The 72,089-nt window shown below is 42.0% G+C and overlaps 2 protein-coding genes across 3 annotated transcripts; one reads left to right on the top strand and one right to left on the bottom strand.

Annotated features, from left to right (window-relative positions):
• Positions 1-8,697: 8,697 nt before the first annotated feature.
• Positions 8,698-10,487, top strand: LOC147625099 (uncharacterized). The gene is made up of 2 exons (XM_086818365.1): positions 8,698-8,961; positions 9,858-10,487. Exons 1-2 carry the CDS (start codon positions 8,919-8,921, stop codon positions 10,244-10,246), a joined length of 432 nt encoding a protein of 143 aa, XP_086674491.1. The 5' UTR covers positions 8,698-8,918; the 3' UTR covers positions 10,247-10,487.
• Positions 10,488-40,066: 29,579 nt separating this feature from the next.
• Positions 40,067-63,662, bottom strand: LOC147625098 (1,4-alpha-glucan-branching enzyme, chloroplastic/amyloplastic-like). 2 transcript variants are annotated; one of them, XR_015268918.1, is made up of 14 exons: positions 63,234-63,662; positions 63,001-63,129; positions 61,612-61,846; positions 47,700-47,769; positions 47,302-47,571; positions 46,302-47,208; positions 46,101-46,217; positions 45,442-45,504; positions 45,206-45,313; positions 44,368-44,455; positions 44,179-44,246; positions 43,938-44,019; positions 40,452-40,568; positions 40,067-40,359 (listed from the first exon to the last, which is right to left on the bottom strand). XR_015268918.1 is itself a non-coding variant. In XM_086818363.1 (14 exons), exons 1-14 carry the CDS (start codon positions 63,279-63,281, stop codon positions 40,333-40,335), a joined length of 2,343 nt encoding a protein of 780 aa, XP_086674489.1. In that variant the 5' UTR covers positions 63,282-63,651; the 3' UTR covers positions 40,067-40,332. The 2 variants fall into 2 exon arrangements, 1 of the variants encoding a protein (XP_086674489.1); XM_086818363.1 differs by having other exon boundaries at positions 44,354-44,455; positions 63,234-63,651.
• Positions 63,663-72,089: the final 8,427 nt, after the last annotated feature.

Here is a 72,089-nt window from a genome sequence, read left to right as displayed (position 1 = left end):
CTTTGGCTCTTGGTCATCCCCCAGGTTTATTTCCTCCAGCTCATCTTCCTGGACTCTGATGTTTCACTTCCTGAGTTGTGATTCCTCTTGCTTGAGGGCCAACATTACTCGTTCCTGCTCGGCCTACAACTCTACCACATTGTTGTGTGTCCTCCTCCTCTTCGTGTGCACTTTCTTCATTTATCGACACTTTTGAATGAGCCACCAGGACTTTTGGATCATACCTTTCTACAATCCCCTCTATGTCCCTCTCGAATAGCGACAACAGATCTGGATTCTCCTTCATGATCTACTCTTCTTCAACATCTTCTACCCCTTCTAGGTAGCTTAGTCTCTCTGCGCACATCGGGGGTTGGCATGCTGAGTTTAGCCTGTCCTTTCCTACCAACTGAAATGCAGACTTTCTTTTTGCCTCTCATGATTGTGATCTTGTTCGTATCCCGATTGTGCTTTATCCTTCCACTTTTGAGCCATGATCTTCCCAGCATCTGCTATTTCAGTCACCTTGAGAACTATGAACATGCATCTTGCTACTTCTATTTGTTCTCCTCTGATTATCCCAACAGGTCGGATCCTTCTTTGGTCAGCCATGCAAATCAAAAATGGAGCTAATTGCATGTCAATAAATCCTAGCTTTTTAGCTAGACTATTTAATATTATATTTACCCCTGACCCTCCATCCAGAATGACCCTTATCATTGTCTCTCCTCTGATCTTGATAGTCACTTCTAGAATGGATGTATCACAGTCCTAAACTGTTTCCACATTCCTGCATTGAGCTATCAGGTTGTCCAGTTCCTACAAGGGCATTTGCACTAGATTCTCATTTGGCACTATGGCTTAAGGCAACTTTTGCCTGTAATTCGAAACCATATTCAGCATTTGATCCAGATGATGTTCAGTTTCATCTTGCTGAGGTCCTCCCACAGGTCATATTCCTTGCTGCTATATTAGTTGGCATGCCTTGGTTTCTGTGCATCCTTCCTTCCTTCTGTGCTATATTAGTTGGCATGCCTTGGTTTCTGTGCATCCTTCCTTCTCTTTTGCTTCCCTTTCCTGTTCCTAACTTCCTCTTGTCAGTTTTTTGGTTTGGATTCCTTCCAGATTTCCTTCCTTTTCTTCTCTTGAGACACTTCTATTGCTTAGGGCTATAATTGGCTCCAGTTGGCAGTTTGGCATGGCTTCTTTCTTGTGCCAATCTCCTCTCTTCTCTTGACCAAGTTTTTCCTATCCAGATTTTCCTCAAGATTCTCTCCCAAGCGTGGGCTTTCCTACATTGTCCTCACCATTCCTTGTGCGCTCTACACTAACTTGATGATTTGTTCTCGGACCCTTTGCTACCCTGCCCACTATCCTGGCTTCTTTTTCTGTTCTAGCTTGGCATTCCTTCGTGTCAGCGTCTTGACAAGTCCTTGTGATCTTGTCGCAACCATCACCTCTGGTGGTTTCTCTTGTTCTTTTCCTACCCCATGGTCTACCTTTACCATGTTTACAACAGCATTAGCTCTTGTCGGGTTTGCCTCCCTTTGCGGCCTTAGCTCTTGCAGTTCCTGCTAATGGTGCTGAAAGATGGTACAACCATTTTATCTATGCCCTAAAAGCAAGCTCCCGTTGGTCCAAATGTGCCACCCTCCCTTCTATAAGGTCTGTTAACTTGAGGTCCTGTGGTAACCTGGTTAACAACTGGAGCTTTGCTGTTGCCTTTCCACCACCCTTGGATTTTTCTTTCGGGTATTATAGTAACACATCTCTGTAGAGTGATTGTTCCTACCACCAGATAGTGTATACTTGTTAAGTGTTTCTTAACTGGCACTCCTCTTTCATGTGCCCTTGACTATTGTACCTCATGCACCAAACGTCTGGTTTGAGTCCAGATCCTGCGTGCCCTTTTGTAATCTTGGCCAGGGCGGCCTTTAGTTCTTCCTGAACGTTTAGTGCCTCCTTCTTGGCTTTCTTTTTTTGGGCTTCCACTCTTCGACATCCAACTCTTGACTGGACTCTAATTCTGAGGTGTCTTCTTTGGAATCCGATTATGAGGTGTCTTCTTTGGAATCCGATTATGAGGTTTCTTCCTCTTTCTTCTTTCTTTTGTCCTTCTTTTTCTTTTTAGAGTCTTTGCTTGTTTTCTTCAAGATCCCTTCAGCTCTAGTAGCTCTTGCCACTACTTGTTCGAACATAAGGGCATCCAAGTCGTATGAGGCTACTACTGTCTAGAGTTTTTTACTCAATCCTCTCATGAACCACTAGCTCAGCGTGGCTAGAGTAGGACGGTTGGGCTGATCTAGGCGCATCAACATTGCTTGGAATTCAGCCACATAGTCTTTCGTTTGCCTCTTTTTATGCGTCAGTCTCTCTACAACTTTTCCAGCACCTTAGCTACGGTCTTGTCTTTCCTAAATCTTTTCAAGAAAGCCTTCTTTAGTTCTTCAAATGTCTGGAAGTGCTCCAGACCACTTCTGTGGTTCCATACCACCTAGTTAGCTTCACAGGAGATGCGACTAATGCAGCCTAACGTGATAAGAAAACACGCAAGTATTGAACTACCATTTGCCTAACTACAGGAAGATTGAGCATGAATGCAAGGAGGTTAGTCCCTATGGCTACCTAGATTCCAGACAAACTAGTACATCCATACAAGAATAACTTAACACAATATTGAACACAACACATATAGAGATGAATAGATAGAAAGCAATAGTGAGACGACGAGACACACCCAAGTACCATTTTTTTGTAAACTTCATCTTGCATGGATTTTATCCAATTTGGATCTTCTTGAGCCTCTTCAAAAGACTTAAGTTCATCTACATCATGTATAGAACTAAGAAATGCAAACTCAATAATATCTACTAAGTATCAGATTCGGTTCTACTCTGCTCAAAGGAGCAGACAATTTACTATGCAAGGAGCTTCTAACCCATCTAGGCATAACCCTAGATTCATTGATTGCTACTACTTCCACATTTACTGCATCTTCAGCTGATTTGAAGTTGGTGCATCAATTTCTTGAACATTCCCCCCTTGTAAACAAGGATTAGTAGGCAAAATCTATCGAGAATTAATAGAAATTGGCACAGGTAATAAACCATCAAACATGTCTAAAAGAATGTTTATCATAGGCATGCTTATTGAATTCCATCATTGGATAGATAGAATTCTCTATAAAAACATCATATCTACCGGCAATAATCTTCTTAGTGAGAGGATTGTAGGGATGAAAACCTTTTGCTTTCAACTATAGCCAATTAAAATGCATTTCATTACCTTTTCATCAAGCTTAGTTCTGCTTTGTGCTAGCATGTGTGCATATGCCAAATATCTACCGGCAATAATCTTCTTAGTGAGAGGATTGTAGGGATGAAAACCTTTTGCTTTCAACTATAGCCAATTAAAATGCATTTCATTACCTTTTCATCAAGCTTAGTTCTGCTTTGTGCTAGCATGTGTGCATATGCCAAATAACCAAAAACATGCATGTGTTTAACCTTAGGTTTTTGATTGAACCAAGCTACATAAGGAATTATATTTTTCAAAGCTTTAGTGGGACACCTTTTCAGCACATAGGTAGCACAAAGAACTGCTTCTATCTAAAACTTGTGTGGAAGTTGCCGACCTTTAACCAAGCATCTAACTATTTCCATGAGAGTCTTGTTTCATCTCTCAACGACACCATTTTGCTGTGGTGTAAAGGAGTTGTACACTAATGCTTAATGCTTTTTTGTGCCAAAAAAATATTTTTGTCTAAACGGAGAGTTTGAATTTTAAAGCCAATATCATTCTCAACCATAGCAACAAAGTATTAAAAATGAAAAAATACCTCTGATTTTTCCTTCATAGGGTAAGACTAGCCAAACTTACTATAATCATCAATGAATATAATAGTGTAAGTTTCCTCCCAAAGAATTAGTCCTCATTGGACCACACATATCACTTGTAAGAGCTACAATTTGTGATCAGCTCGATCTATTGCATTCTTTAGGAAAGGTTAGCGAGCAAGTTTGTCAAGGATGCATCCTTCACAAACATGTCTTAGTAGTGGATCAAGTTGAGGAAGATTCTCTAGCATCTCATGTTGCTACAAAAGTATTAAACTAGTGTGGCCAAACCTAGCATGCCACAACAAGGCATTTTTCATTGCATTAAAAGTGTAACATCACACTTATCATACATGTTTAATGACATAGGCCTTGCCCAGGTCCAACAGAAGATTCGAGAGAATCATTTTGGGAAGGTCTTGAATCTTCTGTTGGATGTACAAACCACTGGTGGTTAAAGATCTAGTAAACACAATCTGTTTTTCATGTTCTCTATCACAACAACGGACATCTGTAAATTTAACATTAAGACCTCCCCTTGCTATAGTGGGCACATAAAGTAGATACTTTTTAATTTTTGAAACAAAAAGTACATTTTGAAGGCAAAGATCCTCTTTTGTAGTAGTAAGAACTATCTTAACAATGTCTTTGATGGGGTAAGAGGCATTGTTGTTGGCACACATTACAATGTGATCACTTTACATAGTCTCCATATGTTTGATTATGTGCTTAGAAGCAGCACTGCCAAGAAACCAACTCTGTCAAAGACAGTTGAGGCATTGTTGTTGGCACACATTACAATGTGATCACTTTACATAGTCTCCATATGTTTAAGTATGTGCTTAGAAGCACCACTATCAAGAAACCAACTCTATCAAAGATAGTTGCATTGAGACATGCATCCTATTCAAGATTATAATTGCAAATAGCCATTAGTGAGAAATCTTAATAGACAATGATATTAGCAGAGTCACGCTTCTTTTGGAACTCTAATTTATGAAGCAGAATTGTTGGAACCCTTGCTAATGGCTATTTGGAATCACCCTTAGCCTAAAATGTTTTGTTGGAATTGGTCTTATGCTAAAGTTTCTTGCCCTTACCCTTAGCTTCTAGAGATTGATCATTGTTAGAACTCTTAGAGAAATTCTTTTTAGACTATTCCTCGTGCAATAGAAAGCTAACAAGTCCCTGATAAGTAAGAGGAGCTGCATTGCTAGAACTCTTAGAGAAATACTTTTTGGACTGTTCCTCATGCAATAGTAAGCTAACAAGTTTTTGATAGGTAAAAGGAGCTGCATTGCCTCTTTTTAGGAATGACTTCATCAATATTGCCCGACGTTGTTCTCTCTTATAATTTTGTTAAATGTTCATTCATGGACCCCTTTTCTTGCATATTTTTATTATCAAGTCGACTTCTGAGATAGGCTATCCTTGTATCATTTTTAGCCAAATACATAATTTCTAGAGTGTTCCAAGCAAGCATGGATGTTCTACAAGAGATAACGTGCAGAACAATAAACCTTTTAACTGAGAAGGCAATCAATGCCAAAGCTTGAGCATCATGTGAATCCCTTCTTCGTTATTTAGTAGTAATTTGAGGAACTTGTTATTGGATCTATTGGCCTTTGACCTCTTTGAGGAGTAGTAGGAGCAATTACAGCATGGCGACGATCAATTTCTGACCATAAATATCCATAGGGAGTACTTTGACCCATCTAATTTATCCTCTTTAGAAAGAATACCAAACAATATATTTGCAAAGTTGTTGGTCATACTTGACTGTTGGTCATACTTGACTGTTGGTGAACTTGAGAAGGGAAGATGTAAAAAATAATTATCAAGTTGACTTCTGAGATAGGCTATCCTTGTATCATTTTTATCCAAATACATAATTTCTAGAGTGTTCCAAGCAAACATGGATGTTCTACAAGAGATAATGTGCAGAACAATAGACCTTTTAACTGAGAAGGCAATCAATGCCAAAGCTTGAGCATCATGTGAATCCCTTCTTCGTTATTTAGTAGTAATTTGAGGAACTTGTTATTGGATCTATTGGCCTTTGACCTCTTTGAGGAGTAGTAGGAGCAATTACAGCATGGCGACGGTCAATTTCTGACCATAAATATCCATATGGAGTACTTTGACCCATCTAATTTATCCTCTTTAGAAAGAATACCAAACAATATATTTGCAAAGTTGTTGGTCATACTTGACTGCTGGTGAACTTGAGAAGGGAAGTTGTTGGTCATACTTGACTGCTGGTGAACTTGAGAAGGGAAGATGTCAAAAATAAGCTTGAACTAAAATTAGTAGCAGGTACTATTGAACAATCTGCAAACTACTAAAAATTAGTAGTAGAATCAGATGATCCATGGAAGTAGAGTTAGGCAGTTCAAGAAGTGGAATTGGTCGATCCCAAAAAGCAGAATCAAATGATCCCAAAAGGTAGAATTGGTCAATCCAAGAAGTGGAATCGTTGAAGTAGGATCGCTAAGGTAGAATCGTCAGAGTAGGATCGTGCGTCGAAAGTGAAATTACCGAAAAGCTGAATTGGGAAAAAGTGGAATCGCTAGAGATAGTGGAATCAGCAAAAAAGAAGAACCATTGAGAAATATCACCAAAGAAGAAATATCACTAGAGATAGTGGAATCAGCAAAAAAGGAGAACCATTGAGAAATATCACCAAAGAAGAAATATCGCTAGAGATAGTGGAATCAGCAAAAAAGTAGAACCATTGAGAAATATCACCAAAGAAGAATCACTAGAGTAGGATCGTTGGTCGTCGAGAACTAGGAATCAAAGCGATTCCAGAAAGTGGAGTCGTCGTTCAAAGAGTGGAATCAATCGATCCAAGAAATTAGAGTTGAATCGACCGATTTTACGAAACTTGTAAATGATCCGAGATGAAAACGATCCAAGAATCGAGCAATTTTATGCGCCACCATGGTTAGTACGTGGTGAAGCGGTGCAAAAGTGGGATGATATCATTTTGATGAAATGATCCACCGATTGTAAGCAAAACAATCCAACTATGAAAAAATTGAAACGTGCAGTTGTGTTGAATCGCTTGGTTTTAGCTTGAATCCCTTGTATAAATTGATTGTATAGGAGCTGATTCTTGAAGTAGAAGTGTGATTCAAGGTGTAAAGAGCCTCCTTCATTGATTATAGAGAGAGAGCTTCCATGGAAGCCTCAATAGAAAACTCGAATACCACTGTTGGTGGATGCTGTAACCTGAACTGTGATTCAAGGTGTAAAGAGCCTCCTTCATTGATTATAGAGAGAGAGCTTCCATGGAAGCCTCAATAGAAAACTCGAATACCACTGTTGGTGGATGCTGTAACCTGAATTGAAACCAATTGAAATAAGCTATTGAAACCAATTGAAATAAGCTATTGAAACCAATTGAAATAAGCTATTGAAACCAATTGAAACCAATTGAAATAAGCTATTGAAACCAATTGAAATAAGCTATTGAAAGCTTGAACACAAGCTATGGAAGCTTGTACACAATGAAGATGAAAATAAGAAAGCAAGCTTGTACACAATGAAGATGAAAATAAGAAAGCAAGCTTGTACACAATGAAGATGAAAATAAGAAAGCAAGCTATGGAAAACGTTGCTTTGATACCACTATTGGATCTCGTAGAATGGAGAGTTGGACTCTTACACACACACAATGATGACAAGAATACAAGGGTGTAGAGTGTGAGAGAGAATGAAAAGCTTAAAGGAGAGAATGGCAAGCTCAATGACAAGAATACAAGGGTGTAGAGTGTGAAAGAGAATGGCAAGGTCAAAGGAGAGAGATGAACGCTCTCTATTAGTACAAAGAGAAAGTACAAACGAGAAAGCAATCGTAAACTATGAATGAGATTGCTTATATACTAGCTAACCCTAAACCTAGGAGGACAAAAGTGCCCATGGCATAAGTGTATGACCTCATGGTAAAGTACTTCTACATATCTAACATTTAATACTAGTTTGGTAACATGATATAAATATGATGGGACATTTTTATGTCTAATAAAATTAGCAAACTCATAGAACTTTATCGACATTCAGCATGTCAATAAAACTCATAAAATTCCTCAAAGTAATTCAATTAGGATCAGCTAGATCAAATATTTTGAGTGCATATTTAGCCTCTTCCCAACGTCGTGTGCTATCATTGGAATTGAATTGGTCATTTCGTCTGAATAGAATGATAAAAGGATTAGCAAATTCATATAACTTTATTGACAAATTCAACATGTCTTTTGTGTGCATCTCTTATGGATCATGATCATTTATATAATAAATAAAACTCATAAAATTCCTAATTGTAATTCAATTGGAATCGGACATATAAACTTATTCAACCTTTTCTCAACATGTGCTATCATTATAACTAAATTGGCCATCTTGTTTTGTTAATAGAATGATCAAAGGATTGTTTTGATGTTGTTTTGATGCTTACATTGTTAAGGAGTGGACATAGGCATCCAACAATAAAGACCCAAAATCTTCTTTTGAATGAGATATTATGAATTACAACAATTATGGTTGTGATAAGGCTTTAGGCTAGAATGAGTGTAATTATATGGAGGGTAACTTGAATTATTTGGAGTCTATCCTGTCACCTTCTTTATGTGACATGGTAGACACTTCTCGCTTGGTATTTAGATCTGATCAACCGCTACCAGTGCTTAAATTTGAAACTCAGTTACAAAGGTGTTTGTTGACGACTTTTATAAAATTATTGAAGCATCAAAATGAAATGTGTATGTGTGTGATATATCTCTTTATTAAGATGCTACAAAATATATAAGCAGTATAATATATTAATGTGGGGAAGCAGTATAATATATTAATGTGGGGAAGCAAGAAAAAAAAGGGCCATCCCGTCCCTCTCACGAAAGCAGAAAGGTCTTTGCTTTGTTTCACACTAGACGGAGCTTAGTCCATCCCTGTGGATCAAAACCGCGCACACAGAGACACACACAGGCTTTTTCCGTGTTTTCCAAGGGCTTATCTGCTGGCCTCTATGGGGCGTTAGGGCAAGGAGATTGCTGAAGTGCAACGATTCATACACCTGTATGAATCGTTAGGGCAAGGAGACCTATGTTATACACTATGTTCAAATTTTGCTGCTCTTCCCACAAAGGTAGACCTCTTCGTAAAACACAACAGTATGTTGCTTTTTTCTCCCTCTGTGGGTGTGTGTAAGTAGGCATATCATGCCGACCCTTTTTCCTTGTTCTTCTGTAGATCAATTTGCCAGTCTCTCGGCGGATCTTGGAGAGTTCTGTTTTCCGCGGGCCGTGGTGTTTTCCCACTGTTTCTGATCTGAGTCCACTCTGGGACAGCTATGCTTTTTATTAATGAAGCTTAATGAAGCTTCATGCTTAGGATAGGTCCAAGGGAAATCTGACCACACTCAAAGAGGGGGGTGGTATATGTTGCCACATGCACAAAAGACACACAACTCGCACTGAAATCTATCCTGAATCAGTCTCTTGAAGTGAACTTCTTAGCATGCTTCAGCAGATAATTTTTTATAAGAGCATGCCATATTAGCCATGACTCCTGGGGCATAGTCAAGGTGAGATACAGGCCATTGTGAGTCCTTTTGGGGCATTGTACAGATTAATCTATGTGAGGTACAGGGCAGGAAAGCCCTATTGATGAAGGGAGACTGTGGAGTAGGTTCATGCCTGTGATGGGAGGACTCCGGTGCCTAAATGCAAAGGCTTATGAGAATGTCTTGCTGGGAACAGCAAGAGCAATGTGTGGACAGCAGTTATGGAGCAAGCAAAATCAACGGTGATAAAAACTGGTGCAAGGGGCTAGAAATTAAGCATTTTCCTAAGTGATACCATGTGGTGATAAAATCAAAGCATTTTCATATGGAATTCCATGTGCTCATAATGAAGGATTTCCATAAGGAATACCATTGGAGGCTTGCTTGTTTCTTAAATGTAACTAGACTGCAATTGCTTTTGATTCTTGCACAAAGTTACCTCTTTAGCTTTTGAAATGTTTGGAGCTTATTGATGGCAGGGAGTCCTAGAGACGACGATGCTAGAGCCAAGGAAGGTTTTTTTGTAAAGGCCAAGAAAGGAGGGCTCACATCACAGGCAACAACATTGGTGAATGCAACAAGCAAGACACTTTACTTGAGGGACAAAGTGGGGCTTGCCTATGGTAACACTCGCTACAAGATCCCGGGCAAGAGTGAGATAGAGGTGTTCCCACTGCAGCACACCTACTTCAAAATGATACCTTATGCAGTTGAGAAGGAAGATAGTGAAGATGAAAAGGCCAGCAATGGGAAGAAGAGAAGCACTGACACACAACTCACTATAGATAGTGATCAGCTGGCTGACAACAAAAGAATTAAAATTGATTGCATTGCATCTACATATATAGTCACCCTCTTCCCGCGGTAGTTTCCTTCGATTTCGTTCAGCCATGGTATAGTGCATCTCTCTTGCCACTAGCCCTTCCTGATGAGAGTGCTTGCAGCAAGATGTGGTGTACTTATCAGAAATAAGTGTGAGAAAGTGTAGTGCATTGTAATGTAAGTATGTATGCATTTCCCTTCTTATTTTAAACTAGTTTTCATGTTTGTAAATCATAACCCCTTTAATTGACCTTAAACTTTTTAAGAGGTTTTCAGTGTCTTTGTCAGACTCTTCTTCGTTTTTAAAGCATGGATATGTTCTAAATTTTCTCATTTTGTAAGATCAGATATAGTCTAGTCTCATGAAGGTATATGTATGGTAAAGGGTTTCTCACTTCCCAATCCCTAGTAACTTGTCATGTTGCAGCTATGCTCCACGTTGAAATCCAAAACTTTAGGTGTGCAATTTCTCACTTCCCAATTCCTAGAACTTGTCAGATTGCAGCTATGCTCCACTGGCATCCATACGTGGATGCGGAGCAGAAAAGGAGCTCTTACCAATGCTCGAAAAAAAGTATTGGAAAATCTTGAAATCTAAAGGTAACTTCTCAAAATCTGGAGGTATTTGTACCTTCAAGTTTTAAATTTGAAGTTTTACAAGTGGGTGGCAAAGTCAATGTCTCTATATTGGTGCTCCCAGTAACGTACATTTGTGAAGAGAGAGCTAGTTGTGGAGAGAGAGCAAGTCGTGGGTCTTGTCCATTGGGCTAACTCACGTGTGGCTACACCTCTCCCATAAGTGGGGCAATGGTGTCCACACTCATTTAATGTATTGGGCATTGCTTTATTAGTGCCCAACCGACCATTTTATTAAATGGTCCTAACTCACTTATAACATGTCTACGCACACTTTAATGAAGTGTGAACTCGCAAAATAGAAAAATAATCCATAGCTCTTTGTACAAATATACAAAGAGTTTATAGTTACACTTACCACTTGCTTACAACCCAAGCAAGATTAGAATACATATTCACGTGCGTAGTTCACAGGAGGATGTCCCTTGTTTGTAAACTAGATCTTGCAGGTGGTAAAACATTTCACGGTAAAACAGTTTCAGGTATGTAGGTTTGCCATGCAATAAAATGTACTGGACAATCTTCCTTTCAGTTGGCTTGTAGCAAATAGGTGAACAGTTCTTGAACTTCACAAGGTAGCATCGATTTATGCTCCTTGTGAAACACAATCTGTTTTGGTTGTAAAACCTCTTCCAGCTCATCTGCTTGAGGTGAATCTTCAATAACCAGCTCTTTAGGTTTCAATCCTACATATTTGTGCAAGAGGTTTACATGGAATGCATTGTGTATCCTCCAATGATTTGGTAAAGCTGATTGAAAATCCAATTTAGTAATCCCTTGATTGACCTTGAACGATCCATAGTAGTTGGTAGAGAGCTTTGGGCACATCCCTTTTTTGCATGTCCCTTTTGGACCTTGGCTTTCACAAATTTTAGCAATATTTGATCATTTTTGTTGATGCTTCTCGGCAACAATCCTTTTATACTTCTCTTGACAATGCTTAATGGTCGTTTGTGCAAAGGCAATTTCTAGATCCTTGGCCATACTCATAGGTGGCAAATATCTCCTCCTTTGAATGAAGGATGTGTGGCAACACCACCTGTTGTACATGATTTCAAATGGGGTCTTTCTTGTAGAAGCATATGTAGGGTTATTACAAGTAAATTCAACAAGTGGCAAATAGTCTTTTGATGAGCCAGATAGCATTTAAGTAAACCTAACCAGGCTAAATTTGAAGCTTCACTTTGCCCATCCATTTGCGGTAAACCCAACCAAGGTAAATTTGAAGCTTCACTTTGCCCATCCATTTGCGGATGATAAGCTGACGCAAAATTCAGCCTAGTGTCCATATTGTCAAAGAGAGCTCTCCAAAAGAGACTCATTGTCTTGGGATCTTTATCTCCCAAAATTGACTTGGGCATCCAATGATGGCATAAAGAATCTGACCATATGTTCAATAGTTGTAGACACCTTTGGTTGCAATTCTCATGCTAACTCTTTGATTCCCCTCTTGGAAAGTGACGAAGCTCGGAAGATCCGCTATTGGAGAAGGTGGTCTTCAGGGCAAACCTCTTAGCAGCCAGGCATAGGCCTCCTACAACTTGCTGATGAAGGACGATGGCAAGAGTTGTGTTGTTGCTCGTGAGAGATGGCACACCCTCAACACCATCGGCGGTGGTGGCAGTCATTGTCGTTGCTATCTTCCCCAAATCAACTGAACCGCAAATGCATTGATACCAATTGTTGACCATAAGGTGTGTCGGCAAGAGGAGGAGATTTGTGCATAGGAGAGAGAGAGAGAGGAGTTAACACGAGATTAAGACATGATTAAAAAAAGATTAGCATAAACCTAGCCTAATAACACAAGATGGGTGTAAGGGCTAAATCTTTGTTGAAGTTATATATAAACATTAGTACAAGGTCCTTTCATAGGAGAGACTCCCCTTTACAAGGTTCATGCATGTGTTGCCACCACACACATCACATGTCAGTACATGATGCCAAGTGCCTCTAATAGGTGTCACCTTTATACATCATTACATAATATCCTTAAGAGATTGTTTCCACACAAAAGGAATTACACTCTAGCGGTTGTTCATGCACACACTAGAATTGCTTTATTTATGCCTATTCTACGTGCTAGATTATTATTACCACTTAGGGATAGTGCCCATGCACACATACATGACTTCTTTTACATTGATTTCCACAACACCTAGTACATTGTGGACAAACACTATTGGTGTCTACCTAATCGTCATGGTCAAGGGTAAATCCAAGCTATGGAATTTCTATAGGAGTAATTCAGGAATTATTTCCTTAACATGTTACATCTCATTGGAATATTTTCTAACATGTTGATGTCTCAAAACCTTGATTTGACAAGTCATTTTCAAATGTCCACCTTGGACTGTGACGGTGAGGAATGATCATGTCAAATCTTTTCCACCTTAACGTCCTTAATGGGGTTCCCCATTTTCTTGGGGGAAAAAGATCCCCCATTACCATTCCCTAGTCCTTATTGGCCATTGTTTCCGTTCTATCAACTGCATACGGCATCACCCACTGCACAATCGTGCATTCCAAAAAGGTTCAAAAAGTACCCCAAGCTTGATAAAGGAAAATCCCGAATAGACCAACCACACATCCCTAATAGACCAATCATGCATCCCAGAAGGCTCAAAGGGGTACCCCAACCCAATGCTTGAAAATTCACCTTGATCACTTACTATTCTTTTGGTTGGGTAGGCCATGCAATCTGAAGATTTCTTTGAGGAACACTCTGGCCACATCCACTACAGTGTAGGGTTTTTTTTACTAGAATCAGATGGATAACTTTGGTTGTTAGTCTATTGACTACCACGAAGATAGAGTTGTAACCTAATTGCACTGAGGGTAATCTAGTAATAAAATCCATATTGATGCATTCCCACTTCATCTGGGAGATGTCTAATGGACAGGTCAAACATTGATGTACATGATTAAGCACATCCTTTTTAGACTAGAGGCCAAAAGAAGCTTTTCTTCATCATAGACATCTAGGTTTTGATGAAACCTGGATGTCCTGCAACAATAAGGCTGTCATGGGCTTCATTCAGAATTTGACCCTTAGTTCCCTCATCATTGGGAATGCATTTGCAAGGCTGTCATTGGGAATGCATAGTCTGCAACAAGTATAATACATTATTCCATCATCTAGGCTGTACCCTTGAACACAGTTCAACTCCTGTGGAGTTTTGCTTTCTTGTATAAGTAGGGTAGCAATAGGGCCAAAGAATCTATCTTGCATGATCTCGCTTCAATAATCAAAGGATTTGACACTACAGTAATTGCAAGCAAGGAGGCTTTTCTACTGAGGGCATCTGCTACCACATTTTCTTTGCATGGGCGGTACTTGATTTCAAAATCAAATTCCTGCAGGATTTTCATCCACCTTCTTTGGCGCATGTTGAGATCCTTCTGAGTGAAGATCCACTTTAAGCTCTGATGATCTGTCACATCAAAGTGAATCTTTGACCTAGTAGGTAATGTCTCCACAATCTCATGGCATATACTACTGAAAGTAGTTCCAGGTCATGGACAGCATAATTCCTCTCATGCGTTCTGAGTTTTCGAGATTCATAGGCCACTGCATGACCTTCCTGCATGAGTGCACCTCCCAGGGCAAAACCACTGGCATCAGTTACTACCTCAAAGGGTAGACAGAAATCTGGCAGCTTCAGAACGGGATTGGTTACCAAGGCAGTCTTCAGCTTATCAAAAGCACTCTGGTACCTCGCAGACCCTTGAAACGGAATATTCTTCTTGAGAAGATTAGTAAAGGGGGAAGCTATGAGAGCATACTTTGGTATAAAAGTTCTATACCAACCAGTCAATCCCAAGAATCCTCTGACTTCTTTCACTAACTTTGGTTTAGGCCAATCTATGACTACTTGGACTTTTGCGGAATCTGGAGAAATTCCATCTTTGGATACCAAAAAGCCCAAGTATTCAACATGGTCAGCAAAGAAAGGGTCGGCAGAGAAAGTGCATTTGCTCTTTTTTGCAAAGAGTTGGTGCTTCCTTAGAATCTCAAGAACTTTTCTGACATGAGCTTCATGGTCAGCTGTATTCTTTGATGAGTAAATCAGAATATCATCAAAGAAAAAAAGAACAAAATCATCCAAGTATTCTCTGAGAATGTCCTACATTAATCGATTGAATGTAGGTGGGGCATTAATCGATTGAATGTAGGTGGGGCATTAATCAATCCAAACGGCATGACAGTGAATTCATAATGCCCATACCGAGTATTGATGGCTGTCTTCGAGATATCTTGCTCATTAATCCTGATCTAATAATACCCTGACTTGAGATCTATCTTTGTGAAGATCTGGGCTCCACTTAGCCTGTCCAGAAGCTCATCAATTCTAGGGATATGATACTTATTCTTAACTATCAGCTAAATGACACATCCGTAGTCCACACAGAGTCTTAGTGTTTCATCTTTCTTTTTCTAAAAGAGAACTAGCACACCCCAAGGTGAAACACTGGGTCTTACAAACCCTTGTTCTAACAGCTGTCTAAGCTGTTCCTTGAGTTCGATGGCTTCAGGAACTGGCATTTTATATGTGCACAGGAGTACTGGCTAAGCTCCGGGGGTCAATTATATCACATGATCTACTTCCTGAATTGGAGGCATCCCTGATAATTCTATTGGGAATAAATCATCATAATCACTTAACCATTCAGGTTCTTTAGCTTTTAACTTTGAGTCTACTGGATTCATTTTGACAACATAAATGAGCTGCTTCTTTCTAAGTCCTTGTAGTAACTTAGAAGCCTTTACTAAACTGCTGCTGCAGACTTGGGGATCTTGAAATTCCGGTTCCTAGAAGTTTATTTCCGTGGAGGTCACGGAAGGAATGGTTCCATTATGACAGTGAATGTCAGCTTGATTTTTATGGAGCCAATCCATTCCAAGGATCCCATCGAAAACTCCCAAGGTATAACTCTGAACTGACAGTCACTTAAATTCCCATCTAGATTGAACTGAATATGATCTGTCTGAAGGTGAGTGAAAAGAATCTTCCCACTTGCCAATTCAACTTGCATAGGTTTCCCTGATTTCTGATCTCTAAGACCAGCTTACACAAGCATCCAGGGGAAATGAAAGAATGAGTACTGCCTGAATCAATCAAAAGCTTAAAAGACTTACCCTAATACTCAGCTAAGGAGTATGAATGACAGAGAATCGACAGTTTGGCCCTTGGTTTTCAATTGCTGCATAAATCTTTCCTCTTTCTTCTTCCACTACTTTTGCTATTGTGACTGCTCTGGTTGCTGCAGTCTAAGGCGGAACTCTTTCTCTTTGGTTGCCCCAGTTCTGGGAAGGAGTTTTGAGGCTACTCTAGACGGAGGCAGACGGCTGAGCTAGAGTTCTCCTAGGATTGCCCTGATTTTGATGAGATGGCCCTGATTTGACTGATAAGAAGGGACTGGTCTCTGCACTCTCGGTCCTTGACTTCCCTATCCCCTTGACATGGCACGAGTCGGGCAGTCTTGTACTACCTGGTGACCAAAATCCTGACATCCAAAACCCCGGTTCTCACTTCTGAGCTCATCCCTCTGAATCCTTGAAATAGATGGGGCTCCTGAGAAAGTGTTCTGGGGGGGAACGGTCTTCTTTCACTTCTGAATCTTCTCGCATCCTAATTCTGAATTGGGCCTTGCTGCCTTTTTGGGGGAGGAAAGTTTGAAGTACTTCCCGGGGTTTGGAAGAAGAAAACAACAAAGCCATTGTCATAATATGAGTGAACAACAATAATGTCTAAAACCAATATATTTTGGGCATTACAAGCTACTGAAATACATTAGTATGGATTTTTCACTCCTTGGTGGAAGAAGGAAGCTGGTATGGTGTAGGGAGCTCTACCAAATGGTGCAAGCATGGGTGGAAAATGTGGCCTTGCTAGATTAGGTCGTGGTGCCCATGAGGGAACTGCAAATGAACCTACGGGGGATGTATGTGGCATGACATGTCGATATTGGGGTTCCATTGGAACACGTGCCACCATGACGAAGCACTAGACTGTGTTGGGCTCATGGGTACTGGGATGACTAGAGGATATGGTGCCCCCATGTCCTTCTGCCGCTCTCGTTGAGCAATCTCACTGATCTCACCCTTGAAAAATTGGTTACCCAAATCATCATGCACAATGGCAAGTGGTCGTAGACATGAACTAAGGCACACCTCGTCGCTCACACTAATGCAATGTCATCTTAGTGTCCTGCATGCTCTAGCCATGGTCCCAGTACCAACAAAGCAATCTAGGACTACATCCCCATGATTAGTGAATGTCTGAAGTAACCACGTGAAGCTCACAATTACTATATGTACAAATGGACAACTATATTTAAGACAATGATTATATAATGATTTCACTACTCAAATCGTGCTTTAATTACCTTGTGAAAGGCAAGTTATGCTCAACAATACATTGGATGGGATTCCCGTCTGCATCCACCAACTGGTATGGGGAGGTTTCCTCCTGTGCTTTTGGCTCCAAGAAGATATCGTCGCCCACCTCAAAACCTGCACGATCTGTAGCTACCTCACCTCCCCACATATACTTTAGATGATTGGACATACTCTCACTGGGGTGCATGAAGATAGCGACGATGACCAAAGCAGAGACCTACTTGCACACACTAGTAAGTACGTTAGGGAGGGAAATCATTGAGCTTCACTTTGATAAAAACCAAAGAATCCTGCACTCACCTCTTCTTGGCCATCTTTTGACATGACATACAGATATTGCGAGATGCGCAAGAACAAATTCCTTTACAATGTGAAGTTCCAAGTTCCTGCCTCTTGCATAGCAATCCCTAGTAGGTGCTCCCCTCGTAGAGTGCACACCATAGTGCCATCGGCCTGTAGGAACTCTACAACAAGCACATTAGGGAAAATGTGGACTCATTTTTGGGCCCTCTAAGAAATGCCATCATCATTCTATTACGAAAAAGAGGGATCGTGGATAACTCTATCCATAGTACCTCAAAACTATATCATATAACATATCATTGGAAAGATCTTGATGAGAGGATTCTAATGCACCAACCTCAGACAAATTTTGAGTTTTTATGCTCAAGTTATGGCCTCCCCACTAAAAAGTAACCTCAAAAGTTTCGCAAAACGGAAGCCTCACCCTCATTGGTCCTTACAGAATATTCCCTAGAATCTCAAAGAGCGTAAAAGGCCCAAAAGTGAGTCCAAATTTTCCCTAATGCAAAATCCGACTCCACAAGTATCTCCTTAAAAACATTCCATCGAGGAACCATTAAATTTCCCTTGTGGAGACATAGATCTCTAGGAAAATCAGCCCACACCAAGCGCACACCTCCAAGGCTATTGAGATGAAGGCGTCCATGCTTCCCCACGTCATTAGAGATCCCACGTCATTAGAGATCCCATGAATCGTTGTAATACTGTAAGATTCCTGGAACGACAAAGCATGTAAGGGAAGTGCAAACGCTATAATGACGATGAATGGAGAGAGTCATTCGCACGCCTAAGAGATCATACCTGTGTTTTCGCTTTTTGAAAAGCACAAGATGGAGGTGATCAATGTTGGAGCTCAAAACAAAGTGCAGGGGGTCCACCACAATGGGACAATAGTCTTCATTTACACAACACCAAATACATGTTATGAGAATTGATGAATAAATGATCTAATGAATGCTCGAACATGTTAAGTTTACTTACAGATCCCAAGAGGTCTGCCTCATCATCTTTTAAACTCTCTGACCCCTGCTCTTGGGTCTGACTATGCGAAGGGGTCACCTGCTCTTTGCCTTGGGCATGAGATTGTCGCTCAGCTTCATGCTCATCATCCTTGGAATGGATGTCCTCTCATCTAAATCATCCCCTTCCCACTCTGGCTGAAAATTTTTTAAGATGATGGAGGCATGGATTTCTTACTCTTTTTCTTCATTCTTGCTCAGTGGGGGCAGGCTTCTTGCCCTTTCTGGCCACTACATTCAACCAACATTAGACCTTCAAATTCTCAAAAAACATGCTTCATACTTCGTGCAAATTAAATTCTATACAAAGGGAACGTACTCTGAAATTGCTCTGCCTCCTCTGGGTAGTTTAACCACCATGGGCAAAGTATCCATGTGTCCTTGCCCCAAAGAGAGGGCGAGCGTTTAGGGGTTGAGATAGAGAGAGAGAAGGCGACTGTTGAGGGCTCTTTTGTGAGCCCTCAATGTTGACTATGAATTGTACATGGTAGCCATGCATGGTGTGGCCATATAGCACGCAGCCACGCCATGCATGGCATGTGCCATGTCGCATGTATGCCACCGACCACTCGTCAGGTGGCATGAAGGCGGCCTATGGCATGGCTTGCATGCCACAAGCCATGCTGGAGGAGGGCCTAAGCGCCTTTTCCTACCTCTTTCCTACCAAGCGCCCCCTCCACCTCCTCCTCCCAAGCGCCCCCTCCACCTCCTCCTCCCAAGTGCCCCCTCCTCCCAAGCGCCCTCTCCTCTCCTCCCAAGTGCCCCCTCCTCCCAAGTGCCCTCTCTCCCAAGCGTCCCCTCTCCTCTCGCCGTCTCCAAGCGCCCCCTCTTCTATCACTGTGCAAGTAATTTGGGCTCTCCAAGATTGCTTGTAGAAGCTCCAATCCTCCAATCTCCGCCTGAACTCTGTCACTGCCCGCAGAGTTGCTGCTGCAAGGCAACCGTCCTCGCACTCTCCCATACCTAACTAAGCATAGAAGATGCACATGCACTAGAGTACGCTCTCTCTCTTTCTCTTACATACATAAGACAAGACAAGATCTCTCATAGCACAAAGGGAGATTGTGTCTTCCCATTATGAGAAATCGCCTTATATACAATTGGCCCTTATTCAGACTTGGGCACCCAAAACTTACTAACTAAAGCCTTGGCTAGCTAGTATCTCATAATGTACAACATTTACAGTGCCATTACATAACACTTGCTACTGCAAGGCAACCGTCCTCGCACTCTCCCATACCTAACTAAGCATAGAAGAGGCACATGCACTAGAGTACACTCTCTCTCTTTCTCTTACATACATAAGACAAGACAAGATCTCTCATAGCACAAAGGGGGATTGTGTCTTTCCATTATGAGAAATTGCCTTATATACAATTAGCCCTTATTCAGACTTGGGCACCCAAAACTTACTAACTAAAGCCTTGGCTGGCTAGTATCTCATAATGTACAACATTTATAGTGCCATTACATAACACTTATTGCATCTTTGTTAATACAAAATGGGATTAACATACCCCCTACGTGATGTAGGTTCTGTCCTCACATAACCTCTTACCTAGGTCAAAAGACGTGGTTGCCAAATTCATGCCTGTAGAAGTTACGGCATGACTAAATACTTTTGAGGGATCTTCTAAATGCTGAGTGGAAAGTCCAAAACCCGATTACCATATCTTCGAATGTTACATGCATGTATCGTGGTAGACACCTGAGGTGATGGTAGTAGAGTATCATCCCTCATTCCTCTGGGCCTCTGTTCATGTCGAAACAAAGTTGTTCTACATATCATGCCCATCATATCATCTTTTGGCTAGTCTATTAGAACCACGATCAACTTCAAAAATTATACTACAGCCATTACGTCCGAATCCGGGGATTCTGCGCCATGCTCGTAGCATCTGATTCTTTTGACTGGATATATTCGGAAACACTGAGGGCAAGAACTATAGAAAGTTGTAGCGCACATGTGAGTCCCTATGCTTTACTTCTTTCAATTAGTATGGCATGACTGCTTAGTTGGCATGTACAGTGGGTCGACTCTTTGGTTTGGTGCAGAGCGTTCATCCCAAGGTGAGGTACTCCTTTCGCCAGTCTCGTTGTATGCCAAAATCTTCCAGGCAGGGCTTGTCACCATCTATTTCTATGGCATAATACCCAGCCCTTGTATACATTGGATTTTGCTTTCACCACCTACAAAAACAATAACTTATCATAAATGTCACAATTCTAATTTCCAGTAGATCCACTAGGTGTGGATTCACTAGCTTGGTGTGCCGCACCAGTTTCTCCACAAAGTTCCTTCTTTGCCCATGGGCTTCAATTCCTCCATGTCTGTCATCTGGGCTTGGGGAGGGTACAGAACATACAACTATCGTCTTCACCCTATTGTAGAGTAGGCTTATGGGCAGGATCCTACATGTGGGCTCAAAAAGTGTTATCTACATGTTCAAGTACTTTGAACATCAATTTTGGCATTAATAGTGGGTTCCCTGCTTGGATTAGGCCTTAGTACTCTGTAGCGACAAAGATTCTAGTACATTTTTATCAGTAAAAGGTGTTATGCCATTCCTAGGGTGTAGAGTGCACCTCATCAAGCTTCCTATGTGGATATACATTCATTGTCGACAACTCCTCGGTGTCAAAAGTTCAACAAGTGGTAAAGAGCAACGTGAAAATATACACTCTGCCTCAGTTTTGTTAATAGGAGATACAGTAGGATAAGGATTTAGAAGCTTACTATAGAGAGGGAAGTAAACACGGGATTTGCTATAGAGGTGGAGGACCCATGGGTTTCTTCTTACATCACCTCTAAATATGCCCATTACTAAGGTAGGGTCAGCATCCCTCTTCGTGTTTTGATGTATTAGTGTTAGCTCTCCTAAACTGAGGTCTTCTATCATGTTAATCTCATCTTAAAGCAGCGAGAGTGTTAGTGTAGAAAAAAACAAGGTAAGGGTTTGAGGAGGGGGGGGGGTCAAGGAGCCACCGACAAATGAGCCTATCTTTGAGGCACGCTCATAAGTTGTCATAACTCATCAGTTTGCTTACTTCTTTAAGGGACGATTGTTTTGCTCAGCATCTTATTATGCTCTTCCAATGTTGTCAGCTTTGTTTCTTGGTCCTCTGTAGTCTGTAAACATCTAACAATTGCTTCCTTATGTGTGGATTCTACTGTAAGCTAGTCTTTCAGGGCTTGCACTTTGCTTGTGGTGGCTTTGATTTGCTTCCATAGCTCTTCATGTCTATTATGCAGTAGATGCATGATCATTAGGTGGCATCTCCACACTCGCTATTCTTGTGACCATATATGTGTGTTGGGAGAGGCAGAGCCTTCCATTTCCTCAAGCTAGAGCTGGAGCAATTGGTCCATCCCTTCCATGCTTTCTTCTAGGAATGAAACTACATCATTTGGCATGTCTTAGCTACTCTAAGAATGATCTTGCTTCTTGGAGGTTTTTGAACTCAAGGCACCTTCTTTTGCTGGGGTTAGGAATCTCTTCTTGCCTTTTCTACTTTTCGGATTCCTTTGCTTGTTCCTCCAAATAAGGCTCTTGAGGTGCTGAGGTGACTTCCTTGATTTCCTTAATGTCATCTCCATGTGGTTGTGGTTGCTCCTCCTTTTCTAGTTGCTCTCCCTTTTTATCTGATGGGGGCACTCTGCCCCATTAGAATTGCAGGAGATTTTCTTCAACATATCTTCTATAGGCATCTGGTCAATGTGGTGGATATGTGTTGTGAATGGAGGTGGCAAGTGGAGGGCTTTTTGATCGAGTCTTTCGTGATATGGATCTACTCCTTGGATCCATCAGGCTTGGTATTTCTCTCTTTGTGTTCTTATCGTATGCCATAAGGTATTCTACACATAAGGCCTGGTTGAAGGTTCTTGGGAGTACCTCGGCCATCTTTCCCAAGTTCACTTTTTCTAGCTTGTAGTGCATATCTATATCCTCCAAAATCTTAAGGCATTCTGGATTGTGATAGTGGAAGAGGAGGTTCCCTTGCTCTATTTAGATGTCCTGCTAGATAATCATCCCATCAAGGTCCTTGGCATAAGGGCCGAGATAAGTTAGTTTGATTCCTCGGTGCTGCCTCTTCTTGCCTTCTGGTGACTCCAATGTAGGATTCGGCTTTGTCTTCTTCTTCTTTTTTGTCGTAGGAGATCTAGCAGTGCTGCTTGCTTGAGTGATAGCAGGGGTCTCTTCATAATCAAGGTTGGAGTCTCCTTTGGTGGATCTGGAAGCCATCTGAAGAATGGAAGTGGTGAAGTGATGGGCTGATGATGCACACACGATAAACACAATCGTCTGAGATGTAGAATTCAAAGGTCGAAAGGGGCAAAGTGCAAGAAAAGGGAAAGATTTTCGCTTTATGGCTCAACTGTCATCGACATGGCAGCCATCTTAATTGGGGATGTCACATGTCACAATTCAATTCGCTTGACCTTACTGGCTATTTCACGACATGCAAAACCCTAGCTCTTCATCAACGACGTAAAATGGTTTGTAGAATTTCATCCATGAAATGCTGCTAAGCTGAGGTTTTCATGGTTGAAGCGCTTTCCCTTATTCACGTAATTGATTATACCCCAGGTGGTTCTATATGCTCATTTAGTCCAAGTCCAAAAAATATGCATGCAAAGGAATAGATATTGAGCTCGTGCAATGTATGAACCTGTTTAATGGCATGAAATGGTTTAGACATTTCACGACGTGAAATGCTCTACCTTGTACCCATTGAAAATTGAAGTCATTTCCTTGGTATCTAGGTAATTTTCCTTTATCACCTTGCCCTTGCCTTATTATTTCCAAGGGAACCAAGTTGGAACCTTGGAGCATGTTGGTATTTGTTATTGTAGACGGCTTAGTTCAAAATGAGAACTCCTTAGTTTTCCCTTCATCCAATGGAGGAGAAAATCTATGGAATCTTCTTAAACATGTTCTTCTTCTTGTGCATGTGGATCCGCTTTTGTTTTACCTTTGTCTAGAACTTGGCCCCACTTAATCTCCTTGGTGGGTGACATCGGTACTATAGGTGTTGTACTCTCCTTGGTGAGTGACATCGGTACTATAGGTGTTGTACTCTCCTTGGTGGGTGACATCGGTACTATAGGTGTTGTACTCTCTTGTCTATTTGGGTTAATTGTTTTGTTCCTCCAGACTCAGGTTTGCCTTAACACATGATAGAGCTGGGTCGTGATTCTGCTTATGCCCTTGTCCCTCTTCTTTTCTTTTGAGGTAAATCCTACGCTTGATGCTTTTTTATCCTTTGGTAACCATACCTATCATGAGTCACTGTCAGACTCTGTGTCATTGTTTGCATCAAGTTGTTCGATGTGAACGTGGGATTTGGGCTTGGCTGCCAGTGGAATAGGCACTGAAGGATTTGGGGACACGTGGGAAAAAATATTCGTTTGTCCATGTCATGTTGGCAAACAGATCCTTGTTGACCTTGAGTGTAAGCGGGGGCTCTTGCCTTACCTAGTGCAAAAGTTTAGGTTCTATGGGGGACGATGCGCACTTAGGTACAACGTCAAAGGTTACAAAAATGAGTGGTGGTTCAAGTTGAGTTTAGTATTGCTTACCAGTGCTTAGGCATCCTGAAGACATTGCTTCTCAAGGATGGCATTGGGATATGTGGCCAGCCGTCTTTACCATTTGGTGAGGTTTTGGGGGACTGCATGGGAGAGTGGGAGTTCGGCATGAGCATTGCTCTCTTGGAGGAGGAGGGTGTGGTCTTTGTTGAGCCAGTGCGGATGCTACGATCTTCTCCTTGGCCAACATGCTTAGAGCATTATTTATTTTAGGATGTGGCCTTCTTTAGCTTGGCTTGCAGCCTTGTGATGACATTCAATGAGACAGTCGATATTTTTCCATGTTGAACGCTCCAACACGTTGAGGGATGGCATGCCTTTGATTGTGGACTACTGAGAAACTGATTGCAAAGGGCAATCCTTGAAGTAATGGTTGATTCCATGGCCATGGCATTGTGGTGTCACTGGCAAGCATTTCTTTTGAGGGCATTCAGCCACTCTATGGGGTCCGTGTGTGGCAGAGGAAACACAAAAGAAGTGGTTTCCCTGCAGGTACACCTATAGTGTGCACAATTGGGTGAGGGTCCATGGGAGGCACCGGCAAAGCAAGATGATGTGGTAGGGGTGCCTCAAGGATGGCGGAGCATAGGGGCTCCCGAGGTTTAGCAATGGACCTGTTGTGAATCTTTCCATGAGCAATGGGATTTGCCTATAGAGGCAACAATTGGAATGGAAAGATGGGCATGGGAGAAGGTTACGGTGGTGCTATGTGTGAGAAGTTAGTTTGGGGTGGTGCCACCAATAAGGTATGGTGCTTGGGAGGAGAGGAAGGTAATGTTACAAATGAGCTTTGGATTGTCATTGGCATGGTGGCCAATTGCATCGAGAAAGATCGCCCATTTGCAAGCTTGATCAAAGGTGGAGGGGAGTCTTTGACCAACATTGTTGAGATATTCAAGCTCGATGTTAGTGTGAGCCAGCTATGCTATGTGCTGGCAGATTAGGTAGGAACATGTGTGAGACATAAATGACCGCGTGTCCAGCTGGTCATAGTGTGTGGACATTAGCTAGGGTTAGTTTAGTGTGGACACAACTCATTGTGTGTTGTGTGGATTATGGAGTAGTGCATTATGCTTTGTGTGAGAGTGGACATGGCTTCCCTCTATGGTTAGGGTTTGCAATATACATTAGGTTTTGCTCCTGTGTGTGTGTCTCCTCCTCCTCTACCGTTCTTTCAACATGGTATCAGAGCCTTGTGCTGTTTATTAGGGTTTATGAGTGAGTGAGTGAAGAGGGAGAAGAAGAAGCTGTGAAAAGAAGCTGTGAAGCTGCCATTGGAGCTGTGAAGCTTGGAGCACACCAAATATTATCAGATCTGAGAGCTTGGCCTACCGGGTAAGGTCCTCTAAACATCCTTGAGCGGATTGCAGGTGAAACAGGCAAAAGCAAAGCATTTTAGAGCAAATCAAAGCAAGGCAAAATTCTGGTTTTTGAAGCTTTCCATTAAAGCTTGGGGAACATTGATGTATGGTGGAAATATGTGTGATTCTGGCAAAGCAAACATGTATCTGACAATGAGGGATGTATTGACAACTCTTATGCAAGCCCTACTGTGATTATGGAGCAATTTACATGCATTTAATTGAGTGGAAAACTCTGGTTTTTGAGCTCTCACAAAACAGTGAAAAAGAAGCTCAAATTTGAAGCATTTGGAGTGAGGTTTTTTGCAAAAATCCAACCATTGGTGGGTTGCACAGGTACCTAGGTGTGTTGGGCACCTATATCCATCTTCAATTGACATTATAAACACTCTCAAAGAGCCCTACAGCAGGCGGCGCAGCCCATACAGGGGAAACAGTGCAGTTTTCTGGTTTTTTGCCCACGAGGAGTTTGATTTCTCATTGGTTACTTGATATCTTCCACAATCTTCTTAGCAATTGGATGCTTTACATCTTGGAGAAGAGGGCTATGTGATTTGTTTGACAAATGATGCTTAATTGAGCTGGGAATGAGCTGATTAAAACAGGCTGTCCACTGGTTGCAGAGAAACAGAGCATTTTAATCGAGCAATTAATCTTTGGTGTTTTACAATTGGACAAATTCCTCTTATATGGAGTTGAAGGACACTATTGCTAAGCCAATGAATGCCTGGTTGCTCAATTTGGTGGAATATTGAAGGAATTAGAGCCAAATCATTACTGGTTTTTCTGGTTTTTCTGGTTTTTTCAAAAACAGAAAAAGGGGTTTTCAAAAATTGATAATTACACATGTCAGATGGAGTTGATACTCAACATTGAGGTTCATTAGGTGTCAATGCAAGTTGCCTAGACTTGATTGCACCATTACATTGCGATTTGGAGCCTTGGAAGGCGTGTCAGTTCAAGGTATTCCGCACTGCGTGAGTCAGTTCATCTCAGATGATTACAGGTTGATTTTCTACATCAAATTTGGAGTTTGTTGGCTATCTTGGAGTATCTGAAACATTCACTGGAGTGTGGTTGAGCTGAGGAAGACTCACTTACAGATTTGAAGTGTGCGGAAGGTGTATGCATTGAGCGAACATGTCTGACAATCCAGTTCAGATTGTTGGTGAGAAGCTGGATAGGAAGAACTTCCAGGCATGGAAGTACAGGATAAAGAGTTTCTTGAAAGGGAAAGGATTCTGGAATCTCATTACAGGTGCTGAGCCAGAGCTTGAGCTACCTCGGCAACCTACACAGCAGCAGCTTATTGCTCATAAGCAGTGGTCAGAGAGAGCATTCAAAGTGCTGCATTATTTGTCTATATGTATATCTGATGCTATGCTCATACACATTCAGGATGCTGAGAATCCCAAAGATGCATGGGATACTTTGGTCAAAATGTTTGATACAGATACGAGTGCTCGCAAGTCTCAATTGCGACAGCAGATACACAATGTGAAAAGGAATAAAAGGAGCATACATGATTATGTGCAAGAAATCAAGAAGTTTGCAGATGCATTGGCCACAATAAATGCCCCCATGCCTGATGATGATTTGGTGGATATTACCTTGCGTGGTCTTGGCAAGGAATACAAATCCTTTGATACATCTATCTCAGTGAGGAGTACAGGTCTACCCGACTTCGATGAGTTGGTTTCCCTCTTGTTGGTTGAGGAAATCAAGCTCAGTGATTCATTTCTGGATGCATCTACTAGCCATGATGATGGCAGAAATCAGGCATTTTACTCGCAGAGAGGTTTTAGAGGCAGGGGGAGATTTGCATCACGTGGACGTGGTGGTAATGGTCGTGGATGGCAGGATAGACCTCCACAACAGAATTTTCAGCCTTCTTATGGTGCTCGAGGTGGTCGTGGTTATGCACCTCAGCGAGGCAGAGGTACCCCCCGTGGTCGAGGACGTTGGCAAGGCCAACAAAATTCTATGCAAGATGTGGAATGCCATTATTGTGGCAAATATGGTCATATGGCGAGAGATTGCTTTCGCAAACAGAATGATTTGAGAGGGGGAAGAGCACAGCGTGGTGGTCATTATGGTGGGAACTATGCACAACATTTTCTTGTGTAGGAGTGGAGCTGTAAGCATGAAAGGAGGGATCAAAGAAGACATAATCTCATAGAAGCATGCATGGAAGGAACAGGGGGGAAGAGAGAGGATAGAGGGGAGCATTTGTCCCAAAATGAAGGGAAACGACCATCGCATGCTTAAAGGACAGTCAATCCATTTGGGTTTTCTATCCACTTGGCCTTTCCTATCCATACATGCCTTTTTTTTCTATGGCTTGTAGCTACTAGCATCCACAAAGCTGGCACACACATTGATGTCAGATATGCTCTAAACCTTCCACAGTAGTAGTAGATGATAAAAGATTTATTGCTGGCTTTCTACTCCTAGTCATGTCTCATGACTTATGATTATTGATCATGATGGTGTGACCATGATGATCAATGTGAGAAATAGTTCACATGGATGAACTCTCAGGTGGCTCATGGAGTTGGGTGGCTTTGAAATGCCACACAAGCAAGCACTCATAAAAAAAGCGGGTCTACGCTTGGCTACACAAACACATGTAACAAGAAGGGAGTTGAGCATGCAAGGTCGCCCGTAATGATGAATGGGGGTAGTTTTGTGACCAAACTCAGAGTCTTTATACACTTTTGGTGCATGGATGTCTTCCATATGTGGCACCATAGGCCATCCATTTTCTATTTTCACCCTAAGTTATGAGTCTATACACTACTTTGGTGCATGGATGTCTTCCATATGTGGCACCATAGACCATCCATTTTCTATTTTCACCCTAAGTTATGAGTCTATACACAACTTTGGTGCATGGATGTCTACCATCCATCTTCCATGTGTGCAGCAACATAGGCCATCCATTTTCACTACCCATAATAGTCTGAATCGTGTGCAATTGTGTGTGATAATATAGGTGTTCATGGGTTGTGAGAAGGTGAAAAGTGTTAAGTCTTTGCTCTCATCCTTTCATGAGGCTTTCATGGCACCTTCACATGGATAGTCACATGGGTTTGTATTTTTACATTCCAGGAGCTTGGAAAGCATTGATATCTTTATGCATGTTAGCATTCCATGTAACTTTTAATGCACCAAATTTTGCCTTCACATGGCCGCTTACGAGATGAATGGAATATATTCTTGACTCATCTTTATTGTCCTTGTCTTGTTCTTTTGATTCAATGGTGTATGCATGCTTAAACTCTAATTTGTAAACTAGTTTATGCTTGTTTACATGGAGATTAGAAGAAGAGTGGGTTTCTCCATAGCCTTGCTTCTTCTAATCTCCAGCTTTCTTGACTCATCTTTATTGTCCTTGTCTTGTTCTTTTGATTCAATGGTGTATGCATGCTTAAACTCTAATTTGTAAACTAGTTTATGCTTGTTTACATGGAGATTAGAAGAAGAGTGGGTTTCTCCATAGCCTTGCTTCTTCTAATCTCCAGCTTTCTTGCATAGACATTGGAATCTCGCACCCCTTTCAACCTCCTAATCTTTCAAAGCTCATAACGATTCCATGGTTAGGGGAAATATAGGAAGCCGGTCCTCATCTCTGGGACAATGTTCAATGGTGTGGGTAGATTTTCCAGCAGGGTTGCCTATAGATAAGGACACTCTACTAGTCCCTCACTGGAACATTCAGAAGAAAGAGCTTGTTGAGGCTACATGTGTTCTTGCCAACAATGAGTTCTTAAGAGAGGATGGAACCTTTGTAACCACTTGTATCGGTGATCATTTTGGTGATGTAGTGGAGACCGCCCCAAAGCGCATAATCTTGCTCTACAACACACTTTATATCTTGAGTTGCAAAAAAGAGAGCTACCATCGCTCTACCGAGATAGATTTTGAAGAGGTACAAACCACCACTTTCTTTTCTTCTAGTATTGGGAAATCAAAAGAAAACTCTAAATCATTATTCAAACAAACAAGGTGTATGTCTTGAGTGTGCAGGTAATAATGTTGATTGTTGGGGTGTTTGTTCGACACCCACTAAGCGTCCGACCTCCAACATATATGAGAGTGAATGGTAAGGAGCATTTGCTTACGACCTTTGGGTTTACACACTACACTGACCTTCTGAGTGAGTCACTGTGCCTAGGAAGGTATGCCACTCATATTAGGGGGATAGATAATCAACCACTAACGAGGTGCAGCTGAGCCACCCATTGAGACTGCAAGGTATAGAATACACACTACGTGCTTTTTATTGGTATAATGATTCGATACAATGTAAGACATTGATCTTAAGTTTTTCATCATTTTGGCATGTGGCTCATTGTATGAGCATAAAAAATGATTAGCTGTGCTATAATTAAGAGTTGGCTCATTTGCAAGATATGCCCATAGACCTGGGTTCCACATGGTTTCAAGGTAAAGAATCCAAGAAAATTATTCAAGTACACAACCTCAAATTTTGTTGGAGGAACCTTGGCATCGACAGCCCCAATGGTTGCCAAGGCATGCTTCATATGTACCACATGGTGCTACTTCTACAGCTTGACAACTTTCTTACTATCCACCACCACCACCTAGAGCTACCAATATAGCCCGACAACTTGCTTATTATCCACCATCACTAGGAGTAAAAATGACACCAACAATGATGCCATACCCCTATGGTGGTATACCACAACCTAACATGACCAACCCATATTAGTATCCAAATTGGGGGGGGGGGGGACCTCCACAACCCAACACAAACCAGCAAGATCATGTAACTTCAAGTAGTGCTGGTGCCTCGCATGTAATATGAGTCATGGAGATGACCATATCATTGGCTGCCAAAAACATTTATTGTTGTTTTCCATGGATTTTGTATTCGCTGTCTCATTGTATGGAAGCGACTTATATCAATATCTTGCAAAAGTGTGAAATGTATTGGTGTGTATATGTGTCAATATCGCGAGAGAGAGAGAGAGAGAGAGAGAGAGAGAGAGAGAGAGAGAGAGAGAGAGAGAGAGAGAGAGAGAGAGAGAGAGAGAGAGAGAGAGAGAGAGAGAAATGTTCTATGTGTTACATGTGAAATATCTTGCAAAAGTGTGAAATGTGTTGGTGTGTTACATGTGAAATATCTTGCAAAAGTGTGAAACGTGTTGATGTGTTACATGTGAAATATCTTGCAAAAGTGTGAAATGTGTTGGTGTGTACATGGGTCAATATCCACTGAGAGAGAGAGAGAGAGAGAGAGAGAGAGAGAGAGAGAGAGAGAGAGAGAGAGAGAGAGAGAGAGAAATGTCCTATGTATTACATGTGAAATATCTTGCAAAAAGTGTGAAATGTGTTGGTGTGTGTACATGGGTCAATATCCACACACACACACACACACAGATAAAATGTCCTATGTGTTATGATTTCAGCCAAGCAGTGTGTGTGTGTGTGTGTGTGTGTGTGTGTGTGTGAGAGAGAGAGAGAGAGAGAGAGAAAGAGAGTTGCGATTTCAACCACTCTCCAGTTTTGCAAAACTGCTCGCGCTCGTAATTGCTCGCCAAAAAAAAGCACTCGTCTTGCTTCAGGGTTATACATTAATATGTAGAAATCTACTTTGATAAGCTGAGCAATTTACTTAGTTTGGGATGGAATGGGCAGGTCATACAAAAGGGATGCATCACACACCACTTGGGTTATCCGATTGGAGTTTATGATTCATAGGCTTCGTTTGCATGGATTTCTACAATGATAAATGATAAGTTTATGTATTGGACATCTCAGGGTTGGCCTATGCATGTTTGGCTCAAAGTGGCACGATCCATTATGATTAGCATGATATCTTTTTTCTTGCCTTTATTGCCATGGACGAGCAAAGCTTTGCATCAGGTAAAATATCCAATTAGATTTATGCTATGGAAAAGAGCAGGAAATAAAACAGAACAGACATAGATTTCTTGGAAACATGTTACTACTCCAAAGAGGAGTGGAGGGGCAGCCCTATTGGATGTCAGATTACATATGGTCGCTACTAGGAGATGGCCTTTATTGCAAGATATGTGTGTATCTCAAGAGCCATGGGTGGTAACATGGCTGACTCTCATAGAGGAGGTCACACTTGTGCATGGTAATACCAGGATTGATGGTACATGGTGGGATGTAGTGAATGGTTCCCAACAGGTTCGAGTGGTGGCTTCACCTCTCCTTTCTCATTTGATGATTTCATGGAAGGAGGTGGTGGCACACACTAACTGGAAGCCTTATGCTCAAGGGGTGCACCTCAAAAAATGTAAGTCTACCACGTGCGATCATCAGGTGGGGTTTTTTTAATCCAAAATATTGGGTAAATTTACAGAAATACAATTACAAGAGGGGTATTTTAATTGTACTTTGGAAAAAAACCCGTAAGTCTATAAAGAAAAAGGGGTAGTTTTATTAGCTCAAAATTCACAGATAAGGGGTTTTTTAAATACCCCTTGAATGCACGTCGTAGGAGGGGCTTCCATATAGTGCACCCCCGAGGCCTTATGATCAGTGATTGCAGTTGAATTCTATATGGCAGGTGAGATTTTGGCTACTTCACAACTTCTGGATTGGCCTGAGAAACTTGTTGAGCGGCCAAAATTCAATAGAATGGCTTGATTGGGACTAGTGAGAATTATGGATGCTTCGTTGCCACATAGAGGCTGCTTATTGTCTTTTCAAAAAATCCTTCAATATTTTTAGGTTCCACGTGGATATGTATAGTTATGGGAGAAGGTGAGGGAAGGCCTTACACCGTTTGGTGATATTCCTCAATTGGAGGATCAACAACCTTGGTGTTAGGTTGGACATTGAGAAAGCCTCAAGAAATTGTCCAGCGTACAACAAATCAAGTGTACCATATGATGGTGGAAGATAAGCGCTGGATCACCGAGAAGGCTAATAGAGTATGGAACATCAAGAAAAATAGGGCCAGGTGGAAAGAAGTAATCTTACAGGGCTAGTGGTCTAAGATTCCATATCAAGGGAAGGTGTTCCTATGGGACATGCTAGTTGGAGGCCTACCATTGGGTGACCAGTTTACGAAAGTGGCGAATTGCTTTTGGTAATTGTGTGTTTTGTACCACATGCTCGAAAACATGCCCGCATCTTTTCATTTCATGTCCGGTGGCAAAGAAGATGTGGGATTTCCTTTCTCGCATATGGATTCCGTTGACACATAGGCCCGTAAAAGGTTAAAGACTGGATTTTTGGCAAGATTCTGAATGGGACAAATAACCCAAAACATTTAGTTTTCTTTCATTTTTTCAAGTGGACAGGCTTGTGGCATATCTGGTTAACTAGGAATTCCTTCATATTTGATGCAAAAGTGGGTATTACAACTCATATAGGTCATATAAAAGGGCTACGATTGTGGCAAGTCTCTTCCTTGCAGTCAGCCCATTTGGTGGAGAATGACATGGCTATATATTGGATGAGGGTACTCCGAGCTACACGTGGTTTGGAGTAATTAGTGAGGGAAAGCTAGTACATTACATGGCGGCCATCATGTGGCCATTTGTAAAGTAATTTTGGTAATATATCTTCTATTATGAAAAGAGAGAGAGAGAGAGAGAGAGAGAGAGAGAGAGTCATATATATATATATATATATATATATATATAGAGAGAGAGAGAGAGAGAGAGAGAGATCTGTATATATATAAAGAGAGAGAGAGAGAGAGAGGGAGAGAGAGAGAGAGAGAGAGAGAGAGAGAGAGATCTGTACCCTCCCCTATAAAGTTTCTTCTTAAGGAAGAGATGTGCTACTACATTAGTTTGGTCAAATATGAATTTTAGACATTGCCATACTTCATTAGAGCTCTTAGTAGATCTCACCTTGTGGATATTGCCACAAAGATGAGAAAGGATGAGTGGCAAGGCCTTGGTATCACATGTGTTCTCCATTTATACATGAGTTCTGGAACTATAGAATGCTTTATTCACCACACCCCAAATGTCTCTATTAAATTTCTCAGTATTATTAAAGAATGAGATCATGATTTTAGACTTCATTAGAGCTCTCAATAGAGCTCACCTCTTGTGGATGTTGTCACAAAGACCATAAAGGATGAGTGACAAGGTCTTGGTGTCACACGTGTTCTCCATTTATACATGAGTTCTCAATCTCTAGCATGCCTCATTCACATCACACCCCACATGTCTCTATTAATTTTTTCACTCTTATCAAAGAATGAGTTCATGATGGCCATCACCACACACACACACACTCATGAAGTTTGATTTTCACAAAGTAAAATGAAGAATTCCTTTGTAATTTGGCGGACTTTATAATGGAGCTTCACAAAGTAAAAGTCCTTTATAATTTGGAAGAATTTACAATGGAGCTTCACAAAGGATTTCACAAAGGTTATTTATGACATAATTTTGGTAGATTAAAGACTTCACTACTTCACAAAGGTGATTTATGACATAATTTAAAGACTTCGCGACAACCCTGTAATAGTCATAAATTATTTGAACCCAAGATAGTGGAAAGGGTATGGATGCCATCCATGGTATGGGTTATTAGAGAAATAATTTTTGGATGGCTTATTCCATGTGCATGGTTTAAGAAGACAATGCAAACATTTTATGAATTTTATTTGACTTTGGTTGAGATAACTATAATATGTTTAAATGAATTCAAAGTAGAAAGGGGCACCATTAGTTTACAACTTTGATTCAAAAAGTAATTCTTTGTAAAGAAATGTGAATAATATTATTGAAGTTCTAAAGACATGCTTTGTGCTTTATCAAATTCATTGGGGATAAAGATGAATTGGAAGTTCCTCATAGAAATTCAATGCATAATGTTTCATGCATTGAGAGTGTGTAAAGTAAATGTTTCATGCACTGAGGGTGCATAAAGTAAATGTTTCATGCATTGAGGGTGCATAAAGTAAATAGAGACTCATTGGGTAAGGTCTAATGCCAACTACCTCAATATCTAGCCCAAGGGTTCATGGGCCCTCTCTCACAAAAAAAGGCTAAAAAATCATGCCTAAAGAACAACACTTTCTATTAAAATCTAACTCACAAAGGAGAGCTTCTCACCAATGGGGTGGATGAGAGTAATGATAACTCTCTTAACACAAAGGAGAGATCCTACTTATCTCAATACTAATCATTAAAAGGATTAATTGTAAACCTACATAACATAAGTGAAACAAGCATAAATAAGGCTTGACAGACACAAGTATTCCACAAAGTAAGCATAAAGCTCTATTATCACCAAGATCTCTTAACATAGAAGGGTAGAACATCCCTTTAGAAGGACTTGAATTTCCTCCATGAATATCTCCACCTCCCACTATTCCCTCCAGATGGCCTAAACATAAGAGATTCCATCTAGGAAGATTGGCTACCTAAGCCAACCAAACTATTGGAGTGGAGACAAAGGTAGCAACATAAACACAAATGTAACAAGCAAGCCAAGATAGAGAGAAGCACAACACTCAAACTATTGGAGTGGAGACAAAGGTAGCAACATAAACACAAATGTAACACGCAAGCCAAGATAGAGAGAAGCACAACACTCAAAGTAGATTAATGAGAATAAGTGAAGTACAAGTGAAGTGGCATGATAAGATCACTCATAAGAGTGTGTACACATGGTCTGGAAAAGAAACCTCCTAAGGAGTGAAAAGTGCGTCGACCCATTATTAGCCTATGTCAACATATTACTACCACATAAATGGCTAAATCCCCCTTACAATGATGATGTAAATGTGCCCATGGATATAAGCCCAAATCTTTGCTAAAAATTTTAACTTCTCTTGTGTGAGAGAGCCTTCATGAACATATCTGCCACATTGTCATATGTAGAGACATAAGCTAGGCTAATCTCTTTATGCATGAGACTCTCCCTAACATAATGATAATGCACATCAATGTGCTTTGTGTGAGCATGAAACACTAGGTTCCTCGCAATGGCCAATGCACTCTTGCTATGAATGAAGATGGAGGTGGGGGACAACACCAAGAACTACCAAAAAGACATTTGAGCCACACACACTCACAGTCGCCTATAAAGCTACCTTGTACTAAGCTTCATAGCTTTGAAGTGGCCTCTATCAACTGCTTCTTGTCGAGCCATGATGGCTTGAAGTGGCCTTTGTAAGCTGCTTTTTGCCGAGCCATGATATACATGAATCACTAAGATGAGAAAGAAAAAACTAGTGGACACGTGTCATAACATCCCGCCCAATGACAGTCACATGTGGTGCAGATGAATAGCATAGAATAGCCCAAGTTACTGAGTGCCCTGTATAAGTATTAAAATACTTTCTTGGCAGTCTGTTAATGCTTACTTCCAAGACTGTGTATAAACTTGGTCAACTAGGAGATCCCAAATAGAATGTCTTGTCTCGTATTGCATAGATAGATGCATAGATAGATGAGGCACCCAAAAACCTATTAATAAAGTGGTGCATCAAATGGTTCACCTACATCCTGGAGACTTGTATCTCTGGTGTAGCAATAGGCTTACAATATTCAAGACCAAACTGTGTAAGCAGTTTTTGTATGTACTTTGACTACAACATCACAATACCATCATCATACTATCATCATGCTACATAAATTGTATACCCAAATAATAATGCAATAAGCCCAAGTCTATCATCTCAAACAACACATGTTATTTAGCCTTGAATGTTGAAATATTCTCTTCATTAGGGCTTATGAATATCATGTCATCAACGTATAAAACGATGACCAAAAAAGAATTCTTAGTCCTCTTTACATAGAGGGTACTCTCAATTGGATTGTCGCAAAAAATATTTGGAGCCAAGAATACATTTATCTTTTCATACCATGCTCGAGGAGCCTCCTTAAGGCCATATAAAGATTTTCTTAACTTGCATTCTTTAGACTCATATCCATTATGAATAAAACCACGAGGAATAGATACATAAACCTCCTCATGTAGACCACCATTCAAGAAGTTAGTCTTGATATTCAACTAATATACATTCCATCCGTGATATTAATACATTGCATTATAGTCATACAAGATGTGTTAGCAAAGGTCTCATCAATCTATGCCCTTATTATGAGCATAGCCCTTGCAACAACAAGCCTTGCCTTGTAGTAGTCAACACTACCATTATCTTTTTATGCTTAATCTTAAAATCCGACTTCATACCAATGTAGTTTTTGAGGATTGAGTTGTACGCAACCTGTTGCATGGTGTGCATCTGATCATTTTCATGTGCTTCCTCAAAGGAAACAAGTTCTTCTTCATTACATATATTGGCAACATGATCCACAAAAACAATAAGATGCATGATGGGAACTTGCTCATGTGTCCTACTAGGCAAAGGAGTAGCTAACTTTCTATCATGTAATGTCTACACACTAGACTGTAATGTAACGTACGGGCATTGGGGTTACCCTTCATCATAAGCCGAAGTAGTGTGGATGCAAAACCCTGGTATGAATCTGGTAAAGCTATGAGAATAGCACATAATTTCCTACATTACTAACTATCCCCTCCTACAATGATTTTGTCCTCAAAATTGAAGGGTGGTAGTGCAAAAAGCCAAAGTTGACCCACAACATATGGAGTCATAGAGACCATAGAAGGTACCCAATGATTCATGATGCTACATAATAAACCAAGTCACTATCATGATAAAATTGGAAACCATGGGTGTCAATGACAAATAACATCAACATCATAATATCCTTGTAACCACCTGGAGCCTCTATATAAAACATGACGACTCTTGGGTCGAAAAGATGGTGTAGCCATACATCCTTAATCATCACACAATCTCCTGGATCAAATGGAAGTCCCAAGAACCAATGATCCATATACATACGTGCATAACCACATGAACTGAAGGAAGCTCCATGCATCCACAAAGATGTTCCAAATGACCACCTGACGAAGGTCACCATCCAATGTCAATGTGTCACAGTCATGAGAATCACAATAGCATCCTCATTTAAGTGGCCACCAAAAGTACTAGGATCCCAGGGAAAGCTTATATACCCATCCTCTGTCATCAAGTATCCATAAGTACAAACATCGCCTACCTCATGGTCAAAAACCATGCATCCCAAATGATACGTGATGCATCCAAAAACGTGATGCATCCAAAAGTGAATGCATCAGCTCCATAGACCATAGGATCATAATGAGATCCACAAAGGCCAAATGAACATGCCGCATAGGAAGAATCATACACAATCATAAGCGCACCGACACCCTCACCATATATATCATCTGCTAAATGATCCAAAGCATGGTCCACTACATCAATGTCTCCCTGGACAAGATCTACGTGTGTATAACCACCATCATGAGTATGCATAATCATCACATCTGCAGCATCCCAAGTATATCCAAATGTGAATGTCTCATAGACTGAGTCTATACAACATCTACTATGCGAATGTCTCATAGAATGAGTCTATACAACATCTACTATGAACAAACACAAATGTCTCATAAATATGATATCTGATCTTATAAGAGTATCTATGAGCATCAAAACTAAATGTCTCCAAATCTGAATCATGCCAAGGCATAAGTAGGGCCAAACCATCAACATGATAAACATCTTGCAAATCACCCAAGGCACGGTCTTTATCACATAGAACCACATAGGCATGATCCTTAGCATATAACTACTTGAAATGTGCATCCAATGTGTCACCATCATCCACATCAATGCATGAATTCCCACTTCCAATACTATCATTAAAATCCAAGACATCCTCCATAAAATCAGCACAAGAATGATCCACTAGTGTACATGTGTAATCGAAACTAGTGCACAGGTGTAATTGAAACTCAAGATGAAATCCAAATCTTTGCATTGATCTGTGTATGGTTTCTTATTATCTTGCTGTCTAGAAATTACAGCAAGTGTTTTGTCTACTTCAACTCCCATAATGTGCTCATAAAGACCCACATAATCATAATCCATGCATTGACCAAATGCGAGAGTGAATGGATATCCCCTTTTGCTCTTTGTAAAGCCACCATCATCCAAAATTGAATACATAATAGCCCTTCCATCCCCGCTCTCAAATGCAAATTTGTATATTTTCTTTGAGAAAAGGTAAGTACATGATCATTGTCTTTACGTGGATTCATGGATGAGTAAATGATAGACTCGTGCATTTCTGTCAAAGAATTGAAGTACAGAGGCAATCCCATAGTAACTTTCTCTCTCAAGAAAAGTACATTGGAGAGCTATTAAAGGCATTTGGCATGGCAAAGTGAAAGGCAGTTGGCACCCCTAATAAAGGTTGATGCAAATTTGGTCACTAAAGAGACTTTTCAAATAGTGATGAGGGGGTTTGTGAGGAGTCTTATCATCTTAGGCAACACGCGATCAAATATGTGCTTTCTAGTTGGTGCACTAACCACGTTCTCAAATAAGCTCGAGAAGAACCATGGTACACAAGAATATGGCATTATTTAAGCTTTTTAAAAAACCTTAATCAACTTTTGTTACTTAGACACAGGACGTGATTTAGACACCAGGTGTCAAGTGATAGGATAGTGTTTCTCTCTTGGTTTGAGAGCCTACAATAACCCTTCTCTTATCTATAATAGCCAAGTACAAAATATATTTACGTTGCTTATTATTATGAAGTAGTTTGGTTGAGAAGGATTTTGAGAGACATGGGAGCAATGCAAGAGAAACCATCAAAGTAGGAGTGCGGCAACATAGCTACTACAAAGAATTTTGTGTTCCATGCTCACTTGAAGCACATTGAGATTTGAGATGAACGAAATATGGATGGAGAGGTCAAGAAGGTCTCGACAACAAAGAATTATGAGGATATCTTCAGAAAGCCCTTGGAAGACATGTTCTAAAGCAACACCTTCATCAACTCAGCATTGGACAAGAGGTAGCTCACATGCGATCGAATATTGAGAGGAGATAATGCTCCATCATCATTTGTAACTGCACGGGTACAAGCTAACTCTAGTTTGTGAGGTCTTCTTTATTACAAGAAACCATGGTTAAGAAGCCATTGGTGCCTAGTGACTAGATGTTTTGAGATGGCTTCAATAGGTTTGATAATCTGTCAAACAAACTATGCAAGTGCAAACTCATATTTCCATATGTGACTCCATTAAGGATTGAGAGATATCTTACACACGTCTATGAGTTGCAAGGCTCAAACATGCACCCAACCGAGTCTAGATGGCCTTAAAAGGTGCTACCTTATGTGTAGTCTAATATTACCGTAGTTGGTTTTACCCAAGGGTGTGAATGATACGTGAGTGACAAGGAATGAAGTTGATGCATTCTCCTCCTGTTTCACATGCTCGCACATGGTCCTCTTTTTTTCATTTGGGTGGGTGGGGTGAGGGGCGTTTTTTTTTGTGTGTGTGTGTTGGGGGGAGGGGGGCAGGGGGTTTACATAAGCACCTATATCTCACTGCAAGAACATTTTTTTTGCAAAGAAGATGGTGGTGTATTCATGTGAACAACCATTTGTGAACACTATAATAGCTCACACCTAGAGTCATTGAACAAAAATGTTTGATACCACTCGAGTGCAAAAGAGACCGTTTTTTTATTAGATCTACTAATAGCCTTACATTTTACAAGAGGGGTATTGCTTATTAGGTTCTAATGTAGGCAACATGGGGGTTTTCTAAGACGTGAGGCCCCCATGGCTCATTCTTGCTTATCAAAAGTTTCCAATCCTTGAGTACCACAAGATAACATGGCCTTGCAGTTCCCAAAGTTCATTTTGTTGATATCGACGATGTCCCCCACCGACTATTGGAGAACAAAGTCCACGAGTCCCGTGGGATAAAAACTCAGAATTCTTTGACTTTGAAATAAACCTGTGAAAGCCATAAGGCAAGTAACATGAGTGCTCAAAGATAACACATCCATCATCAACTCAGACTTTTGCACCATCACGAGGAATTCTTACTTGGCAGCTGCGGGCTGGCAATAAAACCTTGAAAGAATTGGGACGGTTATTGAAATTTGTCTCTGGCTTTCCTGGTTCCCCTTCCGGGCTTGTGAAATGGTCAACATCATGACCAACCTAGAAAGCAGCAAAACCTTTAACAGATTATACACCTGTAGTCCCCTTAAGCCTCAGCAAATCTTTACTCATGAGGATTGAAATTTGAAAGGGTGCTCAAACCTTCTCCTAGCCCATCTGCTCCTGCCCTGGCCCCCTCCATCTCTAGTCCCAACTCTCGTAACTCCATTTCTTTCTCATCCCTCTTTAGGAGTCCTGCAGCCCCACCTTCCATCTCCCCCTGCTTACCTACTCCTCTTATTCCCAGATCCTCCCCCTTTCAAAGAAACCTAACTCATAAGCATGCATGTAATCACCGATGACCTTCAGACAGCCTACATGTGGAGAGGATGGTCAGATGGACGGGCACACATACAGGACTGTTCTTTAGAAAAGATTCTTCATTAGTACAAGCATCCCTCAAGTGGAGCGTCGATCTTGTCTTCATCTCGGCCGCATATTCTGACAGGTGTGGCCAGTAGTAAACGCTGATGTGCTGAGGCAGGTATGGTGTATTCGCCGGCAGCAGCAACAGCAACAGCAACAGCAGATGGTCAAGAAGTGGTACAATGTGATGAATGATGAGGCTAACCTATATATAGTATGAGGGAGTGCTGGTCAGCGAGCCTAAAGGCTGTCGGCCAGCAGCAAAGACACTAAAGCCCAGTAAAATCCCCTTTTTAGGGCTGGGAAAAATGCTGTTTTCACACACTCACTGTGGCCTCTATTCTGGGTTCTCCGAGTCCTCAATCATGTTGAAGTCACCCCCCATGCTACAAGCAGGAGACCTTGACACACCTGGATCCAAAAGTCAGTGTGATCTTGTGCCTTGGTGGGGGCATAGATGTTAAAAAGACCAACACGGTCCCCTCAAAGAAAAGAAGCACCTATATGCCCTGCCAGGGATGATGGTACCTGAATCAGTCACCTGGGAAAAAAGCTAACTCCCAATGGAGATACAAATCCCACCTTGGTTGCCTAAGAGTCCATAGGCAGGGTACCAAAAAGCATGATTGCAACCAACAGAACCTTCCTGCATCGCCTGGCCCTCTTCGTAGTCAAGAGATGTTCTTGTATCATGAGGACATTGACATTCCCCCCAACTAAGGCCCTCTGAAGCTGCTCGTACACAACCTTCGATCGTTGCAGCAGGTGCCACCCCTTAAAAGAGGCTGTCCCACATGGTGAAGTGAAGAGGCTACGAGCCCTGGAGAGCTTCTCCTTGGCTTGTGAGGAATTTGGGGTTTGTTTGGAGGGGAAGTGGTGGTTGTTCTCGCACGGGTGTATTGTAGGCGCTCCAGGTGGACATGTATGTGTCCCACCAAGAAGTCCCACTCAGCGGAGGCCCCATCCCTAACCTCACCAGGGCAGAGATCCTTGTCGTGAAGATATGTGAAAATCCCCCTCTCAGGCACAAAGCTAACAAAGATGTGAACTTCCTGGGCTTTCATGGGCCTCACCAACTTCGGTCACGCCTTAGAAAATAGCTAGCCAGTGGCCTCTGTGATGCAAAGGCACGTGAAACTGATCGCTAGTCTTGCAAGGTATGATCCACTAACTTCCAACACTTGTGGGGGTCGGGAGGGAATGCTAGAGGAGGACAAGTTAGTGGATCATACCTTGTGATATTCTTGTATCATGAGGACATTGACATCCACCCCAACTAAGGCCCTCTGAAGCTCCTCGCACACAACCTTCGATCGTTGCAGCAGGTGCCACACCCAGCCCTCAGATCTTCCAAGAGGCTGTCCCAAATGGTGAAGTGAAGAGGCTACGGGCCCTGGAGGGCCCCTCCTTGGCTTGCGAGGAATTTGGGGTTTGTTTGGAGGGGAAGTGGTTGTTCTTGCACGGGTGTATTGTAGGCACTCCAGGTGGACATGTATGTGTCCCACCCACGTCTAAGTACTGATGCCAAGACTGGCAACAGTAGAGGGTCCAGGGCCGCTGGAGGCCGATCCTCGATCCTTTCGGGGGCCCGGGGGGATGGGGGGTGGGGGAAGGGATGTGATGTGGCTGGAGAAGCAGGGACCTATTCCAGAGTCAGGTCCGCAGGGGCAGAGGAAACTGGATTAGAGGAATGGAGGGGGAATCCTGCAGGGCCACCTGTGGAGTGGCAGTGGGGTCCACCAGGGGATTGCCTGACACTGGCCATGGAGAATCTTCTGGAAAACCTGGCAAAGGATCCTATCATGAATGCTCATAATGCTTCGCAGACTGTATGTACTATGCCCTCAGGGACAGTGGCCTGGAGGGCCGGGCACGCACCGGGCTGCCCATGCCTACTGCTCGTGCTCACCAAGCATCTGATGTTGTTAGTCTGGAACGTCTCTCTCAGCCTTCAGGGACTGCGCTTGTGGGAGTGGGGGCCACCCATGGGCTCATGAACAGTTTTTTCACAAGGATGGGAAAGCTAAACTCCACCCGGATAGAGCCATTGCCTAGGAACTGAATGTCCGTGATACCACCAGGCCTACCCAATGAGAGTTGCCTGGAGGAGACCGTGGATCTAGCCTAGAACCCGTTAGCAGCCAACGAAAGTGCAAAGCAAGGTGCTAACTTCAAGAGAAGCCACAGAAGATGCCAAAAGCTAGACTTCCACATCTGAAAGTGGCCTCAAATAAGGACGAGGAAGGGGCTACCATGGAGTCCTCCTGAAGGGTGGAGCCAAAGGGGACTTGCAACTGCAATAAATCTCAACCTGTAGCAAAACAGCGGACGAGGAGAAAAAGGGGTGGTAGGCAGACGGCAAAGGTGACTAGAAGAAAAACAGGGGGGGGGGGGGGGGGGGGGGGGGATGGGTTGGCAGTGGGAACAAGCTATGGTGGTCGGGCAGGGATGCGGACGGGAGGTAGAGGGCAGAAAGGAGGCAGAGAAGGGGGGTTGGGGGGCACTCTCTAGCTAGAGAATACATGCAGGACTATTCACCTAGTATAGACCTGGTAAATTTAGGACATTAACCACTCAAGAAAAAGTGCTTTCACAAAAGACAACATGTTTAAGATCTTTGAAACATTGAGCAAAAGGAAACACCTTTGGTAATAAATGGTACAGCCCATGCTTCCCATACACACAACAATTCTGGAGGGACCTTTGGAAGAGACACCAGCCTATAAAGGTAGCCTACAAGGTCTTTTTGCATGAAAGGACCAGCCCAAGGCCTTTCATACCATCTCATTAGCAAAGCTCTATACAACCCATTCAACAGGAAAATTACCGGTGTAACCAACATTCATAACACACAAACCCCTCCATGCACAACACCCCCTCCCACCCTCCCAAAAAAACACACACACACACACACACACAAACACATGCAAATTAACTACTGCAGCTTACATATTCCAGGAAAGAAAATTTAAAAATCAGAGAGTATAATGATAGTATTAATACTCGGCCATAACCACCGAACTCCAGAGCATCACTATCTAGAGCAACACGGTACTTTCCTGGTAAGTCACAGCCAACCTTGTACCTATAAACAGCACAAACTAAGTTAAACTTGTTCATCAAATACAATTATTTCCCAAGCAATGTAAAATGTATTGAGAGGTATAATGTAGACCTTCAAACCCAATAGCCTTTTATGGAAAAAGCAGTAAATGCTTGTTCAAGCTCATGGGTGATCACTTACCCGGAGTACGTGTTACAAGGGTGGAAGTTGAAAACAAACACCAAACCACTTTTTTCAAAGACAATGACCTGCAAAGAACCCTTCTTTCATCATCCCATACTGTATACGATACAACTAGCTGTGCAAGTTATGCATATTCACAAACCAGGACAAAGTCCTAACCAAAAAAAAATACCTTTTCTTCCTCACTTGTGCATGAGACCATCTGGTTTGTGGATGCCAAAATATGGAAGGTCTCATCGAGCTCATTCATGGCTCTGTCGAAATTGTTCATGAACTATAATAGCAGAAAAGTAAACATGTCAATGGGTGCTTTGAACTGTTAATATAGACAAACAGCCAAAAAGAGAACAAAGACTTGCCAACTTATCAGAATCTTGGTGCAGGCAGTATGATGAATCAGACATTTTGGTCCTAAATTCATGTTCGATCCCTTCCTGGTCTAAGGTCATGGTGCAGTGTGTATGTATGCATGCACGTACATATGTATGTGTGTATGCATGCATGGCATATATGGTATGTACGTATGGTAGGTATGTATGCATGCATGCATGGTATGTATGTACGCATGCATGCATGCATGTAGGTAAATGTATGTATGCACGGAATGTATGGTATATACGTTTGTATGTATGTATGTATGTATGTATGTATGTATGTAAGATATGTGTGATGCATATTTGTACGGTATATATGTATGTAAGATGATATGTTTGTATGTATGTTTGTATGTTGTAGTTAGGTATGTATATACGCATGTATGCATGCATGTCTTTGCTGCAAGTATAGAAAGCAAGCACCTTGTATGTATGCATGTAGGGCATGTGTGGTATATATGGTATGTAAGTATGTATGTTTGTAGGTAGGTATGTATATATGCATGTATGCATGTATGGCTTTTCTAAAACAAACACCTTGTATGTATGCATGTAGGGTATGTATGGTATATATGGTATGTGAGTATGTATGTTTGTAGGTAGGCACACCGGTATGTATGTATGACTTTACTGAAAGCAGAACAAATCACCTTGTACCGGAGATGATCCACTTCTAGCAAGTCCCATTGCCTTTTACATTTTTCATAGCTCCAGTTGTTGCCATCTCGTGGAAAGTCAATCCATTCGGGGTGCCCAAACTTAAATTGCAAAAACCAGAGTTACAGAGTTTGATCAATCATTTAAAAAAATCTGGAGATGTTTAGAGCCTCGACGACACAAAGGTTTTGGGAAAAAGTTTTGCAACCAAATTTAAAAAATACCTTACCTCATTTCCCATGAAATTTAAGTATCCTTCCCCTCCTAAAGCCATTGTCAAAAAATGGATCATCTACAGCATAAAGATTGCAGAAGCTGTAAAAATTATATCCAGCTTCTTTGAATGAGAGAACACAGAAAGTTCTAAAAAGATTGAGATGCAGAATTTTTAAATGACAGCACCTGCGTGCATGACCCCTTGAGAAATGCCCCCGTGTCAAAAAGTGTGAAGTCTCCATACCCTTCTATGCACAAAAGCCTCAATTTTATACCCATATTCACCACATACCCTAACGTTTTCATGTGTAAAATCCATTCTGTCCATTGTGTAGGCACTGTTTGTACAAGCTTTTAAAACACCATGTTTTGCACCCGCACATTACATATGCATTACATGAGTGAAACCCCTCGTATGTGCATGCACATGTGTGCATAGTGCACATTTGTGTGTATTCACATGGTTTTCTTTTTGTGTCATGCTTTCAAGACCAATTCAATTCAGGAATCCCCGGGAAAAACACACACAAACCCCTGCTGTGTACATGGGTTTCCCCATCACAGCCCAGGTGCCTTCACTTGGCTAGTGGTTGCTCCTCCAATTGAGATTTCAAAGCAATCTAATTGAAAAGTGAAGAAGAACTGCTCATACAAATTGAAGAAAAAAAATACCTTGTGAAGAGAGATGCCCCGGTCAACAACCGGAGAAATCGGTTGCAAGGTTGACATGCCCGTGTACATCTCCTTGTCCATCAGCAGAAAAGCAAAAGTCTTGTCCCCAACCAGTGACTGCACAAGGAGAGACCATGAACAGAAACGATACCCAGGGGAGATAGTCATCTACAGAGTAAGCCACACACCTCTCTGGACTACCTGGTCATGGCTTTCAGCATATGCCACACTTTTTTCTGTGTACCTCCGGTTCAGTAGCGCATGACATATCTCCCCCATTTTCCACTGCTCATCTGGAACATCCTTCAAATATTGGATCCACTTATCTGGGATCCCCATAGCCAGGCGATAGTCAAACCCTACACCACCTTCTCGTGCTGACCTGCATAGGGTTGGCATCCCAGAAACATCCTCTGCAATCACTGTGGCATCAGGAGAAAGGCTATGAATGAGGTCATTGGCCAGCATCAAATATACCACTGCGTCCACATCGGTACTGAAGCCAAAATACTCAGAATAGTTGCCAGTGAATGACATGTTTATCCCATGGTGATGGTAAAGCATGGATGTGACTCCATCAAATCGGAATCCATCAAACTTGAACTCATCAAGCCACCAACGCAAGTTGGACAGCAAAAACCGCTGCACTTCCCAATTGCTATAGTTGAATAACCGGCTATCCCATAGTTTATGATACCCACGGTCACCCGTGTGAAAATAAGAGGCTTCAGTGGCTTGCCCAAAATCATATCCGTTGAGACCATCTGTGACATTGTTGCTAGCATGACTCTGCACAACATCAATAAGCACCCTGAGGCCTAAGGAATGTGCTTTGTCAACGAGGTATTTCAGCTCCTCAGGTGTCCCTGAACGACTACTGACAGCAAAGAAATTAGTGACATGGTAGCCAAATGATGCATAGTAAGAGTGCTCCATGACTGCCATTAGCTGTACAGTGTTGTAGTTATTTGACTTGATCCGAGGTAGAATGTTGTCAGCAAACTCCATGTATGATGATACACGAGGCTCAGCAGAACTCATGCCCACATGAGCCTCGTATATCCGGGGTGCCAGAGGCTTTGGGGGTTGAGGGTGCTTGAATTCATATCTGTTGACAACAGAGTCCAAATGTAATGACGTTCTCAAAAGGCTTAGAACCACATTCAGTTAGTGCACAAGCCACATGTATGAGAAACCATACTTTTCAGCAGGAGGAGGATCCCAATATATGCCATCATAAGGTGCTCCGAATCGGCCTGGATCAGCTGTGGCCCATCTGATCCACGCGGGTATTCGATCATGCCAAGCACCGTCTCCACTTTGAAGGCGGATCTTCACCTTGGACTGATGTGGAATGGCTGACTTTTGATTTATGTCCGGTATTCTCAAGGTCCAAATGCCAAATTGATTCTTTTCCATCTTATGTTGTGAGCCATCCCAGTTGTTGAAGTCACCAATCAGTTGCGCTGACCTGTACAGAAAGAGAAGTAATTTACCTGAACTCTGACATACCAATAAAAAAGCTTGGATGTATCTTTCAAATGCATCGAAAGCTTAGGAGGGCTGACTGCCCAAAAAAGGGCTATTCTGAGGGCTTACTGTGCTGCAGGTGCCCATTCACTGTACACAATGCAATTCCCTTCTCTATTGAAACCAAGTTTTAAATACCCTGCGCATGTTGAAATAAATATCAGCTGAAATTTAAAAAACAAAAACAAAAACAAAATCCTGTTAGTAAACCAGGTTCTATGCAACTGAAGGGCTAGACTAGATCTGGAACTCACACTTAAGGCTCCACACAGTGTTATGTGCACACAACTCACTTATGTGGGCCCAAGCCTCATTAATAATCACTGCTCATATAAGAATATTATGTAACTTCCAAATAGGCCGAATACAGCCTATGAAACCCAATCAAAAGCAGTACAAAGGTCTTTTGTGAAACAGAAAACTGGGATGACTAGGTTTCGATACCTTGCTCTGTATGTGTGGAGCAAGAAACAAGCAGTGCCCCTCAGGATTGGGGCACCACACCTTCTTTATGAACACAGCTATGGCAAGGTTCGCAAAAGAAGTAAATGCTTCCTCCGTCCTCAAACACGTGACAAAAACCTGCAAAGATAGGATTGTATCCAGCATACTTGAGCAAGGTGTGTTTCTGTCTCTTCCACTCCGATGGGACACCCTTGGCAGATCTTGTTCAATTCCAAATTCCTGTGCCATTGTCCTATCTCACACCTGAGATGATGAGAGCTTAAGTGAAAGGCAGAAATTACATGAATGGCAATACTTACTGTGGTATCAGCTGTCACATAGCTGGGTGTCTTCTGTCCCCTCTAAAATCTTGTGTAGGGGGCTGATTTGTGAGGAGTAGTGGTTATATTTGGAAAAAACTTGCCTTTCCCACTTAGTTAGGCATTGCCTCTAAAGAAAAGTCTCATCTACTTGTGGATCCCATGACGGGTGAGTAAGGAGGTGCCTCCCATCTAGCAGGCCATTGCTTGCATGCAATTTTAGAAGCCTCTGGGATGGTAGAGCATGAAGTTTCTGGATATGCAAACACCCAATCAAGGCTAGTGGTAGAGGGCCCCTTTATGGTCTTGACCAGCATGATTTTGGTTTTTTTTTTGTAGGTTGACTATTAAATTACTGTGTGCACAGAATTGCTCAAGAGAAGGCATAACTTTTTTGTGCATCTTCAATCGAATGTGTCAGAAGGATTACATCATTTGCACCCAGGAGGGAGACTGCAGCCTGACACATGGGCATCGTACTCCCTCTTGGAATGCACACACGAGTACCAGTGTCTCAACTTTAACAATGTAGGGCCCCCATCTGAAGGTAGGTCTCCTTGCCTATAAACCTCACATGTTATAGAACCCTAGAAGTAGCCAAACTAGCTTGTGTACTTCATTTTTGGGCTTGAGGAGGCACTGAAATCAAGGAGAAGTAAGCCAGTTTTATTCTTGCACTTGAACACTAAGAATTAGTATAATAATATGTGCAAAATTCTGCCTCCAATTGTACTAACCTAATTCTTGCTATTTTCCCCACTAGACTTGACCTTGGCTGTTTGTAAACCGGCCTTGGTCTTCAGACAAAACCAAAGGGCAGTGCAAAAACAAACTTGCACACAAAACACTTCAACACCTTTGAGGACCAAGAAAAGGAAAACAAACAGGGGGAGCAAGAGTGCTCCTGCAAACAGTACACGGACACCAATTGGCCCCAAAACGCAATGGCGCCCCTTGCGGTATTTCTTTAATTGATTATAAGAGAGCTTTGATTACAATAAGGCTAGAAACTCAGCCGTCACAGTAGAACTCCTGAAGCCTATAGTTATGGGCATCTCTATGTTTCCAGATGTTTCATGAGGGAACAGGTAACTAGATGTACGCCGTTGTTGGCACTGTTGTTTTCTTCCGTTCCAGCAGGAAGAAAACAATCTGCTCCATGAGCATGCAGCCATGCGAGCTTGCATCACTCCCATGCCAAGAAACACATCCAAGTGACCTGTACTTGCAACCGGAAACCCAAGCACATAGCTGAATTTGCAGCCAACCAAAAACAGCCCATAAACAGTCTCAAAACAGCCTCAGAATTACTCATGTTCATAGCCACATGCACTACCACAAAACAGTCCATAAACCCTTTCCAAAACAGTCTTGAACCAAAGCAAAGAGAAGCTGAAAGTTCCATCAGTCGAATGCCATCGACATGATGTCTGTGTTCATGTGTTCGGAACCACCAAACACCAAGCTGATGTCCCACAAGTGTGTAGGAGAGAGAGAGAAACCCACACGGCTGTGCGCTTCCTGCAGCCGCCTACAGCCCTGTGCCTCCTTCCAACCTACTGTCCAGCCCTGCACTCCCTCCTACAGTCCACGCCTATATGTTCAGCTCTGTCTGTATGTACAGCAGTGCAGCCCAACAACCAACCTCTTGCCAAAAGCAAAGGAGCAGGGGAGATTCAGCTGACGCCTGTATTCACTGTAACGCAGCAGCCAGCCAGCCAAAAGCCAAAGAGAGAGAAAGAGTCAATAGGCGCCTGTATGCGTGTTCTGTAATACAGCAGCCAACCAGCCTCTCTCTCCAAAAAGCAGGCCTATCAGTGATATTCAGCTGCACCTCTAAGTAATCCAGCGCAGCCCGCCAGCAGCCTTCCGTGTGCCAAGCGAGAAAGAAAGAAAGAAAGAAAGAAAGATTGTATTAACATCTCTCTCAGGCCAAAGAGAACTGGCCTATGAGACAAAACCATGTACAATGTACGTGGTATCTCTGAGTGTCAGATGGTGCTCAGTGCACAATACAACAACTGGAAGAAAACTGCTACTGTGAGGTCGGGATGTATGTACATATATAAGGATGGAGCACTACTCGGGTAAATGCACAACTATATGCCAGGGTGATACAACGATGCTCAATGCAAGCATGCTCCTAGTCAGCTTCATCCTGTGGTGAGGGGGGGGGTGTAATATGTCATACATGTCAGCGCCAGTTGTAATGATATGCAAGATGTCCGCCAGATCAATGGGTCCCGGCTGTCCTCTTCTATAGTCGCCTCTGGTGTCGTGCCCCTGATCATATGTCGATGTCTGTGGGAAGGTCGGTATCCGGGCACTCGTGGACACCGCAATGCTCAAATCTCCTCTGCTCTCCTCAAAGTGGCCCCTCCGCCCATCACTGTGGGATCTGGCATGGCTGTCCTCTGGAAGAAATCGGTCAGCTAAGTCTGTCGGATCTAGGCTCTCCTCTCTCTTGATTGGAGTAACTGCTCTCTGTGTCGGTATATCTCTAGTAAGAAGCGCCCGAGTACTCGTTGGTCTGATATCTGCAGGATGGACTGAAAAGATGTGTCTGCTCCTCTGAAGAGAGTAGGGTAGGTGGCTCTTATCCCATCATAATCTGGACATCTGCATACAAAGTGTGACTCGCTCTCCACATCCTCTCTGCATAATCTGCATAATCTCTCCTCCCGCGAGATGCGGGGTGCTCGTCCAGCCTCAATCTCCAGGGGGTGTGATGAAACTCAGAGCTGTCCAATCACTACTCTCAGAGCATGTGGAAGATATAGATCCATGTAGTGCAGTCTCTGAATGAAACCATCATAAGTCAGCATCAAGAAATGATCTCTGTAGTATGCCATCTTCGTACGGAGAGGCTGTGATGGTGTCACCCATGTGCGCATGATATGTCTCTAAATCAGCTCCTGCCTGATGACTCTATTCCTCTCAGTGTGTGAGAGGGAGAGGTGGTGTTCTATTGTTTTTAAAGGTTTTTAAAACCTTTTGTCCGCTCCCCCCACATGGGGTAATGAAAAGAAACCTTTAAAAAAATTTCTAGAGTCTCCTTTGATTCCAAAAACTGTACCAATCTGTCCATGAAGCAAGTTGCCCCAAACTGATGCCATTCACACTGTCCACCATGTTCCCATGCACACTTGCATACTGTCAAGAGAAAAACACAGGGTCGTGACACTGTTCAGAGGATTGCTATACTGGCCGCTCTTGGTGGCTGACTTTTGGACTGATCTGGTGCTTGTGTTAGCCTACAAAAGGGAGCTGAACTGTGTGTTCTACTTCCTGGCTGCAGCCCCTCCTCTCTTTGACCGTTCTATGCCTTGCGTCAACCCTTGCCTTGCTGTCTTCTTGTTGTGTTAGGGTCTGGAGCTGCCTTGTAAATATGAGATATGCGATGGGGGAGTGTGAGCCCCAACTACTCCTTATATGTAGGGACCAGTGACCTAGCCAACTCGGCTTGCGGGCTGGTCGTGAGCTGACAAAGCCTGTAAAGGGTTGCGTCATGGGCACCTTTGGCCATGGGACCTTTATGGGCTATCCACTATCACTAGTGTGGACATTTCCCGGTGTGAAAGGGGTCTAGGGAACTCTAGGACACCCAAATATTTGGAAATTACAAGCTTTGGCAATGAGGATTATTCATAACAAAGAGTTGGGCACCTGGAGCTTGGTCTAGGTGCCCAGGATAGTTCCCTGGATGCAGAGATGGTCACTTGAGCCCAAGTATCATGTGGGAAGCACGCCTGGCAGGCACCCGAAGATCTGGGAAGGATACAGTGTGGGAACAAGCTTTTATAACGCTGTCCACACACGTTTAGAATGTGGAAGGACAATTCATAATGTGGACATAATGAATTTCACATTCACTTATTATATATGGTAAACATCATGGATTTTGGGCATGGAAAAAGTTGTTGGCTTCTACATACAGATGTTGACCCACCATTTGCATCTGTTATGCACGTCTTTTGGATGAATGTCAACCAGTTTTCTATACAACGACAGCCTTATGTCCGTACAGCGATTCTTCAGACCATATTGTCCTTTGCTGGCCGTGGAGATGTGCCCTTTTCTGGCTGTACATGTGTTCTTCCTGTTGGTGGTGTATATGTGGCTGGCTGTTTATTGTACCGATGCTTCTACTTTCTTATGTTTTACCTGATATGGCTTTATAGTACTTTAACGTACTAGCAGATGGAGATAGAGACTTGTGCTGACATGGTTCTTGTGTATTTGCTGGCTGTACTTTTGTTCGTGCTTGATGCACATGTTGATGTACTGGCTGCTGGTTATGAATACATGGTTGTACCGGCTGCCATACTTGCTGTACATGCTGTTGGTCTTGAGTATCTTTGTACCAGCTGAATCTGCTAATGGTACTGTGCCGGCTGTACCATATGCTGAATGGGCTATTCCCACTGTACCGTGTGCTAAATGGAGTGTACTTGTTTGTACCGGCTGAATCTGCTAATGGTACTGTGCCGGCTGTACCATATGCTGAATGGGCTATTCCCACTGTACCGTGTGCTAAATGGAGTGTACTTGTTTGCTGATAGGTTTGTACCATCAGAACAGCAAATTGAATATAATCATGGGTCTCAAGAGACAAGGACCAATTGAATTCTCTGTGTCGGCTGCAACAGATGGGGGTTTTGTCCAGGGACCTGACCGATAGCATGTCGGCCAGGCCAGATGTGCTTTATAGGCCTATAAATAGCAATAGGCTGAGTTCTTGTAGCTATTCAGTCCTTTGAGGCTGAGTCAGTAGACTAGGACTTTTTGGAGTCAAGAACCCTTTTGATGGGGCAGCCTAGGGCTTGCCAAGATTGTACTGCCTTTTTTGTACATTATGAATATACTAAAACTCAGCTATCTCTCCATCTTTTGCTTGCGTTTTACATCAAGCATGTTCCAGGATAGGTGTTTAGGCCTGAAAGAAGACTCCAAGGGCTTCCACATGTGACATTGGTATCAGAGCATTAGGCTTAGCAAGGCTAAACACTGATTCGGTCCCAGATGAAGGTGCACTATCCAAGGAGAGTAACACAAGACATGGAAGAAGTTCCTAGGAGGTTGGTTGGTGGTGTTCCACAAAACCCAAGGGGAATGGCAATCCTGTGAGTTGGGTGCAACTTGGGAGGCTTTAAGGCAACGGTTCCAAGGGAGGATGTTTCTCCAAGGAGCAGAGTGAGAGTGCCAAACTCAATACTCAGGAAAAGAAGACCAAAGAAAGTGTTCACGGACAGGGCATGAAGGGATAAGGAACAAGGTAGAACAGATGCATAGATATTCATCAGATTTGGAGTAGAATTGGAGAATAGGGCAAGGTTTTCAGTGAAAAGGTTGACAGGTTTGGGAGTCCATGAGGAGACAAAGGGGATGATGAAAGTCATCCAAGGTCAGAAGTTGAAATCCCGTCATCAAGTTTTGCAGAGGGGGATGTCATGTGCAAGACATGTGCATGCTCATTCGAAGGCTATTTCCTAAAGGGCAGGAGATAAAGAGGACTTTTAAGACCAGAGTTTGGAGCTACAACAGCTAGGCATGGGCAGGGAAGACTGTGGAAAAGCGGAGGAAGTTGTCGGCCAGCATTTAATGAGACTTCTCTGTGTCGGCTGTAGCAAATGGGGGTTTTGTCCAAGGACTTGGCCGACAGCAGGTCGGCTAGGCCAGATGTGCTTCATGGGCCTGTAAATAAAAATAGGCTGAGTCTGAGTCAGTAGACTAGGACTTCTTGGAGTCAAGAACACTTCTGATGATGGGGCAGCCTAGGGCTTGCCAAGATTATACTTCCTTTTTGTACATTATGAACATGCTGAAACTCGGCTATCTCTCTCTCTTCTCTCCATCTTCTACTTGCGTTTTGCATCAAGCATGTTCCAAGAAAGGTGTTTAGGGTTGAAAGAAGACTCCTAGAGCTTCCGCATGCGCCAACTGCCCTGTGTGAGGGCTATGGATAATAAAACTTGGCAAACACATGGCTGAATTTATGATTCCCTAGAGTGGGCTGTAATTTTGGCATTTGTATGTGGATAATCCGGCTAGCCTGAATCTGGGAAGTCCCCAAAGCTTGTACATATAAAATTCTCCTTGGTAATAAAATTATCCAAATGGGAGTTGGCCCATTCTGGCCCCAATGTGGTGTCACATGTGCAATTCTATCCAAGTCACAATCGTGATATTCCCTCCCACTTAAAATAAGACTCCACCTAAATAAGAGACTTTTGATATTGAAAGAGTTATTGAAATATTGGTAAATGTTGTTGAAGATATTTGTCATTTTGCCATGTCAGAGTCGAGTTCTTTGTCATTAGGACATTTATGCTTGTGGTGAAGCTTAGCTTTCTCTATTGTCTTGTTGTCATGCTTTAAATGGTAAATCCCAAGTCATGGCATTATTCTTTAATGTCGTTGGGCTTGAAGTTGACTGCATTATATTGGTGCATAAGAATTTGAAGGTTCAAGCATGAATTCACCCGATGATACCTGAATAGTATTTGCTGAAGTGCTGGGCTTAAGAGTCGTGAAGTACTCATCTAAGTTGTTAGAAGAATGTGTGAAATTCTTTGCAATGTTGAAAACATTATCCTCTTACTTGGTAGATATCAAGTGTCTCATCCCATGTGGGTAAGGTTGAAACAAGTGTTATTTCCACTTTGGTAGTCTCCGTGTCTTCAAAGAGCCAAGGGCTTTTCAATATCATCCTTCTATTCTTCTTAGTCATGCTGGAAGAATCCTCGGTGTTGTCATCGAGTGACTCAATAAAGTTTTCCATAGATGTACCAAGGTTAGGAGAGTCAACTTTAGTTCCAGAAATGTGTTCCATGCTAGTATGTGAAGTCTTTGAAGAAATTATTGAAGCAAGGCTAGTACTAACATGAAGTACATGAGCTATTACATGTTTTCCTTTTGAATTATACAAGCAGTCTTTTGAAGTTGAAGGTTTCACATTATGGTTTTAAGTAGCATTGGGTCATTTAGGACATTCAAACCATCTATGATTGCCATGATAAATTGTTCACAATCCCGTCTTTTGTTGTTCACAAGAAGACGACGTTGTTGTACGATGAGGATTGTGAGGCTCGTCGCGTTCAGAGTCCCGTCCACGATCAGATGCACATGGCTGAAAGAACTATTGACACTCAGAATGATAAGAAGATGACCCATCTTGTCAGTGAGGTGGCTGTGAATGTTACCAAGGGGACTTGGTTCGGAATTGACAATTGCCTGATGCGGATTGTTTAATACCATGATGAGCCATATGTGAACTGCTGCCATAATGACCCTCAGAGGCCGGTGTTTGAGAATTCGGATTCAAATCCGCAACACGCTCGACGTAGTGAATGGCGACAACAAGGTCGATAGGGCTGTACTTTTGCACATTGGTACGAACTGGGGGGGGGGTGTAAACCTTCAATGAAGGCATGAAGCTCGTCCAGCTAGAAACAGAGAATCAATCTCCAATATCAGGCTAGTGAACTAGGAGACATGAGAAGCTAGAGAACCAGTTTGGTCCAAGTGACGTAACCAAGTTCGGGCTTGAAAATCTGCATTGGCGATGACCCGTAACCATTTTTCCAGTGTAGTGTCACCATTGCCACCAAAGCAAAGTGGTACCTTTCAAGGAAGGATGCAACAAATGTAATCTTCTTGGTATTGGTAAGGACCATAGAGTCAAAATACACATGTAATTTATAAAGTCATTGTTCAAGTGTACACTTATTGCGTTGTTGTGGGGATGTTTAATTTCCAATTTCTTTGCTTTACTACCTTGCAAAAGACGATAAAGGGTCTTACGATCATCACCTTCCACCTCAAGGGGAATGTTGTCTTCATTGTTTGGTATAGTGATGCTGTAATGTCGACTGCTGGTACATAACTAGTATGAGGATGGCGATTGGTTTTCAATTGTTGGATCTAAGAAGCCAATGTGGCCATGGACTCCTAAAGCTGTTATTGGAATTGTTGCTACAAAGCCTGTTGTGCCAAATCAGCAGGAGATGGACTGCCAGGCTGGTGGGTTTGGTCCTCCATAGCAGTAAGCTGAGATGAGGACTTTGAAAGTTGAGGCTCCAGGGAGAAGCTACTGCATATTTGGGAGAAAAGGCAAAATCAAGAAAAATTGGGCAAAGGAGTAAAAATTGGCAAGGGCATTCTCTCTTGTTCTTCTATGACTTTTTGGACAATGTTGTGGGAAAAATAGGAAGAACCAACTTGATTACGAATTCATACCTTTTCGCTATAAATAGGATCATTAGGATCATCATTCAAAGATCAAGAGGATCCATTTGTCAGATTCTGCAAGGCAGCAAGGACACAGTGGTGGATCTTTTCTTGTCCAATTGCAAGTAGAGGGCTGCAAGGATCGTTGTATGCATCATGAAGCTGTGAATCAGCAAGATCATTTGCACGAAGCTATGAATCAGCAAGATCATTGTATACATAGCATGTTTTGGCAATATACAATAGATTAGGTCTATCTCTCCTTCTCTTTTGTGTCTTTGCTAAATAAAGGATTAGCATTAATCTTCTTTGCTTAGCGTTAATCAAGAACACGCTTCCGCGAGACGCATGTTACACTAGTATTACAACTTGGCATATTTGGAGAGCCAAATACATAGAGGCTTTAGAGTGTTGTAGAAATCCATGGTGCCAGGATGGAGCATGTGCAAAGAGAGGGATGAAGGGTCAAGCCATGACTATGGTGGATAGAGAATAGCCATGGTGAGTGTGTGTGGAGAGAGAGAGAGAGAGAGAGAAAGAAAGATATGTTAACGTCTGCGAAAGTCCAAAGTGGCCTATGAGACCAAAACATAGTACATAGCTGATGACAGAGAGAGAGAGAGAGAGAGAGAGAGAGAGAGAGAGAGAGATATTAACGTCTCCTAAAGGCCGAAATGGCCCATGAGACCAAAACAAGGTACAACTGATGATGATGATGATGTCTCATCAGAATAAATCTGAAAGAAAGAATGAAAATAGTAACATCCTAAGAGAGCTAAGAGCTGAAAGCTGAACCGCTAAATCGTCGCGGTAAACTCCTCCGGTGGTGGGCAATGATGGCTCGAATTTGCTGATGGTGAGGGAGTCGTGGACGCGATCTTCGTGGTCGTGGGCATCTCGCTCTACAGATGGCAATGGCTCTGTCCAGGGTGACTATAGATGGGGGAGTAGAGGCTGGTGGAGGGTGGTCTGCCAGGTAGGCCTATAGATGGGGGAGTAGAGGCTAGTGGGGTTACAGTGCTGGCTCTGAAAAAATCTGTGAGGGCTCTCTGTCTAGGCGGCTCTGGTCCCACTGCCCTCCTGACCCTCAATAGGCTCTCTCTGTGGCGTCTAAGCTCAAGTATGAAGAGCCCTAAGCACCTTTGGTCCTCAAAGTCCATGATCCGATGCAAAGGTCCAAAGCCTTCACGGAACAGGCAGTGGTACCTCCCTCGGATCTCATAGTAGACAGTACAACGACATATATAGTGTTCCTCCGACTCCACCTCCTGATGCCAAAGCTGGCATATGCGGTCCTCTAGTGATATATCCTCATATCGACCTGTCTCTATCCTCAGCCGGTGTGAAGAGGTGCGAATCTATCCAATAGCACTCCGAATACCATGTGAGAGGTGTGTGTCCATGTAAGCATGGTGTATAATAAACCCGTCCGAAGAGAGGTGTAGAAAATGACTATGGTAGTGTGCCATTTTCGTGCCCAACGGCTGCGGGGGGCTGACCCATGTCCTCTCTGTATCTAGTCTCACAATGTCCATCCTGATCACCCGATTCAGCTCTGAACAGCTGAGATCTAAGAACGGGCAGTCCAAGCTGTAAGCAAAAGGCGGGAGTGCATCAATACTCATGCCATGCAAGGCCAGCCATGTGCGCATCTAGGCATACCACTGGGGCAGCCCCCATCTCTGCCCTGATGATCTCATGTGGTAGAGATGACTTGCTCCGAATCATGCGTGCAATCATCATCACTAATGGCCTTTCCATATGCTGCCATCCATCGTAATAGTCTCTCTCTGGTCCGTCCTGTCCTGCCAATGGCTCCCTCCTCTTATGGAAAAGACTAGGCCCCCATATCTCCGCTCCATAGAGAAGTGTCGATGTAACCAAAGTGTCAAATAGACATAGTTTCGTGCCTGGCTCTTGAAACTATATGTCTGCGCAATGTCTCTCAAGTGCCCCCAAAGCTGCAAATCCTCGTGCTAGTCTAACCTCTGCTGCCTCCCTCATAGAAAACCGCGGCCCTCTGAAGGTCACCCCCAGGTACACATAGGATCTGACATACTCAACTGGCTCTCCTCTAAATGTAAACTGCGTCTGTGTTCTAGTCACCCATGCTTGTGTTGTATTAAATGTCATAACCTTGGTTTTACCAAGGTTCACTGTGAGATCTTTGTCCACACAAAAAGACTGCAATGCATCCAAGTGTCTCTGTAGTCCCTCAAGGGAGTGTCTGAGATAAGCACAATGTCATCTGCATATAGCAGGATGGGTATCAACACCCAAGCTAGGCTCGCCCCTGGGCCACCCAATCTGTCCACATAGTCTGAGACCTCATCAATGTATAGCCCAAAGAGCGTGGGTGAAAGCGGGCAGCCCTGCTTCACCCCAATAGTACTGTTCGCTGCATCCGACAAAGCCCCTTGGGGCACGTATTCTGCCTATCACTGACTCATACAAAGTGTATACTCCCCACTGCATCTCCTCATGGAGACCAATATCCTGTAGTCTCCTCATAAGCCTGGCACATGGTACTGTATCAAATGCTTTGCGGAAGTCCACAAAACAACAATATATCCTCCGTCCTCATGCTTGTCCCTCCTCAATAAGAGCTCTGAGGGTGAGTATATGATCCAGTGTGGTGTATCCCCTCCTAAAACCAGCCTGTCCAATTGCTCTCTGTCCCTGCCTCTCTGCCCACCGGCTCATCTCATGCTCCAAGATGGATCCGTATATCTTAGCCAGATAATGGCCAATCATGATCGTACGATAGTTACTGGGCATCATGGGATCCCCGCTCTTAAAAAGCAACGGCACAATAGTGTTATCTGTCCAACTAGCTGGGAAACCTTCACACACAGCTCTATTAAACATGTGTACAAGGATCGGTGCCAGAGTATCCCGTGCATATGAGAAATGTTCAGCTGCTAGACCTTCATGATCTTGCACCCTCCCTATGTGTAGTCTATCAATCGCATCTAGCACCATCCGCAAAGTGAAGAAAACGCAATGATCCGGTTGAGGTGATGGCGGGCGCAGAATGGGAGGCTGTCCAGGTACATCATATAGGGACATCGCATACTCGTGCCAAGTCTCAGGTGCCATGATCGGGGTAGGTGGCTGCCTCTCCTGGAACATTTTATAGTATAACTCAAATGGTATTGCACGTTATGATAGAACCACCCAAGTACATGCTTTTATAGGCATCAAGCCTTATCATTTGACCTATAAGGGTTGTTCACATCCATAGAGGCTGTTCACATCAGGGTATTTCGGAGTTAGTTTGGAGTCCATTCAAGTGTCCTTAGTGGTGTGAACACCCTCTTATTAAAGGTCTTCGCAGGATTTGGAGTAATATTATTCACACCATCATGGCTACCTGGGCCAGAATCCAGGGATCTTCGAGGGCTGCGGATAGGAAGCGTGGCCAGTTTATGAGAGAGTGGGACATTGGTATCTTTTTCACGTCCTCTCATTCGGGACCCTATTGGCAGCACAGGACTCCTAATTGGTTGAGATCTCCACCTTACTTGGTGTGAAATTTTTTCATACTTAATAGATGTCTCGTTTCTGGGGAAAAAAAAAAAAGATAAGGATTTGGTCCCTATAAACGCTTGTATTTGGGTGGATTCATTATCATAGTAAATATCATTTGAGTTGTGCAATCTTTCTCTTGGTTGTATCACTCTCTCTCTCTCTCTCTCTCTCTCTCTCTCTCTCTCTCTCTCTAACCTTGTGCATCACTACCATGGGGGTTGAAGCTCCATCTCCTCCTTCAAGCTTCATCCCTCTCCACATACTGACCATGATGATGATATTTCACCCTCCATAGGTGCATATGTGTGATCTCCTGTGATATCCAAGATGGTATCAGAGCTCGGCTGAACCACATCTGCGTTTTTGGGTTTCTGCATTTTTAGGGGTATTGCATTTTCTGTTGGACTGCCCCACCGTCAAACCTGTGTTTTTTCTTCCATTCAGTCTTGCTGTTTTCTGAACTGAGCCACCATCATCTTCATCATCTAGGGTGTGTTTTTCTGAATCTGCAAACTAGCCTCTACCATGTTGGCAACTCTTCTCTTTGTGGTTCTCTATTCCAAGGTCATGGCTCTCTAACACCGTTACAAGCTGCCCTGATGCTAGTTGCTCTCTTTCTCTAAGGCTGCCCATGAAATATACCAGCTATTGGGGACAATTTGAAGGCTTCCATTGCAAAGAAATATTGAAGGCAAGGGTATTCAATCGTTGTATTATCATTTTCAGCCATCGGGCATTTGTCTTATTGATTGGTTATATCAAGACAACCATTGGACACTTGCTATTGGACAACCATTGGACACTTGCTATTGCCATTGGGCATGAAATTGAGCCATTGGGCACTTTCTATTGCCATGGGGTATTGTATCTCAGGCATATTGGCTTATGGACAGCTTTATGGGCCTATGATTCAGCTGTGATACAAATGAAACTGAACCACGCGGAGGACTAGGGCCTTCGACAAACTTAAACATAGACACATCCTTAACACATATCCAGAGTCACTTTGCATGAAAGACATAAAACATTTACATAATGTGTCGCGATTGTGACTTGATCTCTCTAACTACTCTTGATTAGCCTTCAATCATTGAAAGGACACCAATGAAGGGTCACACCCTGTCACATGGATCACCTATGAAGAGATCATCTCATTCAAAAGACATAAGCATCACACCCTTTCGTCAAGGATGTGTGTAACTTTTCAGGCCCTATTTCAAAAGGCCTTGTGTCTCAATGCAACAATATAGCTTTCTGTTCTCTGAATTCTATTTACTAAAGTATTTAGGTTCTATTTACTAAAGTATTTAGGTTCTTTTTAGTTTTTTCATGGCTCGGTACCACATGAAACTTTTGGTCTCGAGTCCTTTGAAAATGTTTAATAGAATTCTCTCTCTCTCTCTCTCTCTCTCTCTCTCTCTCTCTCTCTCTCTAAATTACCAAGGTTTTTAAATCACCTAAAGAGAATTTCTCAAGACCTCCTTCGTACTTTTCAATGTTTTGCTTGTGTTTCAAGTACTGATGGTATCTGTAATTCAGGTGATCTGCATGGGCAGTCAGGTCAGGATCTACATTGAACACTCCTAACCATCGGTTATCCATGGACAAATTACTAACAAGGAGGTCCTCTTTGCTGAAAGTAGTCGCGTTTGCAACAATAGGATCCACTTTCTTGTAAGACAACAAATGTTCCTGAAACCAAAAAACAAGACAAGACCATTCAGTAAGCATTTCATGCCAACTGGCCCTGGTTTGCACATGAAAAGAACCATTCATTTAGCATCTAATGCCAAGTTTGTACATAATACAAGCCATTCAACTAGGATTTGATGCCATGTGGCATACAAAAAAAGCCATCTATTCAAGTATATGTGATGCCAAGTGGCCCTTATTTGCTCTAATATGCACATAATAAGAGCTATGCCAGGTTGCCCCAGGTTGCACATGCTAGAAGCCTAGAATCCATTCAATTAGCATGCTAGGTGACCCTAGTTTGCACATGCTAGAAGCCTAGAATCCATTCAATTAGCATGCTAGGTGACCCTAGTTTGCACGTAATAAGAACCTTTCAGTTAGTGGCCGCCATTGCTCATCATAAGATCCCTTCCAATTAGCATTTGATGCCAGATGCCCTAATAAGCACATAATAGGAACCATTCACAGACGGCCTCTGATGAAAGATGGTTGTACATTGCACATAGTAAGAAGCATGCAATTTGGCACTTGAAACGATATGGCCCTAATTTGCACATGATAACAACCACGCAAATCAGCATTTGATTCCAAGTGGCCCTAAATAAGGCAAACTATTTAGTTATAGTAGCAATTCAAATAGTAATGATTAATGCCAAATGAACCTAATTTGCACATGATAAAGAACCATCCAATTAGCATTTGATGCAAGGTATTATGTTTTTGCACATAATAAGAACCATCCAAACAACGTTTGATCCCAGGTGAACCATCCTAATTTGACATAACATTCGATACAAAGTAAAACCATTGGAACAGCATCTAATCACTTGCACACAATAAAAATCATTTTTGGCATTTGATATCAAGAAGCCCTAATTTGCACATAATAAAAACCATCTCAATCAGCATTTGATGTCAGGTGGCCTAATATACACATGGTATGGACCATTAAGAAGCCTTTGCTGCCCTAATTTGGAACTATACGAATAGCATTTGATGCCAAGTGGCCCTAATTTGCAGATGATGAGAACCATTCAAGTGCCCAGTGGCCGTAATTTGCACATGATTACTGCGAATTTCATGCCAGGCGCCCCTAGTTTGCACATGATTAATGAAGATTTTGCCTTGTTTGCCAGGGTTTTAAGCGTAACCTTGCCGCTATTCCATATCTGATTTTGGCGAAAATGGCAAATTTGTCGAAGCCCAAATTTGTCCGCTACATTTCCCGCAAAATCACCGCTTCCCTTGATCGTCTTGAATTCGCTTCCGTTACTCGGATCCTGTAAAACCAAAAATGCTCTGATAAGCTAGTGAACTTGGAGAGCCCTATTAAGAACATGTTAATCATCCATTAATCAAATGATATTCTTAATTATGACCAAACCTTGGGCGGGTAATAGGAGCTGAGAGAGCTCCACACTGCAGTGTGCATTGTCTATATTTTATTTATTATTTGTGCTTTTGCCAACTTATCTTGGGAAGGCACTCCTGGCTTTGTAGGAAATTTAGAAGTAATAAAAGTGTATAAATTTTATAAAAAAGTGTAGATTTTAAAGCGTGTCAATTGACACATTCCCTAAGCCCCAGCCCATGGGAGTTGGAAGGCAAGATTGCTCGTCCATCCCTTACACATGCACACATGGCATTGCTCTAGCTGCCCACTGAGTTTTTCTGGTAACTTTGCCATGGGCATTTAAGGCCCCGTGTTAGATAGTGCCGAGGTTAAGTTAGCCTCACTCTAAAATGAAGAACACAAACACATCCAGCCAAAAAAGAACCATTTGGTCCGAAAAAGTTGAACACAACGATGAATGGGGACCAGCAGTGTTTATTTTTGCAAGTGAGGTACCTTGTTTTCTAGGAAGGTCTCTTTTTAAGTTGCCTTTCTCCCATAAAGGCAAATATTTTTCCTTTGCCCTTCGAGAGATGGCCTTACATTAAAGTTATCTTTCTAGGTAAAATACAACCAACAATACTTAAAAGATTGCATCTAACATAAAATACAACCAACAATACTTAAAAGATTGCATCTAACATAAAGATTGTCTTTCTAGATAAAATACAACCAACAATATACTTAAAAAGATTACATCTAACATAAAGATTGGCTTTTTAAGCAAAAGTACTTAAACCCGGATCAGACTTGGTGTCTAGTTTAGCATCTCAAGCTAGGATGCGAGTGCAACCTTTCTCCCTTGACACGTGTGTGTGGGGCTTCACGGACGACCAAATGGGCTTTCGAGGTAGCCATAAAAGTTTTACATTCATATATAGCTTTAAGACATTTATATACTTGAATGTGATGTGGATGGTGGAAAGAGGAAGGTGCTCTTAAATGCACATCGAAAATCAATGAATCATGTGATGGTTGGCAAATTATATGTGTAAAGGCTTCGATGGATTGATTAGGTTTTAAGTATCTTTAGACCCACTCACCCTACAATTATGAGTGAGGAAGATCCCCCATCCACACGATGGATGGCCAAGCTTGGCTCGTTCTAATACATAGAACCCTCCTAAAGCCCTCCATGCCATTGACACAAGAAAAGATTCTTATGTCAGAGTGCTCATGTGATTCCATGTAGGTCACCTACAGTGATTGATGATAGTCATTGTAGGTGACCTTCAATGACTTTCTTTATAACTTTTTATTGAGAAGGGTGTAGCATTCTATGTCAGAGTGCTCATGTGATTCCATGTAGGTCACCTACAGTGATTGATGATAGTCATTGTAGGTGACCTTCAATGACTTTCTTTATAACTTTTTATTGAGAAGGGTGTAGCATTCTCTAGAGAGATTCTACAACTCTAAATATTTGAGGTTGTCTATATGTCCAAATGTCTTCTCCACATCTCTCGTGTCCAAGTGCCTTCTCCACTCTCTCATTTAAATCTAGAAAATGGCTTGTAAGAAAGGTCCTATCTTATTGACAATAAAGTTTTTTTGAGGTCTATGCTCTCTCTATTCCAAATGTCTTCTCCACACTCTCTCATGTCTTTTTCTTATTGATAATAAAGTTTTTTTGAGGTCTATACTCTCTCTCTATTCCATATGTCTCTCTCATGTCCAAGTGTCTTCTCCATGCTCTCTCGTGTCCAAATCTAGAAAATGGCTTGCTTGTAAGAAAGGTCCTTTCCTTATTACTAATAAAGCTTTTTGAAGTCTATGCTCTCTCTTGCCAATTTCAAAAAAATACTCCTTTTCTTTTTAAAAAATTAAATTAAAGGCTAGCAAAGCTAATGTTCACCATTTTAGTACCTTGGGTGCTGTATTGTTACAATCGAGTATTGAATTGCCATTGTCACCTATGGCATCAACATAAAATCGGATTGTGGTGAACTACCTTACGTATAAAACTTTGTTGATATGCCAAGAACTAAAAGAGCCTTTAATATTGGTTAGATAATAACTCAAATATATATTTAAAAAGGGTGATAAATTTAGAAAGTGATAAAGAAAAGATATCAAATTATAGTCCTTTTTCTCTCCCCTTACAACTCTAGCTTTTCATATCTCTCTCTCTCTCTCTCTCTCTCTCTCTCTCTCTCTCTCTCTCTCTCTCTCTCTCTCTCTCTCTCTCTCGTATACCCTGCGCATATAGGTTGCATACTGAGCCTCTAGCAGTAGTGCTCCATCCATCACACCCCCCCACTAGCTCAGTACTTTCATAGTTTACTTCATGTTCATTTTGTCCTTTTTTTTCTGGACATCCATCACACCCCCCCACTAGCTCAGTACTTTCATAGTTTACTTCATGTTCATTTTGTCCTTTTTTTTTCTGGACTTTCATAGTTTACTTCATGTTCATTTTCTGTCCTTTTTTTTTCTGGACATCCAGAAGACATTGACAGTTGTACATTGATTTGTCTCGTAGGTCGAGTTCGGCCTCTAATAGACGTTAATACAGCTTTCTTTCTTTCTTCTTTCTCTCTCTCTCTCTCTCTCTCTCGGCTAAGTTTGGGGCAACTCCATTGACTCTTCATGCCCTCTCACACCTACATATCATGTAAACATTAGACCTCCTCCTAACATATATCGTGTATACATGACTGCCTCCTCCCAACATATATTTATACATGACTGCCTCCTCCCAACATATATCTATACATTAGACCGCCTCCCCCCTTTGTGTATACATTAGACAAAGCCCACCTCCCAAGGTTGTCACTTGAGTCTTTTAAACATCTTACATAGGAGGGATAATGCAAATCCTCGTATTCTTGCAATACAAGATGGTTTGATTTGCATGGCCTCCAAATGGATCGCTCCCCCTGCTTTCATGAATGCCCTCCTTATGGATCTCGAGTAACAAGAGATCTTAGCTTCACACGAGTAAGATCTTAGCTTCACACGAGTCGGACATGGTTGTCTCTATCACAGCGCTTCATCAAGATCCGATTCTATAGAGCATTTTTTAAGTGTCACCATTGACACTTTCATTAAGAATTCTAGTTATCCCTACATTTCCATCTCTGGTGCAATCTCTTGAGCCATGAGAATTGCCATCTATGGTGCTATCTCTTGTGCTATAAGAATTGCAATTGGTCAGTTGTTGTTGACAGTATCTTCACAACACCTTTGAATAGAGATAAGGATAGTAGAGGGCATTTCATGTGAGAAGTGGAGATAGGGTCAAAGGAGCATTATCTATTAGACGCTAGTTTACTATGAGATAATATTTTTTTATCTCTGGGAAAGGTGATCACCCACAAAGTCAAGTAAGAATGGGATTCCCTAGATACTACAATGACAGCTTCCACTAGGCCTACAGGGGTCACCTCTTGTTGATATTTGGTAATCATTTATTTAGGACCTCTTAATGAGTGTCTCTCTCTCTCTCTCTCTCTCTCTCTCTCTCTCTCTCTCTCTTTCTCTCTGTCACACATGCACACATCTCTCTCTCTCTCTCTCTCTCTCTCTCTCTCTCTCTCTCTCTCTCTCTCTCTCTCTCACACACACACACACACACACACACACATCTCTATCTCTATCTCTATTATTATTATTACGGAGGCCAAGCTTATTTTCCCCAACAATGAAATGGGTGAGATGAGGATGCCTTTGAGCAATGGCAAAGGCTTTGTGAACAAGTAATTTCTTATTCGAAAATGTTTACCATCACAGTTCTCTTCTTTAGAGGCGATCACAATCACAGCAGATAAAGAGACGTGTTGCCCTTGTTCCACTATAATACGTAGAAGGTAAGGACCTCTACCTCCTTGATGACCTGATATCTCTTACATATGAGGTATGTGTAAGCTCAAAATCCAATACATCAATCGGTACCTCTAATTATGTGAATATTGAAAGTTCAACCAATTCTGATGAGAGTCTGCTTCAGAAGACATCTATATTAGATGCAGTGCCTCTATACACCCAATTACCCAACCATGAAGTACTTTCACCCTTGAAAAGGAAAATCACTATAGAGTTCTTGTTGAACATGAGGAAGGAGAACACTTTGACAAAGCTGGTGAGACGTATACCACGGGTGTTTCAAGTGAATGAGCTTCCTAGATTCTATGATGGGGATGTAATATTTAAGTTTCCTACCACCATGGGTGCTAGCAGAGCAGGAATGGATGGCATGGATCATAAGTATGCTGGTCACATGTGGACAAAGGCAACCACATCGAATGTCAACTTTCCAAGGGTGTGTAGGATATGCCATTGCATTGGTGAAATGCATTATTTACACAACACATGCCCTTGGTATTTGAACAATGGCTTAACGACATTGGTTTCAAAGGGTGCATAAAGAAAACTTGTGCAATTGGGGTCCTAGCCATTAATGATGGAAAGCTCAATTGTCACTATTGCAAAAAGCCAACTACTTGCAAGGCATCATGTGTGTGTTATGTGTATTATGTCATGCTTAGTGATGACAAACTAACACGGCTTTTAATACACACCAAAATTCACTCACATTGTGTCCAGGCCTGAACATCAAAGGCATTGCTTGATAAGACTAAAGCAATGGTTGAAAGAGTAATTAAAGTTGATGCAAGTGCTGGTCCAAGGAAGGTGCAGATGTGTGTTGCCAAGGAGTTGGTGCTAACTTCATTAGTTCAAGAAGGAGATCAAGGACATAAGCTTGGAGATAAAGAATTCAATAATGTGCTAGAAGATCTCAGCCCACTAGTTGAGAATTAGAGAAGAATTTGTTAAGGCCATATATACAAAGTGATTTTTTAAAAAATTCTTGTAGGTTTCGAAGATCAGTAGCTCATGCATGCCAAGGACCACCCAAGTCATCATTTGGCTATGATGACTTGCTATGTTTGAAGAGAGATTGTAATTATGACTTCTTCCATAGAAGCCAATTTCCAAGTCAAGGCAATGAAACTGAACATTGTTTTGTTTTCAAGATGTCTACTAAAGGATCAGCCTCAAGTGTCAAACTCGTCAATAGAATGAGGCGTTCAGGGAATGGTGATTTATTACAGAGTGCAAAACAAAATTCATACATGATGGGCAAGCATATCGGAGCGGGTCCAAGTCTTGAAAATCTAATTGAGAGGGCAAATGCGCATACTCCAAGCCCATCATGAGTTCTCAAGATAGTAAAGAGTACCACTTCAGGTACACCCATGTACAAGGCCCCAACTCCTTTAGCGGGGGTGATGGGAATCAGCCCGACACAAGAGACGATAATGTAATGTAATTGATGTGGATGATGATGCTAGTCATAGACATGAGTATAATGTACATGTGAGATAGGAAGTCTATTGGACATCACAGGAAAATACAATTCATGGATGAAGATGTGGATGATGATGCTAGTCATAGACATGAGTATAATGTACATGTGAGAGATAGGAAGTCTATTGGACATCACAGGAAAATACAATTCATTGATGAAGATGTGGACACAAGAAATGAATCGAGTAACAAAATCCTAATGGAAGCACCCATACACAATACATTTTGGGCAATTAGGAGAACTCCAAAGGGCAGCAGAGAAAGTGTTTGGGTCATATAGGCAGTAGTAAGTGTGGTCGCATGATTGTAGGATGTGCAAATGGAGTACCTACACCATCATTTTTTTTAACAAGGTCCCATGCTGCTAAGACTAGGCAAATGATGTGGTTTTGCAATAATGACATCATGCATACATGGGTTGTGGACAAGAACATTGACCATCCCCCACATAATGTGCGTACTATATGGCCAGTGGTGGTGGCTGAAGACACAAATCTGATAGTTGAGGAGGTAGACACATTGGTGCTTTGCAGGCTATAACTTACATAGTAAGCCATTGGGAAGGGAGCAACAAACTCCATTGAGCTCAAGTCAATGAGCTCAAGTCAACCAAAAGTGCCTAGAGGAGAGACAAACACATTCAGAAATAATGTCATGAGATGGTCGTCACATAAGATACAGAACACACATTTCAGAAGAAGCTGCAAAAAGGATCGAGAAAGCACTAGATATAAATGCACAAGTTACAACAAGTGCATGTGTTTCAATCCTCCAAACATGAGGCTTTCACCATTGAGACGTTTGGAGAAGGTTCTCATGTGGGAAGTTATGATATGCATATCAAAATACATCCATCATGCTCATGTCCACATTTTTGGGAAGGGTCAACAAGCAAAAACCCTACTTAGCATGCAAGCACTTGTACTTTGTGTACATGAGAGTCATGGGATTGAGCCAAAATGAAAATATGTTTATTCACCACCAATTTTGATAGAAAGGGAGGTAATTGAATGTCTATGCAAAGAACGAACCTACCCTGAATTGGTTTAGTAAACAACTCATGTTCCTAATTTAACTTTAGAAATGTATGGGATGTGCAAAAATGTTTGGGGCTATCATTTTTTTGGAACAATTTCCATGGAACAATTTTATTTGAGCTTATACCATTTTATTGGGATGTATCATTTTTTTGGAGAAATTTTATTTTTCTATTGAGAGAGATAGATAAGAGAGATAAAAATAGAGAGAGAGAGAGAGAGAGAGAGAGAGAGAGAGAGAGAGAGAGAGAGAGAAGAGAGAGAGAAAGAGAAAGAGAAAGATAGACATATGCATAGGTGCCCTACTATGGAATCATGACATATGCATAGGTGCCCTACTATGTGGGAAAAGTTGCTTTGATCCTATTTAGGTGGTAAAAGAGAGAGAGAGAGAGAGAGAGAGAGAGAGAGAGAGAGAGAGATAAAAGAGAGAGAGAGAGAGAGAGAGAGAGAGAGAGAGAGAGAGAGAGAGATAAAAGAGAGAGAAAAAGAGAAAGAGACTAAGACAGATAAAGAGAGGCTGAGAGAGAGAGAGAGAGAGAGAGAGAGAGAGAGAGAGCTATAAATCGAGATCGCCCCATTATAAAACCTGCTTGCCATATTTGGATTTATGCTCGCCCAAATTTGCTTGCCAAAAAAAAATCCCCTAAGCAAGACCAAAAGTATCCCAAACAACCATAGCCTTCTGAACATTATCTCTTTGAGCCTTAAGGAACATGAAAAAATAATCTGCCAATGCCTAGCCGACCATCTGCTCTCTGCTTGGAAGAGTAAGCCCTACAACTTCACCATCTTCCACTAGCTTATCCAGTCAAAATAAGATTGGACTTGTAACAATTGCAAACAAGAGAGGGCTAACTGGGCATCCTTGCCTCTGATTGATCTCGTCAAATGAATGGACTCAGTCACTACACCATTAATCATAAGCTTAGCCACTGCATGTTGGCTAATAGTATAAATCAAAGAAGACATGCGAGGGCCAAATCCCATAGCCTGCATAAGCTGTGAAAGAAAAGACCAACTAACGTGATCATAAGCCTTTTCAATATCCGGTTGAATCATAACCACCTCTTGCCTTGAAGCCCTTGCAAAATCAATTCCAATTTTTACATTCAATATATTATGCAAAATATTCCGACCTTTAATAATTCCATATTGCCTTGGATGAATCAAAGTAGGAAGAAATCGTTGTTGCAACCTGTTGGCCAAGACCTTTGCAAATATCTTATACATGGCGCCCCCATCAATGTGATTGGTCTCCATTGACCTAGATTAACTGGGGATGGAACTTTAGGCAATAAACGTACAAGCCCAATCTTCCAACTCGCAGGCATGATACCTGTATTCCACAACTCCTAAAAATTAGAAGCGAGAGGGACCTTCAACTCATCAACATACTTCATAAAAAGCTCATTGGGGAGCCCATCTCATCCTAGACTTTTCATTTAGGCAAATGCTTCAACACATCTTCCACCTCATCCATATAAATATCTCTTTCCAATTCATTTGCAAAAATATCTAATACCTAGTGATAAACCAAGTGAAACAAAGACTCTCTAACTACAATGACATCAGGAGATATGACCTCCTGTGCAAACCCAACAAATGGCGATAAAAGTCTGTACACACATCTAGAACACAAGTAGGATAAGTAATTAATACTCCTTACCTATCTTACATCCTGACAATATATTCACGTGCATGCTTTTGCTGCAAATGAGCAAAGAACGTATGTGACTGACAATTAGAATCCATTAGGGCATCCATTCAAGCCATAAGCTTATATCTCACATATTGATTCTCGTGCAATGCTGCAACCTAATGGGACAACCAATCAATAGCTTTCTCAATGTCATGGCAAGAACTGTCCTCTTGAACCACCTGCTTCAAATCAACCAACAACTATTCTAGGTTCCGTAACTTCTCCCTAAAATATGATGCATTATGAATCCCATACTGGTGAGCAAGCTTTTGAATATTGAACATACAACATTCCCAAGCTAACACACCAACATAGATTACATGGCCTCAAAAGTTTTGTAACACTTGCAACATAAACTAATGGAAAACAGTATGCTCCAAGAAAGTCTAGTTACCCTTAAGAGGAGACTTTCCCAATAATGGCCTATAAGCATCCACAGAATGGCTATGCATCTCCAATACCGACAAAATATGATTATATTCCACTTGCATGGAAAATATCTTTGGCAGAAACAAATCATGCTGGCAAATATACATTCGGTCCAAACGAGCTCTTGTACCAACGTACTGTTGAGAGGCATATGTAAATCCTCTCTCATGCGGGTGTAGTCACAGCCACATATCTTGTTTCAAAAATTGATTGGCCAAACACATTCCAAGTGAGCCTTTCTGGCCCATCCATAATAGAGTGAGGTGTAGAAGCATGCTCTGACAATTCACATACATTAAAAGTGCCCAACACAAAGCTAGGCTTAGCGTTGCACAAACACAATAAATTGTCCCATAACTAAAGACGATG

Source organism: Cibotium barometz, chromosome 24, assembly GCF_041138505.1.
Source record: "Cibotium barometz isolate CiBa-2024 chromosome 24, ASM4113850v1, whole genome shotgun sequence".
NCBI lineage: Eukaryota > Viridiplantae > Streptophyta > Polypodiopsida > Cyatheales > Cibotiaceae > Cibotium > Cibotium barometz.
Note: the sequence above shows the minus strand (reverse complement) of the source record. Positions and strands in the feature narration are given on the sequence as shown.

What these genes read in the sequence shown, in the direction of transcription:
- LOC147625098 (XM_086818363.1), bottom strand. Translation starts at nt 63,281, where the DNA reads ATGCACACTGCAGTGTGGAGCTCTCTCAGCTCCTATTACCCGCCCAAG. An exon ending in GCTCCTATTACCCGCCCAAG is followed by an intron (nt 63,130 to 63,233) that starts GTTTGGTCATAA and finishes TTGGTTTTACAG; the next exon opens with GATCCGAGTAACGGAAGCGA. An exon ending in AGTTCGGTGGTTATGGCCGA is followed by an intron (nt 40,569 to 43,937) that starts GTATTAATACTA and finishes GCTGCTTTCTAG; the next exon opens with GTTGGTCATGATGTTGACCA.
- LOC147625099 (XM_086818365.1), top strand. Translation starts at nt 8,919, where the DNA reads ATGTTATACACTATGTTCAAATTTTGCTGCTCTTCCCACAAAG. An exon ending in TTGCTGCTCTTCCCACAAAG is followed by an intron (nt 8,962 to 9,857) that starts GTAGACCTCTTC and finishes TATTGATGGCAG; the next exon opens with GGAGTCCTAGAGACGACGAT.